The following is a 72089-nucleotide window of genomic DNA, read 5'->3' as shown; positions in this document are numbered from 1 at the left end:
GATGTTGGTCTTTGTAAGAAGTCAAGATAGCTTTTCCATTCAGGTAGCTTCAAGTGCTTCTGTTAAAAGTATACAGCAGGAAGGAGATGGGGAGAGAAGTAAAGCAAAGAAGCAAAAAGTTTGAAGTTAGAAATATAACTTTAAATATTGTTAGTGCTTTTCAAAACAGATACCCCAACCAATAAGCTCCTGTTTGTCAGCAGTGGATATCAGTATCTGGTCTGCAGTTAAAGCACTGTTGAAAAAGCTCAATTAGCTAAATATGAAATTCTGTTTACAATAACAAACTTTCAGATGTTCTTATCAATTCAAAACGTTCAGCTCGAAGGAGATACTCAATCTAGGTATATGAGATTGCTTTATTGCCCTTCAGAAGACTAGGAATTTCCATTTCAGCTTTAAAATATATGTTGGCAAATATTTAGCCACAAACAATGCGAATTAACAAAAGAGAGAAAGAATGGATATTGCTATTGTAAGATAACAGAGATTCAGGAAATTGGTAAAGAATTATCCAGCTTGAAATTTGGCCAGAAAGCAGTGCCTGACCTACACCCACACCCTCCTTTGGCAATATGTTCTCTGCTATTTTAAATGGCCACGAACAGCTGTAACATTGGTTTTCTAGCTAAGTGATGAGAAAAGGATTGTTAAACCAGTGCCCTGAATTCTAATCCCAAGCTCCCTATTTTTTTTTTTATGAGGATATATCATTTCTTGACATTGGCCTATTTTGTGGAAGTCTGAGGGGCTTACCTGGTGCAGTATAATTAGTGTATTTTCTGCCAAGTCCCGGTACATTAGAATGACTAACCCATATGTAGTAATGGTCATGTCTGATAAGAATAATATGCATGATCAGGATTAGATGGATACAAAAGTGAAAGGAAATTCAATCTTTTACCTACAATCAGAATAGAGCTTAAAGGCAAACCACCACAGTCTCTGGAACCATCACAAAAAGCTACACTATCCCCCATAAAAATTCTATTTTCAGTTGCTACAATTCATCTCAGTATGTTCTCTTGCCTAAATCATCTCCCCTCCTGGGCACAGTAATTCTTCAAATTTTCACGTTAAATCCCCACTGAACTTTTGACCATAAGCAGCACGCTAGACAGCAAAGAAGCATGATGGCCACTCAATCACCCACCTGATGGACAGCATGATTTTCTTTGCAAGAGTAAGTGTGCTTCATTTTTGCAAACTGAGAAAATCACATTTAAAATGCCTTGTCTATAGGCTATTTTTAGCTAATTTGAGAATCAGCTCATTTCTCTAAGGCTGAAGACTTAAATAAATGTTAAGAGTATCCAGCTAACAGTACACTGATAGATTCTACCTTGTGCAAGCCAGTAGTCCACACCTTTGATCATATATTTTTATTCATCCTACCTCTACCTCACCTCTCTTAACAAATATACAAAATTTATGGAGGAAAAAAAGAGGGAGAGACAGTGAGGGAGTAGAGGAATAATGAAGTTATTCCAACAGCTTATCCAAAAGATTACCTGTTATATCTAGGTTGATATTTTTAATGGATATTTTTAAGTCTTCCTCTTATTTGAACTCATAGTACCATTACTTAGTATTAATCATTCTCTCTCTCGCTCTCTCTCAAAAGTCCCTTTTCCCTTGGCTTTCATGAGTAATATACTCGTCTGATCTACCACATCTCCCACCTTTCTGACCTTTCCATCTTAATCTGCAGTACATTTGTCTCTCTCTTTTTTTTCTAGATTTTACATATTACATTTTTTCAGAATTACAGCTTTTAGTCCTAGACACCTACAAGTAGCCCCATTATCACTTCTTCTTTATCACAATTATTGCAACTTATAAATATACATGCATCTCAAATTAGATACTGAGTTCCATAAGGTAACATTCCTGTCTGCTTGTAGTCACCTGAATGATAATGCAGTGCCTGAAATATACATTGTAGACACTCAAGAATTTTTTGTAAATGTCTAAAGGAAAGACCTGCTTTATTCTGTATATCATCAAGGTGAATTGCATCACTTTATCTGCTGTATTCTCTCATTTTCCCACATCATAACTTTATTTTAATAGCATCTTTCTTCCAGTGTGGCCTCAGTGTCTTCAGTGATATATAAGGGAGCAGAACACAAAGTTAAGAATATGTTTTCTGAAGAAAGCTGTATGGTTCCAAAGACTTGTCTCCTTTCCTAGCTTTGAGATACTTGGTAAGCTACTTAATTGCTGTGTTTTAGTTTCCTCATCTGTAGAAATACGGATTAACATTGATTTATAAGGTTATATGAAGGCTAAGTAAAACTATTGATTTAAAGCCCTTGGAATAGCACATAATACATGCTCACTAAATATTAGCAAATATTCTTAGTCATATTTTTCATGAATTGGAAAATTTGAAGGGATATACAAGGCAATATTGGGTGCAGGTGCTCTGTTTTTGAGGAATTGGTTAGTACATAGAGTTTTGAAGTAGAAATTTGGAATCTATCCAAGAAACAAACTTACAAAACTGCTTTTTTTCCCTCAATAAAGGTAATATAGGAAAGAGACAATATCCCAGATCATTAAGCCCTAATAAGGAGTAAAATGACAAAATACTGGTCAGCAATTCTTTCATATAAATACTAAAAAGGTTATGCAGATGTTTTAAGTTACAGCTTTGCCTTGGGTATCAAACTTACAATAAAAATTACTTAATTGCTTTCTATACAGAACATGCTTATTCTAGACTTGATTTTTAAACCCATATTCATTTTGAGGAGGATTATTACAGTTGCAGAATTTCCTAGCTTACATCAATATGCTTCTCAAAAAAAGCTATTACAAAGTCTACAGATAACCATAACAAGAAGCAATTTATATACCAGTTGAACTGTAATAAAATATGGTATGTATTTTGCATATTTTTATCTGATAGTTCTGAAAGTTGCTCTTAACAATTATCTTATATTCTTTCTTTTTTGATATATCTTGAAATGGTTTTTAGATATAGTTTGTTCTTGCAAAGAATTAGCACTGCAAACCAAAAATAGAGATATATAGGAAAATACTTAATAATTTCTCTGTTCTAAATTTAAATAGTACATAAATACACTACACCCATCACTTGGTTGTACAATTTTCTTTTACCTTCTATATCAGGATTATAGCTGGAAGGCAGCTTCAAGTGTCTTTCCCAGAAGCAGAGACAATATGAAAAATAAGAGTAGAGGAACACTCACTGACTCTACTGAGGAGATTTCTGTCTCATCTCAAATATACTGCTAGGTACCAAAAAAGTTAACAGTTTTAAACAAAAATATAGACAAGAACGAAAACAATGTCAACAGTGGAAATATTTTCAATGTTATAATATTTCTGTTAATTCACATACATACATATACATACATAATAATTACAAGTAAATGCATATGAATGGCCAATTAACCTATAAAATGATAGTTAACCTCATTACTAAAAACATGTTTACAAATTTAAAAGGAATATAATTTTAATCTAACATCTGAAAACATTTAATAGTAGTATAATATTCTGTGTGGAGATAAAATACGTACTTGCAAACTTAGTTCATGTACATAGTACAATGTACTAAAGGATAATTTGAAAATATATATTCAAAGTTTCAAAATGTGAATATTCTGACCCCAAGCTTTTTTATTCTTGGCAATTCATATTGAGTATTTCTGAGAATAGGAAATATTTGTATAAGAAGGTGGGTTTTTTTCTTTTGAAAAGTTACCAGGGTAGAGTTCTCATACATCCCCCAAACATTTCCCCCTATTATTATCATCTTCCTTGGTGTGGTGCTTTTGTTACAATTAATGTTGTATTGTAATTAATATCAGTGCATTGTAGTTAACTAAAGTATATTTTATTCAGATGTCCTTGGGTTTTATCTAATGTCTCTTTTCTTCTCCAAAATCCCTTCCTGGTTACCACGTTACATTTGGTCATCATGTCTCCTAAGGCTATGTCTCTTGGCTGTGAGTTGATTTTATAGAATAATATGTAGCATATTATATGTCCATATCATGATATATAGTGACAAGGAAAAAAAATATATATCCAAAAAGATAAGATACTTATTACAGTCATATTTTTAAAAAATGAAATAAACTGTGTGAATGATTATGTGTATATGTGAATGTAATTTTAAAAGTCTGAGCTGGAAGAAAAATGTTGAAAGTAATTATATCTAGATGTTGGGATTATGAAAGTGATTTTTAATTTTTTATATAATTTTAAATATGTTTTAAGATATTTTTCACTGAATGTACATTAGTTTCATTTTTTTAGTCCTTAGAATTTTTCCATGTTGAATTCTGTTGTTAAATGCACATTATTATTCACCCTTGACTGCAGTTTTCCTTTGTTATTGTGTAATACATAGTGACAAACTATCAGCTCAGTCCCATTCTCTTTATTTATTTATTTATTTATCTTTGAGAGACAGAGAGAGACAGCACGAGCAGGGGAGGGTCGGAGAGAGGGAGACACAGAATCCGAAGCAGGCTCCAGGCTCTGAGCTAGCTATCAGCACAGAGCCTGACGCAGGGCTCGAATGCATGAACCATGAGATCATGACCAGAGCCGAAGCTGGACGCTCTACCAACTGAGCCACCCAGGTGCCCTTAGTCCCATTCTCTTTAAATAAATCTTTCTTCCCATGGAATACAAAGACCTGCTCTTTGTTACATGTAATGAGTGCTATGTCCTCTGTGTGCATCCTCGGATTTCATGATGAAAATATCTATGTGTCATCATCATCATCATCATCATCATCTTTATCACCACCATCATCATCATCTCTATTACAGAGACGAAATTTCTGAGACACTTGGTAAAGGGAAGGGCTGATTTTAAACAAAGACATGTTTGTTTTTAATTTTCTTGTCTTTTTTTTTTAAACGTTCATTTAATTTTGAAAGAAAGACACAGAGCATGAGTAGAGGAGAAGCGGAGAGAGAGAGAGAGGAAGACACAGAATCCAAAGCAGGTTCCAGGCTCTGAGCATACAGCCCAACACAAGGCTTGAACCTACAAACCCTAAGATTATGACCTGAGCTGAAGCTGGATACTTAACCGAGTCACCCAGGTGCCCCAAACCAAGACATGTTTAAATCCAAAGTTCAGGGGTGCCTGGGTGGCTCAGTCGGTTAAGTATCTGACTTTGACTCAGGTCATGATCTCACAGTTTGTGGGTTCGAGGCCTGCGTCGGACTCTGTGCTGACAGCTAGCTCAGAGCCTGGATCCTGCTTCAGATTCTGTATCTCCCTCTTTCTCTCTCTTACCCTCCCCTCCTTGCCCTGTCTCTCTCTGTCTCTCAACAACAAACCCCCCCCCACCACACACACACACAATTTTTAAAAAACCCAAAGTTCACGTTCTTAGTCATTATGCTACATATAGGAACTCTTGCTTCTGTGTTGTACAGGACTGCCTCCACTCACCTTTTAAATACTGTTTTCTCTTTTACTCTTACATCCTCCCTGGCTCTATTCAATACCTTATCTTTGCACCTTAAGTCAAAAGATTCTTCTTGAGTCCTCCCTTATTAAATAACTCATCCAAATGAGTCATCATTGTTTTTTCTCTTAAATTTCAAATGTATTCCTGTGATGATGCACTGCCCTCTGATTCCACATGCCAGTACTTATGATTTGGATAATATCTCTTACAAACCTGGGCAATATCAGGCCCACATTATTATAAGTTATATTCATAAAACCAGGGTCTGTTGCATTGGTATGCTATATTTGTAATGCACATAGATTTTTTTATTAGCTTTTAATATTAATTCCATAGAAAGAGAAAATATAACCCTTACCCCTTTGAGAAGGACAAACATAATTTTAAAAAATGAGATCCCCTTCATGAAAGAATTCTGTTTTAATTAAAGGCTAAGTAAGAAGTAATTACTCATTCTTTTTGTTTGATCAGGTTTAATAAATTGTCTGTGCACCTGAATATTTTAAATACATTATGATCACAGACCTTGACATCTGGTGCAGTTGTGCCAAGATCAAAAGTCTTAAATGAGGTTGCATTCTATAATACTTTGCTATATTTCAGTGAGTTTTTGCATGTATTTTTTTCTGACACCTGAGGCCCTAGGAGGCATGTTCTCATTAATATTTAAGGATACTGTATTCATCTTATTCCTTTGTAAATATAACTTTTAAATTTAAGTTTCAATGTTCTTCAGTTGTTGTAACATGTTTTAGGTTAATTGCATGACGTCATAAAACATGGCTACCGTAGGAGATCGTTAAACTTCAAAAAATAAAAACTGCTGTTAGTTATTTAAGACGTGAAGGGAAATAGGGAAATAGCTAGCTTCTTCTTTTAAGCTTTCTGCTCTTTTGGCTCTCCCCCCACCCCATCACAATAACTTGATGTTACATAATTCACAAATTACATAACATAAAACTCAATATTATATCTAATTTTGAGACATTTACTCATTTTTCCTAGCTGTAGAGGTTATCGGTATCTTGTATTATTACAAATGCTACCCACTATGATGGATTTGCTATCATTTTATAGGAGACTGGAGGTACTATTAGTTAACCTTTTGTACTATTGATTTACTGTTCATAATAAATATGGTTGTTCCTCTCCACCAGTCACCAATCCTAGATTACGTTTTTGGTGTAGACATATGACCAAAACCATCTTCTTTGTGGAGATTGTCGGGGGCTGCCAAGTTTTCTGTCTGCCTCAGGCAAGGATTATCACTCTCTGGAGAGTGAACCAGTAAACAAGATTTGCATCTAGAGGCTGGAGACTGCCATTTCCTGGTCAAAATGACTTTGGCGTCTGTCATGCTGGGCCAGACTGGAGTGGCCAAGGTGCACAAAAGATCAAAACCGTATTTTGGATTATTCAGTGCTAACTCCCCCCTTCCCAGCATTGCTGAGGCAAATCTGGGCGTTTCTTTTGATATTCATTTGACTCTGTTTACCTGGTAACTGACCTAGGTCAGTTACTTTGTTTTCTCTCCTTGAAACCTTTATAAGAGACAGTTTTCTGAATAAAGCTCTTTCTTGCCTGATCGGAAACCGTGAGTTTTGTCTTTACTCTGCGTCTCCCTCTCCTGCCCCCTTTTTCTCTCCCTCCCTCAGGAGAAGGACCCGCGATGGAGGCGCGCTCAAAGCTGGGGACAAGCACGCCTAGACCTGGCGAGCTAGCGCGCACCGTGGCACCCGCAAGTGCCATCCAACCCGGGGTGGAAGCAGACAGACTGGCTGATGAGTGGCCCTAGCCCCCTGGTTAAGACAATTGGTGCCTCAACGCGGGGCTCAGTGAAGGAACGCGACCCTGAGCCCGGGTGGGTTAAGACAGAGATGGTCTTTGAAAAGTGCTTAATTGCTGTGAACAATAAAAGTAACAAGCAGGGTTTGAATTGATCCCACTTAAAGTTTCTGTCAGTTAAGGAAACCTACATGTGTATTAAATTTGGTAATGGAATATTTATGAATGATGCTCAGTTTAGTAAAGTTTAACAAAAGAAATACAAAACAACCCCCCCCCCAACACAAGCTATGAAGTCCTTTAGGACAAATGCATAATATTACTGAAATTATAACAATTATCCCTTCAAATTGTGCCCACAAAATGACAGAATCCAACCTTGTGGAGGCAAGAAGCAGCGTAGTTGCATATTTAATATTATACAGAAAGCATGTCAATAAGAAAGTTGCAAACTGGTAAGAGTAGCAGATGGGAAGGGATTTAGCCAACCAGTGTCAAACAATACACTACTGTTGTTCAGAGCTAAGAATTTTGACATTCATCTCATTTAATAGTCATGACAATTAAGAGAGGTAACTGCTGTTTTCTTCATTTTACAAATGAGAAAACTGATGCTAAAGGTCATTCTGTGTAAACAAATAGGTCAAGTATTAAGGAAACAGATCTAGGCAAATGAAATTGAGAACAAAGAAAAAGGACCTCCTAGACAAAGATGTCTAAACTTTGGGGGGGAAATAATATATTTTGTTTCATTTTTTTTATTTTTACGTATTGGCAAATGTAAGAGATTTTATCATCGGAAACTTACATAGATAGAAATCAGCAAGTACTAGTGAAAAACAGTTCTTCCAAGGGAGAAAAATCACAAACTTCTATAAAATCTCATATGATTCTGCCTCCAGTCTCAAGACCATATCTGGCCACAGGATGTTTAAAAACGAATGAATCACATCATTGACTAAGAAGTCTCATTGATTACAATATTTTTAATGCTTCAACCCATGTCACTTTGGGCCCCTTCCTCTGTACCCACTGTCACATAATTATTCTAGTGAAGTTGTTCTATTTGTGCTGTGCCTTCAGAGAATGAAAATAAATGAAGTGGAAAGGCACTGATGACTCTCCATAGTGAAGAGGTCAGATGAAGTCCTGGCTCTGCACTTTGTAGCTACAGAAGGCAGTGGTTTCCAGGATAAAAAGAGCTGCACTGCAGGAAGTGAGAAAGTTGGTTTTTTGGAGGCTACAGGGCCAGAAAGAAATATCATTGTTTTCATCATGTATGTACAAATGATCTTATTGTTAATAATTAATCAGGAGAGCTAAGGAGGGAATGATAGGTCTGGCTAAGGCAAACATTTCCTTTAAAAGTATATGTAGTTTTAAAAGATTTACTGTGTTTAGGGATTGCCAGATTTCGCAAATAAAACTGCAAGCTGCCCAGCTAAATTAGAATTTCAGACAAACAGCGAATGGTTTTTTAAGTATGCCACACATATTTCTTGGTACATACTTATAGTTTAAAAAATTATTTGTTGTTTCTCTGAAATTCAAATAATCTAGGGATTCTATATTTTATTTGTCAACCCTACTAGAAAATGTATCGACTAGAAGACGTTTGGGGAATATGGAAAATAAGATGATGGTTCAATAACATTTCAGGAAGAAGAATGGAGGCATCAAAATAAAAGTCAAATATATTAGCCCATGAGTTAACATTTTTCTAGGCCAAAGCACATAAGGCATGGAAAAAAATGACAGTTCCCTGAAATAAGGGCGAGGTGGTGACTCCCTTTCCAGTTCCATGGAGGTAAATGCAGTTCTTTCCATAAATGATGCTGCTTTACTTTCTGAAGATACAAGAGCTCACATATCACATTCATTGCATCTCCTGGGTTTTCTAATCTTTATTACTAAGACGCATTGGCTGATATTTATTTAGTTTTGACTGCAGATTTAATTTTGATCAGTGTTTTTATGTATGCATAAGCTTTGTTTAGAAGGACTTCTAGGACTTAGAAACAGGTTTCCTGATTTTCTGTGTATGACTGTGCCATTCACATTTTGTAATGTTGACAGATGAGAAAATGAAAAAAAAGGGGGCAAGATTTTGAAAAACTCCATAAACCTAGTAGCTTTAGACATTTACGTTTATAAGAATGAGGTCTAAAATATCACCCCAGCTAAATAAAGATGAAATGATAAAGGCTATCCAACCTTATCGTTATGAACATACACTTATTTGCTAAATTTAAGACCAACACACTGCCCTCATCTCCATTTTCTCTTTGGGAAACTGGTATGCAGGATAGACATGTCAAAGCTCAGTACAGTCCATGACATTCATAGAATTCTCTGAAACATTTGCTAGTACATGTGTGAGAGAGGCAGGACACAAAGGTGGCTTGTTACAACAATCTATATAGAAAACTGGGACTTCATGCTTCAGGGATTGACTAAGTATCCCACAGCTGGTCTCAAGAAGGAGGTGCTAAACTGGAACTAAGTCTCCCTGAATCTGTAGCCACGTGCATTAATTGTGTGCCCTCTAGCAAGAGTCTCAGAAGATTTCTATCTTTCAGTTTGAGATTTTCACGGTTCAATCATCTTCTGCCCATTTTTAGGGCACACTTTTATTTATAAATAGTATTAATACTTGGGTACTGTGTTAAAAGACATACAAAAACAATGCCAATTTTCTTGCATTAATCATAAGCAGAGGTTGAAAACGTTTCACCTTGTAAATATTTTTTCTCTATGTGGACTTCATATTTATATATAGATAAGGATAAATGGATATACATATATATTAAACTCTGAACTTTATGTATATTTAACATAATTACATATATAAATAATTATTTTCAAATGATTTTGTTAGATTTCTAAGATGATGCAAGCCATAATTTCATCTTGGAAATATGCTCCCGTTTGGAAGATCCAGAATGCACATTTGTAAATGTGTCACATTTTTGTCACATTTTTGTTTGCCTCATTTGGTTGGTGTTTGCCTCAGAAGGTGCAAGTCGCTAGCAAGAGCATGAGGCTTTCCCTGGGCACTGTAGGTGCTCAATGAATAATTAATCATCAAATGAAGCTGCAGCAGTTACCAGGAGGTTAGCCACCAGGCATCACCTGCTATTGTGTGCTGACTTGAGAGAAAAATAACTGACTGACATGAAATCAGGTAATTCCTAATGAAATTAGGACCTTCTTTGAAAGAAAAAAGATCTGTTGCTGGAATCCTTCAATAATAATAATAATGATAAAGAGAATGAGAAAAAAAAGGAATCTCAGCATTTTTTTCAACTTTCCTACAAGTGAGTTGATAAAAAGCCATCTACTGTGATTCATGAACGCATTTCCAGACTTCATCATTTCTTCAACTTCCCTGATGCTCTTTTGGCAGTTTTATTCTTTTTTCCCCCAATTGTAGCACCTTACTGCGCTGTAGCAGTTTTCAGTTACTCTGTCTTCCTGAGACATTGATAATTTCCACCTTATGCACTGTAGTGCTTGCAACTAGGAAAATTGTGATGTGTCATCATCTTGTCTTTAATAGATTTCATTTGCAAAATTCTCTTAGTGCATACCTTACTCTAATATCAAGTTAGACTGTAAGGCTGAACCAAACCGACTCCATGACAGGCTTTGTTTCCCCTCTAAACTAGAAGGCCTAAGGTCAGTCACTCCGGAACCATTTGGCCATTTGGCAGAACCATTTGGCCATTTGTCGGTCATACATTACCGCAGGCAAAAGCAGACCACTTTGCGGTATCCAATCAGGAAAGCCCAGCTACCTCTCCCCACATTCCTAAGGGTGAGACCTGCAGATGGGAACTTTAGATAGGACCCTGTTACCTAGTGTTAAAGTTAACCCCATAGTCACCAAACAAGACCCTGAATTCGCTCTGTAACTGGTTAATTTCAAAGATACCCTAAATGTTGTAATTGGGTCCCGCCAAAAGTAACGAACGTTCTGAACAGTGTGTATGGTTAGAGCTGCTGCCAATACTGTTGTGCCATTATGATTGGGTCACTGTACCTATGTCACAATTTCCTGTAACTCCCCCTTCCCAAACCCCATAAAAACCCTACTCAGCTCTTGCTCGGGGCTCTCAGCACGGATCCACTGCACTGGTGAAGGCTGTGAGACCGAACTTAGGCCCGGCGAGCCTAAGCCGTAATAAAACTGCCCTTTGCTTGCCTCGGTCTCCCTGGCAGTTTCTGGTCTTGGGGTGATATTAAAATCTTGGGCATTACAAGACAACTTGAATACCACATTACAACCTGGCAAATCCTAACATATTCTAAGTTACTAGCAAGGAGATCAAATAAAGGATACATAGTTTGCAAGTCTGTGGTTACATTGAGGAGAAGAGAGAAGGCAGAAAACATAGAGAACTAATACAGCTTAAAAATTGTGTTCCTTGAATAAAATTGGCACAGCTCTGTTGAAACATTAAAACGCACCGGAGATACAAAAAGTCCAGACAAAGGAAGACTGAAATGAGATAAACTCTTTATCCCATAACCAGAAAGAGATGAGGCTGAGATACTGTTAAAAGTATATTGAAGAGCTGTCTGAAACTTTTTATCACCCCAAAACCTATGATTCCTTTGAGTCTCTGGTCATCAATTGGTCGGTTGTAGGAGTCACATTATGTCACCTGATTTTCTGTCTTCCGATCAAGTAGATCTTCATTTCCAATCAGGATAATCAAAACAAAATCTATATGAATAGTTCAAAATTGTCTTCTTTAATACTTTTTCTTGCTAAACCCCCTTCCAATATACTCATCCTGGACATTTTATTTTTATGTTTACTGGTTTGAGGTGTCTTTTCTATGGGAAGCCCAAAGGCAAGACCCTGGCTTCAGGATCTTTGACCCTCTGAGTGGGCTGGCTGCTCCATTCTCCATAAACTCTGGATCTCAATCAAAAATTTTTCATCTGTTATTCTCTTTGTTCACAGTCTAGGCTAAAATACATAGAAATGCTTGACTATGAGATTTCACATTCAGTTTTTTAGTTAAACTCAAAACACTTTGTCAGTCATTTGCAAACTGGTTCTTCATTATCCTCTATTACCCAAAGCATTAACCGGATGAGAGAGGCAGCTGAGGAAATTATGAGGCATGCAAGGATTTTTCCAAAGTAATTTGTAAGAGCATCGGTCTCTCCCTCTCTCTCTTAACAAATATGTGTCTTTAGAGAAACTTAAAAGTCACACATTGTTTTCCTTGAGTAAATTCTAGGAAACACCATTATACAATTTAGTGAATATTCGTATCTTTAAGTATAAATTAAACACCTTACTGAAACAAGGGTTTAGAAGACATGGCTCCAGCTTCTCTTTTTTAAGGGCTTTGTTGAAGTACAATTTACCATAAAAGTCACATAGTTAAAGTGTATGTATAACCCAAGGATTTTTAATATATCCACAGAGTTGTACAACCACCACCACAATCAATCTAGAATATTTTAATCAACTCAGAAAGAAACCCAATACTTGTTAGTTATTATGTTTCAACTCTGCCCATCTCCACCCCTACACCTAGGCAACCACTAATCTACTTTCTAACTATGTTGGCCTATTCTCAACATTTCAAACCTTTGTGATTATCCAAGCCATCTTTTTTCTTACTGGCTCCAAGTATTGAGGGTGGACTAATACCTATTACTGTTCAAGAGTGGAGGATCACAGTCAGTACCTGGAGGCAAGCTGAAGTTTTGTGTTTGTTTGTTTGTTTGTTTGTTTTTGGGTTTTTTGGGGTTTTTTTGTTTGTTTGTTTTTTGTCTCCTAACCTCTGTGCTGGGTCTGGGTGCATCTTTGGGGCGGGGGGTTGCTCTTGTGCCCATGAATAGTCTCTTTTGTTTGCCCTTGTCCTGCAAGACTTGTGAAAGCAAGCTCTATTGACTGTTAGAGCCAGATGACTTAGAAGCCTGCCCCTTGGGTGGCAGCCACAAAAACTTAGGGGCCGGCTGTGTATACACATCCCTTCTAATGAGATATTAGCTGTTTGGGGTGGGCTTAAATGAGAAGGCAAAAATGGTGTCTGCTGGCTTCCCTGGTCTCCAGGGAGGATCACAGTTAGCTCCTAGATGTGTGCTCAATTAGAAGCCTGACCCTCAGGCAGCAGCTTTTAAAATATGTCAATAGTACTTTTTCAGGGACTAGGAAATGGGATTTAGCTTGCTTTCTCTGTGCTGAACCCTTGAGGATAGCCACAGTGTCTTTGTGAGCCCATTAAGAACTGTTTCTTTTGTTTTCCATAGTCTGTGGGTATCTGGATGCAAGTTCTGTTGGCTTTAAGAGCTAGATGTTTGGGGGAGGGGAGACATTTTTTAAGTCTTAAGTTGAAATTTTAGATGTGGGCTGCAAAACCTTCACTCCTCAGAGTGAAGGTGGAAGTTATGAGTTCCCTCCTGATTAAGAAATGAAGAGATATTGTCTCTAACTGTAACGCCTAATTATGAAGTACCATGATCATATACACTCCAGTTATGAACATCTCATCTTTGTTGTTTTGTGGAATTCAAAAGAAAAGCTTTATTTTTTTTATTTAAAAAAAATTTTTTTTATGTTTTATTTATTTTTGATAGAGACAGAGCATGAGAGGGGGAGGGGCAGAGAGAGAAGGTGACAAAGAACTGGAAGCAGGCTCCAGGCTCTGAGCTGTCAGCACAGAGCCTGACGGGGGGCTCAAACCCATGAACATGAGATCTGACCTGAGCCAAAGTCGGAGGCTTAGCTGAATGAGCCACCCAGGCACCCCAAGAAAAGCTTTATTGAGGGGCACCTGGCTGGCTCAATCAGTGGAACATGAAACTCTTGATCGCAGGGTTGTGAGTTTGAGCCCTACATAATGTGTAGAGATTACTTTAAAAACTAAAATCTTAAAAAAAAAAAAATTTATTTGAACTTCTTATAGCAAAACATGACTGAAAACATAAATTAAAACCACAGAGTGAAAAACTGAAGTGTGTGTTTAAAAACAATACCAAAAAAAAAAAAAAACCCAAAAAACAATTAAAAGAGTTTAGTGAAGTATTAAATTGGTAGAAATTAAAATGATGAATAAATGGCCAAAGTTATCACTCTTCCAATTAGAATGAGAGCATTGACATTGACTTTTGAGGAGTGGATAAAGATTAATTTACACTAGTGTCAGATGCAGCTATAGTAGTCTGAGAGAACAAAATTAGTGTTTTTGTAATATCAGAAAATTTAAGGGCATGTGTTCTCTTATGCAAAAGAGTTAGAACTAAGGAAAAGCTTACCTACTGGACATTTGTTTCCCCCAGAACCTTATTGTACATGTTTCCAGGTTACTTAAAAAGCATTGCTGCATAGCAGGGACCTGATCCTGGTGCCAAATCCATCCTAATGCCTGTTTTTGTAAATAAAGTTTTATTGGAACACAACCACACCCATTTTGGCAATTGTCTGTGATTCTTTTACTCTATGTGGCAGGGTTGAGTAGTTGAGACAGAGACCATATAGCCCAGAAAGCCTATTTATTCTCTGGCTTTTTTTTTTTAAGTTTATTTTTGAGAGAGAGAGAGAGAGAGCAAGAGTAGGGGAGGGGCAGAGAGAGAGGGAGACAGAGAATCCAAGTAGACTAGGTGCTGTCAGTGCAAAGCCCAGTGTAAGGCTTGAACTCACGAACCCTGAGCTAATGACCTGAACTGAAATCAAGAGTCCACTGCTCAACTGACTGAGCCACCCAGGTGCCCCTCTTCTCTGGCCTTATACAGAAAATTTGTCAATGTCTGTTGTACGGTAAACTTTTTAAAGTTAGTTCATGTCACTGTTTTTAAAATTGGAGAATTAGATTTCATCATCTCAATAAATTTAATTGTATGCATGTTAGCATAGAAATGATGAAGGTAAGGAAGGAAAAGAAATAAAACCTTTATTGCTTTGGGACGCTGCTGCTAATGACTAATTTCATGTTTACAATTACAAATCTCTGCAACACTCCACCAGACATGGTCTGCATTGAAATAAGGATACTGCAGTTAGATCAATTTGGAATTATTTTCCCTGAAAGTTTAGGATTTGGCCCCAGATGTGAATTTGATGAGACCAAGGGCTATGCCTAGATAAATTGTTTCTGTTTAATGCCATGTCGGACACTCACACTGAGTTTTGGCCATTCTCTCTCTCTCTCTCTCTCTCTCTCTCTCTCTCTCTCTCTGTGTGTGTGTGTGTGTGTGTGTGTCTGTTTTGCTCTCACTCTTTCTCTTCCTTTCAGTCTCTACTTCAGTCTCTCTTGGTTTTTGTGTGTGTGTGTGTGTGTTTGTTGAAAGATCTGCATCTTGTTCTCGCAATCTCTTTGTTCCTTCCCTCTTCCTCTCCATTCCTCTGTTTCTTGCTGTCCTCTTCTTGATTCCCTAATTCACAAAAGCCACACAAATTCAATAGCTGTGGCTTTGTTTCTACATTGTAACTTTCAATATTTTATTAGAAAACCAAATTGAAAGCTGCCTAATGATCCCAGGAGAAGACTCTCCCAATTTAACATAACCTCTAAACAACATTTGAGAGGTAATTTCAGAGGGCCACAGTGGAGCCAGTATTGCACAGCCACTGGCGCGGGGGCAGTTTAAAGTAACATGCATTTTGGTTCCTCCTCTTTGCTTTTAGCACAGCCATGGGGACCTGCAGACATTTGCTCCCGGTACTGCTGGCTTCTCACTTTCATTTTTATTAAAAAACTAACAAGGAGCATTAAGCAGCTCCCTGTTTAATTTCCCATAGAAAAGCAATAGTTTCGAGCAGCCCACTGGTGGAGGGATATTTAAATGCAAAATGCACAGCTGTGCCAAATGTATGCGCTCGAGCAAAAAGGGTTTTTTAATATGACAGGTTAATACCATGGATTTTTATTTCATTTGCCACTGAAACAGCTAATCAGAGAGAATTGGACCAGTGGAAGTAGAGGTGAAATTGGGTAGTTGTTAAGAGACGAAAGACAATGCTTGTCAACCTTGTATGGTTTTAATATTATGCTACTAGAGTGCTGCAGAATTGACCAAAAGTTACCCCACTGAGGAGATTTGCCCTGACCTACCCTCACTTATCAGAGCCCCTAGAAGCTTCTTACACAGAGACGCTAAGTGAACCTTGTTTTCATCCAGCCACATACTCAGTCCCTGCCTCTGTCCTACCCACTGGAAAAATAAATTATATTAAAGCAAAGGCTAGAAAAGATCACACAGAGGACATCTTTAAGGCTTCATATCAGTCTGAACACTTGGCTTCCCTTTGGCTCTGGGTAAATAGACACATAGTAATGTGAATGATTGTAGAAAACAGAATGCCCTAGGCACAGATTTCATGAAATCTCTGTATAAGCCAGGCAGCCATGTCAGATGACCTGCTTAGCCCACCCCAGCTTTATAGGAGAACAATCCTTTAATTACATTTTTAACAGATGTCACTTTTAAGCCGATCCTGCTTCCTTAGGCCAGGTTTCCATAATGACCCTTCCTTTTCTTTAGTTCATAACATACACATGCTAGTGAAAAGCCATGTAATGAATAATAATGTTCTCTGATAGAAAATTTGGCCAAACTTCTCAATGGCATTTAAGAATTAGGTCTGTTTTGGGGCACCTGGGTGGGTCAGTCACCACTAAAGTCACCAGTTACAGCTCAGGTCATGATCTCCCAGTTCATGGGTTCAAGCCCTGCATCAGGCCCTGTGCTGACAGCTGACAGCCTGGCGCCTGGTTTGGACACTGTGTCTCCCTCTCTGTCTGCCCCTCCCCTGCTCACACTGTCTCTCTCTCAAAAATAAATAAACAACAACAACAACAAGTTGGATCTGTTTTTCCTCTTAAAGAACAAGGTTTTGTCAAATGATAGGTCAAAAAACAAGTTTCAATGTCAAAATGAATATTGACATATATGCTCTGAATTTTCTCTTTTTAGAATTTTTCCTTTTGAAATGAATTTTTGCTTGGCCCTAGGACACTTACTTTAACATCACTATTCAAGTTCTAGCATTCAGTTTTTAAAGTCCAGACCCACTGGCCACCTAGATGCCATTAGACTGCATCTATAAAGTTTTGACAAATACCTTCTGGTTTTCGAATAGTAGAAAGGTCAAGTGATTAAGGTGTGAAAGAGGCCACATTCCACATATCTGAAGGGAACAAGGTGTTAGAAGGTCCTAAACAGTAGAAAGATTGCCACTGAGTAAAGGAAGGAAATGTTTTCATTAATTTGTTTACTGATAGCTCAGGGAACAGTTCCTTTGCTTTCAAATTAAATCATTTCTGCTCCGCTACCCAAGACAAGCATCACGCAGTAACCATCTGAGGATCTGAGTGATGTTTTCAACAATAAATTGAAAATGTCCATTTACAAATGACTGGTTTCATACAGGTCCTTCTTCTGTTAGCTAAGGTGAAACAGAGAGAGAGAGAGAGAGAAAGAGAGAAGGGAAAAAAAGAAAGGGAGAAGGGAAATGTATATTTAGAAATTCACTATTAAAGAGTCAATCTAAGGGGAAAGACTTGTATTTCCAGAGGAGGATAGATCACCTATAGTTTTATTAAGTAGGTGCCTGATGTATGGATGACTCTGAAATGATGTTTCCATTTATTCTGGTTAAATGGTGCTATGCATATATAATGTAGCATCTGAACACTGAGGCCAGAATACACATGGATAACATTATTTGCTGCCATTTATTAAGTGTCTGTTGCATGTCAGGTGTCACATTAAGTGTTTTGTAAAAAATGAGGGGTGTCGGGGTGGCTCAGTCGGTTGGGCGTCCAACATCGGCTCAGATCATGATCTCACAGTCCATGGTTTCAAGCCCCACATCAGGCTCTGTGCTGACAGCCTGGAGCCTGGAGGCTGCTTCAGATTCTGTGTCTCCCTCTCTGTCTGCCCCTCCCTAGCTCTCTCTCTCTCTCTCTCTCTCTCTCTCTCTCTCTCAAAGTAAAAAAAAAAAAAAAAAAAAGACATAAAACATTTTTAAAAAGTCCTTGGTAAAAAATGAAATTTAAAACCTTGTTTAGTGTTTGAGATGACTTAGAGCAAAAATGAGAATAGCTGGAGAATGATATTTGGGTATTAGGCCTTATAGCAAAAATATGATTACTATATAGTTCTTCCTACTTCCACTCTCTTCTCTCTTAGTCCTTGCTATTGTCCCTTTGGTACCAACTCTTCTCCTGTCCCCTCATTCCTAACAGCACACAATCTGCAAACTGATGCAATAACCCTTGGTCTAATTCCAAGTCAGCACAATTGGGTTTTACTCCCAGCTTTGAGGTATAATTGACAAATAAAATTGAAAATGTATTTTCAGTTCTGAGTATAAAAAGAAAAGCTTACAAATAAACATATTCTTGTGTTTCCTTTCATCTTCTGCTTTCTACTTCTTCCTTTTTGTTAATAAATATAAACAGGCCAATGGTGCCAATTCATATGCCTAAAGTATTCGTGTGTTTTCCTTCTGGTGTGCTGTTTCAGTGAACACTTCAAAAGCTAACCTTGTGCCTTTAATTTATATAATAATGCTGGGAAATAAGTTCAGTTTGATCCACCAGAGTTAAAAATGTCTCCAGCAGCACAGAGGTCTGCCTGGCCATTCTCAAAGTCCCTCTCTATGTCTGAAATATACTTAGATTGTGAGAATAGCTTTAGCCCCTTGAGCACAGTAAAAGCATGTTCACAATTAAGCCCTACAATTTATTTACTTATAATTATGCTTGTCTCTGCAGATTGCTTTTTCCTTAGCTTTTCAGTGACTGACTCTAAAAGCATCATGTGCTTTTTATAGGCCAAAGTATCTTTTAAAACTTTTTAAAAGTGGGCTTAGTTATTCTACTAACAAGAAGTTATTCACCCAGAGAAAGTCAATAAGACAGAAGTAACTGAAATAGTAGAGTTCTAGGTGATAATATTAATGAAGTTCTAATTGGCAAAGTCAAATTGAGGAGTTTCTGTCACTTTAGTGTCTGTATTTTTGGTATTTTATTTCTTCAGGTTTACACCTTTATATAGAATGCCTATAAGGAGAAGGTAGTGTAAGGCTAAACCAAACAGACGCCATGACAGGCTTTAAGTTTCCCCTCTGATCTAGAAGGTCTAGGTGAAACTAACACGCAGTTACACATTGCCTAGAGCAAGAGAGACCGCCTTCGCAACACCCAATCAGGGAAGGCCAGCTACCACTCTCCACGTTCCTAAGGGTGAGGCCTGCAGATGGGAACTTTAGATAGGACCCTGTTACCTAATGTTAAAGTTAACCGGATAGTCACCGAACAAGACCCTAGGCTCGCCCTGTAATTGGTTGATTTTAAAGGTACTCTAAATGTTGTAATTGGGTCCCGCCAAAAGTAACGAACACCCTGGACAATGTGAATGGTTAAATCTGCTGTCAATAATATTGTATAATAATGATTGGATCACTGTACCTATGTCACAATTTCCTGTAACTCCCCCTCCCTTAACTCCATAAAAACCCTGCTCAGCCCTTGTTCGGGGCTCTCAGCATAGATCCACTGTGCTGGTGAAGTCTGTGAGCCCAAGTTTAGGCTCTGGTGAGTCTAAGCCATAATAATAAAGCCCTTTGACTTTTCATGCGTGCCTTGGTCTCCCTGGTGGCCTCTGGCCGTTGAGGATACTGTGTTTTGGGCATTACGTCAGCACCTAAGAAGTAAGAGCTGGCATTTATAAAAATCAAAAATGATTCACTTATTCTTCAGAGAAAAAAAATCATTATAATCTGAAATTGGTTGATGTTAGGCCCTTTTTCCCCAATGTGAGTCACCGAGAGTAGAGTCAAGGAACACAAATGGAGTTGGTTAATGAATGGGTTTATTTTAGTTCTGCCAAAAGGCCCCTCCTGGGTAGCTGGAAGTCCTCAGAAGAGAGCCCCACTGAGCAGGAGCTCGGGGTTTTTAAGGGTTTTGGCAAGACAAAAATCGGTCATCATGTAGTTAACCAATTACAACTCACAGCATTTCATTATAACCAATCACATTGTAATACACAGACATTAGTTTTGGTGGGAACCTATCAATTTAAAGTTCTTAGTCTTTTAAAATGACCAATCATAGTTAGACACCTAAGTCTAGGTGTCTGGGGGCCAGGTGACTTTAACCTCACCTTGGACTTTGCCTTTCCAGGTCTTATTAAAAGGGTGGGCTTAACTTAACAGAATCTTGAAAAACAAGTTAAACTTTAGGTCACAATGTTTGTTATCGAGTTACATTCTTAGGGTCTTTCCAAGCCCAGTTGCTCAACCTTTAATTATTTGCCAGAATGGGAGTGGGAGAGTGAAAAATGGTTGGTATTTTAGGGTCCTATTTGACCCGAGGGGGTAGGGTCTTACATGGAAAAAACATCAGTAATGACAAAGGGAGCATATTGTATATATTTTATCTTAATAGAGGAGACTAAAATGAAATTTTGAAAGCTAAACAGAGGCAAAAGCTTTATTACCTTTTTGTTCCTAATATAGTATATATTGATGATGGAGCATAAGGCAGGCTAAGGTCAAAGTACTAGCTACCACACCCCACCCCATCCCCCAGGTGGGATGAGTGTGATATTCCCCAGGCACTGCTGGCTGCCTAAGAATAAAGGAAAGGAGAGAAAACAAATGGTTAACTGAAAAAGATCACAGTCATGCAGAACATAAGTCTCCATCAGTTTACAGATGTCTCAGTAAATTGCAAGAAAAAAGTAATTCTTTTCAATAGCCTAATCTCTAGAAACCTGTAGACTCAGTTTCCTGAAGCCCCAACATCACCCCACCATAGTGATATGGGGAACAAAGGCAAGAAGGGAATGCAGATAAAATTAAATTTCCTTGTACTGCAGCCCATTGACAAATATTTGAGGCTGACAGAGTAGAACATTTTTCCAGAACTCCCAACTTCTTAACGTTAATGCTATGCTAGAGGGAAAAACAACCTCAGCATGACAATAACTAGGGCCTTGAGCATCTTGTGAATCTTCTTTAGCATATGAAAATCTTTTTGGCAACTTCTTATTTACCTTTACCTCTCTACTACATGGTATATAACCAGTCACACTTCATAATGCCAGTGCAACTCTTTATGCCCATGGGTCCTGAACGTGTGCTTTAATAAAATCACCTTCTTTGCACCAAACATATCTTCAAGAATTCTTTCTTGGTTGTCAGCTCCAAATCCTATGATCCATCACCCCAAAACTTCATTACTATCCTTTTTGATAAATTCACAAAATCATAACCTAAATTCTACTTCAAAGGGGCAGTGTGATGTTAGGTTTGGCCATGTTTCATTTTGTCCATCTGACACTTTTCTTCTACTACTAGTCCTCATTTTCTCCTTCCCCCTCTTCCTGTTGCCCTTCTTTTTATTTCCTTCCAAGGTTAACAGTTTGTCTGTAAACCTGCACATCTGTATGTTTATATATAAGTTAAACAATGCTTCTTCAGACATTGGCCTTGGAAATTTCAGGATTCAGGAGGAAGTCAGAAGCTGGAATTAGTTGAAAAAGACAAAAGAGACTTTTTGGCCAGTAAACAACACTTAACCACCCTGGAATGTACAATTCTGTCAAGCATCGAAGTGTGATATAGGCCCTCCCTAAGGAAGGTGGTGGAGGCCTTCTCAGAGCAAAGGAAGGCAAAGTACAATGTAGCCCAATCAAGTCTTATACACGTATGCATAGCGCTGACACAGCTTTGTCCGTGAGAATCCTGCTACAAGGAACCTATGCTAAACTTGAGGGACAGCTGTTGCAAAAGAATTGCTGTGCAAAAGAAACAAAGTGTGTAGATTCACTGATAAAGCTTATGAAAGGTCAAGTTTCTCAACCACGAGCTGCTGAGAGAAAACAGAGCAAACAACAAGAAAACAGCAAGATCTGAGTAATATTGTGGATTCATTCCCTTTACATCAAAAACTGTTCACCTCGAGGACCTAGAAAAGCAGCAAAGCCATCTGAAATAGAGATTGTGGATAACCACCTACATCAGCTCCTTGGTGTTTGCTTTATTTATGTTTTTATCTTGTTGCTCTTGCCTTCTCTCTTTTAGCAATGTAAGAATTCTTCCATGGATAACTTCTTCATGTCTAATTTTAACATTTTCTCTTTTTTTCAATAATGAAAGTGCTGTGTGTTTCTCGTAAAAAGATAAAGAACACCTATAAAAACAATAAAAAAAAACAGATTCAAGGTGGGAAATAAAGGCAGAAGGGAATATCAGATAACACATTGACAAATAACTTGAGTAAAACATTTCTCCTGGAACTCCCTACTGTCTTAATGTTAATGCTTTGCCAGAGGGTAAAACAAACTTAGCTTGACAATAGCTAGACCAATAGTATCCTGTGAATCTTTTTTAGCATTTGAAAACCCCTATCGAGACTTGCCCTTGACTTTACCTTCCCCAAATTCCAAGTAAATAACTAACTAGTCTCTTCTCGTGGTCCCCGAACCCCTCCGCTGCTCTTTCTAACACAAGTCCTGTCCTTGGTGCTTTAATAAAATTACCTTTTTGAACCAAAGATACCTCAAGAATTCTTTCTTGGCCATTGGCTCCAGACACCCACCACTCCAAAACCTCATCACAACCACATGAAGACAGCCACTTTTAAAAAATATTGATGTTTTGACTTGCTCCTTGGTATGTCCTAGATATTTCTTCCTTAAAACCTTGAGTTCCTTAAGTATTAGTCAACTTCATCTCAGGTAGAGACTTTATCTTAACTACATTTCAAAAAAAGGAGGGAGATGCACAGGTCAGGAATTTCTATAACTTACCTATAAACTTTACCAACACCACATAATATGTGAAGAACTAAAGAGAAGCTACAGTTGGAAGCAATGAAGGTTTTCAGGCTTATTTAGCAGTGAAGAGTAAGAGAACTAAAAGCAGAGAAGACATATTGGTTCAAAAGGAATGTGGTTAGCCATCCTACTCATTTATACTTAGTGCATTCTGTCTTAAAGATGTCTAGCTCATTTTCCACATTCATAACATCTCTGCTTAAATATTATCTCCTTAGAGAATTATTTCCTGAATTTTATATATTCAGTAGGCCACTACCACATACTTGTTTACTGTCATGTTTCTTGTTCTTAATTTCTTCATAGCATTTATCATCTGAAATTATCTTATTTGGTAAATTGTTTATTGATCGTTTTATTACTAACTACAGAATTGAAAATACTACCTAAAACACAACAGTTATTTGATAAATGCTTATAGTGGAAACTTAAATAAAACAAAAATAAAACAATTGAATGCATGTAAGATCCATAGCTTCACTGTTTATTTTGTCCTCTTTTCTCTTTTTCATTGTTCTGAATGCCATGTGTCAAAATTCCCCATTGTTACTGTGGATTTTTCTTTTAGTTCTACACATTAGAACTAAAATCTATACTTTTAGTTCTGATGAAAAATTAAAGACATTTTATTATATGCATACAAATTAAGAATTGGGGAGTGGAGAAGAGTGTCAGAGACTAAACAGGCAACAAGTACTCACAAAACATTTGACCTTAAACCAGTTTACCATTTCCAAGTTCTCTTTCATGTTTCTGTCACCTTTCCTACACTATGTGTCTTCCTTCTTACACTAGATGCAGAGAGTCAGGGCTAAAAATTACTCAAAGAGTACTTGTGAAGGATTTTCATAACACTCATATATATAGCTGGGAGATCAAAACAAAGACACCATATACTTTTCAGCATGAAAAAAAAGCATGAAAAAGTGGGTTTTTATTTTGTTTCATTCTTTTTTTCACACACAAAAATAATAATATAGCTAGGACGCCATTGTTGACACTTGCATCTTGCATCTTTTAAGTGAGCATTGTACTCTGAGGAGGAAAGCAATGCATTTTATTTTAACTAACACATGACATAAAATTTCCAGTTGAGTCATGGAAAGAGTGGAAAAAAGGAGAAAAATGAGCCAGACAGTGAGACAGTGCTGAATGCACAGATAATAAGGAAATGGTTTCCTTGGCAACAGCAGCACTTTGGAAGGTTTCAGACAAGAGTACAACTGGGTACAAAGTATCTGATTAAAATTTATTGCAGGAGAAGAAAATTATACAAATTTAACAGTATCAGAATATGCACTGTAAATCTGAATGTGATTGTTGAAAATTTGTATATATAAATATATCTATATAATATATATATATTTCTAATTGATTTTATTTTCTCTCTCTTGGTATAAAGTAATATTTGGGATGAAGTAGCATTTGGGAGGCCCCATTAATCTACCAAAGAAAATGTCAAAGTAATCAAAGGATATTTATACTTGGAAGAATCAAAATTTATTGACAAAAACATCAAAGTATATCTCTAAAAAAGAAAAAAAAATCAGACACTTGTTGTGGGATTCCTAATATCTTCTTTAAACTCCATTTCTTCACAGAAGGATAATAGTCTTTTTAATTTTCAAGCCATAAAGAATAAGAATTATTTTGGGTCATTTTCCAATTGTGTACATTTAAAAATAATCAATGCTTAGCATTTAGTTTTCAAAGCTAAATTGGGACTATAGATCATCATGATAAAAATCTATTGTATCAATTTTGGATAAACAGAGTCAACTGGTCATTGTGATGGGCATATGCTATTACGTATAATGATGACAACTTAGTATTTCATCTTCTTAGGCACTGTCCTGCATCTTGGATCCTACAGGGCTATAAAGAATAAAGAATTATCAGATCTGTAAAATATTGGCAATTTTCAGTGTTGCCTGGGTGGTTCAGTTGGTTAAGCACCTGACTTTGGCTCAGGCACATGATCTCACAGTTCATGAGTTCAAGCCCTGCATCAGGCTCGTGCTGACAGCTCAGAGCCTGGAGTCTGCTTCCGTTTCTGTGTCATTCTCTCTCTCTCTACCCCTCCCCTGCTAATATTCTGTCTGTCTCTCATTCAGAAGTAAAATTAAACATAGAAACAATAATAAACAAACAAATAAATAAATAAATTGCCAATTCTGGGAAAACATTTCAAATGTCTTAAGCTAAACTGAATCATCATAATATTGTATACCTCCTATTTTATATGCCTACTTGAGCAAAAAATAATGTTTATTATTATTATTTTATAAAGATAATTCTGTATTCTAAGACATATTTAATTGTCAGCAATATGTAAGGAAACTGCACCATTCAGTTCTCACTGATTTTAACATACATACTGGAGATAATCAAAGAAAGTGGTGAATGAGCTTTAGTGCATTTTTGTCTGTGATTACCACTTAAATTTTCAGAGAACTCAGCATGCCTAAGTTATTAACTCTAAGGTAGTAAGAGACGTGATACTTCTATAAGGAAATTGAAAATAAAACTATTTTAGCTTTTTAATGTACCAGGTACACTTGGAGACTTGCTGAAAATAATGTAGAAAAGCAGAAAGCAATTCTATTTATTAATTTTGTTCTTAATTACAGCTAATATTAAGAAATTTGAACAAAGGAAATATATGCCTATGCTTAATTTTAATTTTAGTTCTCTAGGAAAAATATATCTGGTCAAAATTTTAGCAAAGTGTATGGTTTTGACTAATGTAAATGATTCATTCATCTCTAACAATGATGGGCAATTTCTAATGAGTAGAAAGCAGGAAATAAAATTGAAATGTTCTATAGAACAGTATATGGATACCCACATTTTCTTTCGTTTACTTCTATTTCTGGTAAATTGTATTTATAATATCATTGTTAAAAGGAATTTCTAATTCCACCTCTTTTGTAATATATATTGGCAGAGAAAATGTCCTTGCCTTTAGTTCTGAACTTGTATCTATTATTTTGAGACTGAAAAGTCCTGTGCTTGGGTAAAACACAAACTGTTTTTTTCCCCATTTTATGAAATTGATACAGTGCACAAATTATTATTATCCATGTTAATTGACTTACCACTGACAATCTGATGATTTGTATAGAGATAATTTATAATGTGCACATTTCTAGTCATTTTCAGCATGATATCAAATTCTTTTTATTGGAGCTTTATTTAAAAAAAAACTTTATTATAGAGAGCCTACTATAGCCTTGATATTTGAATGGATACTTAGAATCTTAAAAAGAAGGCTAGAGCAAGGACTTTGCTCTAAAAGAAATTACATACTCCCTACGAGGAAAAGATATGACTCTCAAATTACTTTCAAATACTCTTTTTGGCCACCTCTCTGGGCCTACATACAAGTTAATAGTGCACTTGGTCATCAAGTTCCATCTGAAACACCACTGAGTCTATACCTATACTGACTTACCCTGCTAGAGATAGACTCTTGCACTGCAGTTTCTTCCCCATAGGATTATTCTTGAATTGAATACCATAAGCTCTAAAACGTATATTGTTTTCACAGTTACCATGTAAGATCAGGAAAAGATTCCCATCATGGAGATACACTAAGGATATATAGGCAGGAGTGAAGCCAGAAGGGTCACCAAAAGGCAGTTAAGGAATGAAGACTCTGGCAAAGCAGCTGGGAGAGACCTCTACGAAGTGGGGATTATAGGATGATTAACATTAGCCATGATTTGAAGGATGGGTAAGGGAGACAGAGAAGTAAATTCATATAAGTGGTAAACTGATGAAACCTGTGTGGAGATGTCACGAGATGTGACAGATTTAAAAAATAAATAAAAACTTAGAAGGCTGAATGGCCTTCATGAAAGAGTAGATGTAAAGGGAGAAAGACAACTCTAGAGCCAGGATAGATAAGAAAATAAGAATGCAATAATAAACAATGAGAGATGCTCTGGTTTCAAGTTTTAATCATTCTACTAACTGGTGGATTTCTAATTTTATTAACATTTCTTAGCCTAGTGCTTTAATTCCAGTAGGTAAAAAATAATACTTACTTCATCTGTTAATTATCAAGCGTAAGCAACGTGATGCAATATAAATTTCTTAATCTGGTATCCGGCAGGTAGGGAGAATTGAACAGCTGTTTATATATACCTTAATATTAATATGTTATTACCTTAATAATAATAACATGTTACCTGTAATTTAATAAAGTTACTAAAATTTTATTCTGATTTGAACCTAGGTGACCCCCAGCCAAATTTGACAAGTGACATCTAAATGAAAACTGGTTGCAGGAAATAAAATATTCTAAATATTTTTATTTAAATAATTACTGAGGATCTTGGAAACTAAGCCAAGGGGTTAAGAACAAGGAATGAGAAGAGACCTTTCTGTAAATCTTTTTGAGTTGAGCTGAAATTGGTAGCTGATCTATTACTATGATATCTTGGGAAGCACAGAGTAAAACTAAAAATGTTGTAAGCCAAACTGGCCTCTGCATTTAGTTTGCTACTGCAAATCCAGGTGGTTTTTGCTGAGGCTACTAACTGGCAATGTTACATAATTTGGAAATAGGGTGAATGATCCTAAAAACCAAGGGAATTTCAGAATTCAATGAAACATGAGATAAATACAATAACATCCACTAGATTGAAAACCCCATGAGGGCAGAGATTATATCTTGTTCTATTTACAGCTGCATACTCAGTGAGTCTGGTTCTCAACAAGGATATTGAGTGAATGAAATATTGAGTTAATACAAAATTTTAAAAATATTTATTTATTTATTTATTTATTTATTTATTTATTTATTTATTTATTCATTTAAAGCAAGCAGGGGAAGGGCAGAGAGTGAGAGAGAAAGCAAGAGAAAATCCCAAGCAGGCCCCACACTGTCAGTGCAGAGCCTTACTCAGGGCTCAGTCTCAGAAACTGAATCATGACATCATGACCTGAGCTGAAATCAAGAGGCCGAAGCTTAACTGACTGAGCCACCCAGGCGCCCCGAGTTAATACAAATTTGACTACCATTTATTATGAACTTTCTCATGACTGTCCATTTTGGAAGAGTTGGCACCAAGATGTGACTCTACATCTGTTTGATTCCAATATGTATTTTGTCTTTCCACACAAGTGTCAGTAACAGACCAATGTTTGGTGAGATTCTAGTGCTTCTAATGATGCACACCAGATAGAATGTGACTGATTAATAAGACTGATTTTCAGATTTAGTCACTAACTAGAGCATGATTTTTGGTTTTGAGAAGTAACATTAAAATTTTTAAATAAAAATTTAAAATTTCTACAGACCTTATATAGATGTTCTAATATTATGGGTATCAGGATATATTTTGAAATCTGAACCCTCTACCTAAAGGAATTTTACCTGGATTTAACTATACTTTTTCCTAAGCTCATATTTTTATGTAATTAATTTAAAATATCTTGAGAATATAGAGGGTATTTTTGGCCTACATTAAATTCAGAGGTACTTTCTATTAGTTTTCCAGATAAATAAAAACTGTCTGTCTGAAATTCAGTTTTAATGAAATGCTCTACTCAAGGGCTTTGTGAAAGTAACTCCATTTATAACATATTCTTCTGGAAATTGAAAGCAACCTCTGAATGGCACAAAGCTTCAAAAATATTGTTAAGTGCTTCTTTGTCATTGTTAAATAAGCATTGGTAGGCCTCAGAATTTTCCAAGGAACATTCAGAATTAGTATATATAAATATCAGGAATTCAATCCTAAATACACATTGGATTTAAGGATGTCTCAAAGCTAATTTAGGTAAAACAAGTTATTTTACTTTTTTATCTTAATTTCCTGAAACCAGCGTATAAATATGGATTGGTGTTAATTTTTGGAAGCAACAGAAATGTATGTTTTGGCTTCTCATTAGGTTCCACAATTTCTTATGTGTCTTAAGTTGGTACTGAAAATAGGCCACATATTTTAGATCTATCAATATACAAATCTCACTTTTCTTTCCTTTTTTTTTTTTAAATTTTTTTAATGTTTTATTTATTTTTGATACAGAGAGAGACAGAGCATGAGAGGGGGAGGAGCAGAGAGAAGGAGACACGGAACCGGAAGCAGGCTCCAGGCTCTGAGCTAGCTGTCAGCACAGAGCCTGACGCGGGGCTCGAACCCACAAACGTGAGATCTGACCTGAGCCGAAGCCGGAGGCTTAACTGACTGAGCCACCCAGGCGCCCCTAAATCTCACTTTTCTAAAGCAATAATAGATCTTTTTATTTAGAGTCCTTAATATTAGCTTATTTTCCATAAGTTCACTTCCAGTATCATTCTATACAGTAAAAGCCAAAATAGACATGATATTTTGTGAAACCACATTTTATGCTTTGGAAATTCCCCAACTGTTAGGTTTTTTGTTTGTTTTCTTTTGCTTGTTTTTTTTTTTTTTTTAATTTTCCTCAGTAACTCTATTCTTTAAATTATAGGAACACACAAGGACAACTGAAATTGGATAGAACAATTCTTAAGTGTTTTAGTATTCTTACTCATTGTTTTGTTTTACATTATTTTATTGATAAGTATACTAAGCTTAAGAAATAACTTATCTTTGCAGTCTCATCAATTTAAAAGCTACATTTGATTTAATTAATAGGAGGAGTTTATGGGAAAAGCTTTTATCGATGGGCATTGGTCTAAGATATCTTGGCCTTTTGAGAACAATCACTATAATAATTGGTCTAAGATCATGTTAGGGAGGGCAGGTCGCTTTATATTCTCTCCCAACTAATTGAGGAGTCAGGTGAGGTTGCTTCCTGACACAGCTCCTATTTCATTATTTTGGCCAATATTACCGACCTGAAGAAGCTATTTCCAGTATTACTTGGACCCAGCAGATAATAGTCATTGACAATCGCAGCGTAAATACAGAAAACAAGCCAGTTTCTTTGCCTCTGGACCTCAATTTACAATTAATTTTCCATTCTTGATTACATGATGTGGACCTCAAATTACAATTAATTTTCCATTCTTGATCACATGATATGATTCTTGATTACCTAATATGTCCATTGTATTGTGATCTAAAAGGAAAAAAATAGGTAATTATGGTAGAAAAATCAGAATAATTTATGTTCTGGGTGTAGGGAAGCTATAGTCTACCTCAGGTTTTCACGCAGTAAGACTTTGGCCAAATCATTTTATTCAGTAACTCTCAACTTTTATTGCCTACTATAGTCATGGGAACATCTTAAAACAACTCAGAGTGCTAACAACTGATTCCTGCTGCTAGAGTTTGATACCTCCATGATTTATTTTTAGAAAATTAAATATCCAGTTATAATGTTGATAATGTTTGTTTTTGGGGTTTTTTTGTTTTGTCTTGATTTTTTGTTTGTTTTTTGCAAATAGGCAATAGCACATTTAATCTAAAATTGAAAAGCCAAGAATAAATATTTAACTTAATCCATATAATTTTTAATAATGAAAGACACTTCCAATTTTAAGTGTTTTTGAAGCTGTAGATAGACACTTTCCTTAAAGGCGTTTTGTGTCCTCATTTTCTTCTTTAATGAAGTCTGTATAATTTAATCTAAAAAATGAATGGAATCAAATCTAACACTAAGTGTGATTCTTCTAGAGGATATAGAGTCCTAATTCCTTTTCCTTTTCAGTTAAAAATATACTTGGAAGTGAAGATATAAATGCATTTTTCAAATCATTACCTAAAGGAAAAAGAAAAGAAAAAAGTTTATTAGTTGATTACATTATATATACCTTATTACTATTATTCCATTGAATTTCTGAGTCTTTTAATGTAACAAATCATGGTCAGGAGGAAGTATAAGTCCACAACCCCTTCTATTTGCAATATGGTAGAGAAAATATATACTAATAATCTTACATATGGACTCTACACATCTTAAGACATAGCCGTTGTCACTCCAGAAAATGAAACAAAATCTTTGATTAACTGGGTAATTATTTTAAATTACATGAATAAGGGGCCAAATCTAGAGGATATATTAGACTCAGAAAATGGAAAAGAAAAGAGGGAAAGTGGCATATAAATTTCACATATCTAATTTAATTTTTCATGCCTTTAAATCTCTGGCATGTGAAGCCATATATGTCATTCTGACCTAGTTTTTCTAGCAATCCCATTTTTCCTCCCTGTATCTAGCTATGAGAATTTGCACAAGGCATGCATCTCAATCTACCTTTTGGGGGATCTCAAATTCTCTTTAATTCCTACTGAATTCGCAAAAAAATATTAAGACTAATCAAAAAGGCTGTTTCCTACTTTCTCCTCGGGGGTTTTGATGGTTTCCTGTATCACATTCAAGTTCTTCAGCCATTTTGAGTTTAGTTTTGTGAATGGTGTAAGAAAGTGGTCTAGTTTCATTCTTCTGCATGTTCCTGTCCAGTTCTCCCAGCACCACCTGCTGAAGAGACTGTCTTTTTTTCCATTGGATACTCTTTCCTGCTTTGCCAAAAATTAATTGGTCCTACACTGTTAGTGGGGATGTAAATTGGTGCAGCTGCTCTGGAAAACAGTATGGAGGTTCCTCAAAAAACTATTAGTAGAACTCCCTTATGACCCAGCAATAGCACTGCTAGGGATTTAACCAAGGGATACAGAAGTGCTGACACATAGAAGCACATGTACCCCAATGTTTATAGCGGCACTTTCTACAATAGCCAAATCATGGAAAGAGCCTAAATGTCCATCACCTGATGAATGAATCAGGAAGATGGGGTATATATATACAATGGAGTATTACATGGCAATGAGAAAGAATGAAATATGCCCATTTGTAGCAAGGTGGATGGACCTCAAGGGTGTCATGCTAAGCAAAATAAGTCAGGCAGAGAAGGACAGATACCATATGTTTGCACTCATAGGTCTAACAGGAGAAACCTAATGGAGGACCATGGGGAGGGAAAGGGGGAAAGAGAGTTGGGGAGAGAGAGGGACACAAAACGTGAGAGACTATTGAATATTGAAAACGAACCCAGGGCTGAAGGGGGAGTGGGAGGGGGAAGGGGATGATGGTCATGGAGGGGGGGCACTTGTGGGGAAGAACACTGGGTGATATATGGAAACCAATTTGACTATTTGTTTGACTATTGGGTGTTATATGAAAACCAATAAACTACTAAAAAACTGACCAAAAAAGTTAGGTCAAGAATCATATTTTCAGTTTATACCAAGGATATTAATTTAAAGTTGAAGATAAAACATATAGGATTGAATTAGCATCAGATGCTATTGAAATCTCATCTCCAGTGTAGAAAGAGCTGAACATAGACACATTCCATCTTCATCTGATAGAAAAATTTAAGACTCTCTGGAGATGAAAATGTCTTTGCCTCTTTGCTGTTTGTCTATATATTATTCTTTTATGCTTGTCCAGCAGTTTCATTGTATCAATTACTATCAAGCTATTTCTTAAACCTCTATTTACATAATCATAAATTTTTGAGACTAAGAAAGACCTCCAGAGTTTCAATCCTATTTCTCATCTCTCCCCAAAAGGATTCTCTCTTCACAATCAGAGACCACAAAAAATGTTCAAAGTATTTCAGTGAAGTTTCCCACATAATATCAGTGCCAGATACTATGTCACTGCTTATTTCTATAGTCTTTAACAGAAAAATGTCATACTCTTATCCTCTTGAGAAGCTACCTATTTCTGATAGTTTTATTTCATGCAACATGAACTCAAAGATTTTTCCTTGACTTCACATTGAATCCATTATTTTATTAGTTTTTATTTCATCTTGTTGTATATATATTTACTTTCTATTTCATTTTAATCAGTTTGCCTTTAGATTTCCCCTCCTTATGTTGCCCACTAACAAGAATATAGAAAACTCTTTGTCTATTGCTATTTGAGAAGCTGGAGACTACATATGGTCACAGAATATAAAAGTATTTAAGCTTAAATTATCTATATCTACATTATCTATTTTAAAATTCTATCTTTTATACTTTGATTCTAATATCCTCACTTTTTTTAACTGTTCAATTCAATTAGCACTTATTAATTCCTTGCTAATTGATGACATTGCACTATGGGTTGAAAGCAAAGAACAATTAACCCTCAGGAACTTTACAATCATGGCCCCAAATGTCAATATGCCACAAGCATCCATCAATTTAATTTTATTTAAAATTGGCTTTTGCTAGTTACTTGCATATACCAACAGTTAATGGTTCCCTTCAGTGAACTAAATGTGAATAGTTATTATCCTGTATTACTCCTGAGGTGAAAGAAAATGTGAGCTCTTATCATAGATACCCTCACCACCCTTGCCCACAACCTTCTGAAGACCTGACCCTTCACATATTTGAAAGATATTTTACCATCCTTTCTAGTAGATAAGAACTTAAATTTAATTACAGTAAGTCCAAAATTATAGCTTTTGGGAAAGAGTCACATACTAAATCCAGGTTTATAGATATCCATAAAATTGAAAAAGTTGGTACTTAGACCAAAGTTAGAACTGACTTTTAATACCAAGTTGAGCAGCCCATTTAGATTAAGGAGAAAAGCAAAACATTTCACTCATGGATTGCTATCTCCTTTTGAAGTTTGGAGGCCTTTTTTTTTTTTTTTTTGGTCTGTTTCTTTGAAAGCTGTTATAAAATATCTTCATTATAAAATGTGTTACATGTGTAGCTGGCCAAGATAATAAAAATACTCAAATGCAATTCAGAGTCATTTTTCAAATGCACCATCCTAATCTAATATTCCACAGATTATAAATAAGTAAAATGTGGTTAGCCAAAATTTCTATTGTTTTCCATCATGTGAAATGTGCACATCACATTGGCCTATTTTCTTCTTACTTATTACAATTTTGTTTGAATATGCTTTATTTCTGAGGTGTGAATTCTTTCACTTTCCCATGGATATTAATATTCTGGGAAATAAACAAGTAGGCAAATCTTAAAACACACTTAATAGTGAATTAAAATTTTGTAGGATAAATCATTTTTCAGAAGAGAACATAAGGGGGAATGGTGATTTTCCATCAAATAACTCATTTAAAAATGTTCTATCTGCTGGACCTCGCCTCTTTGAAAACTACATCTTCTTTTCTTTGTTCTTCTACTTTTCTTTCTATTTTGCTTCTTTCACTTTCATCTGAATCATCTTCATAGCTTACAGGAATTGTGCTGCTTATCATGTGCTGGACATTGTTCTCAATGCTTTCATGTATTATCTGATTTGCTATTCATATCTCCACAAGGTGGATACTATTATAACTTTTCTTTGCACAGGTTAGAAAAGTGAAGTATGTAGAGATTTAGCATTTTTATTCCCATATCTCTATTTTCCAAAAACCTTTGTCATCTTAGAATTGTCGAATTTTGCTCAAACTTTCCTTGAGCACAACAATTAACTTAGAATTTGAAATGCAAAGTTGTTAATAGGATATGAATGAAACTTATTCAACCTTCCCTCCTTACTATTCAAGTATGAGTCTGGTCCTCATCTGAGTACGTTTAAGAACTCAGTGTTCCATGAGGCACCTGAGTTGCTCAGTTGGTTAAGTGTCTGGGTTTGGCTCAGATCATGATCTCATGGTTCATGGGTTTGAGCCCTGCGTCGGGCTCTGTGCTGACAGCTAGCTCAGAGCCTGGAGCCTGCTTCAGATTCTGTATCTCCCTCTCTCTCTGACCCTTCCCTACACGCTGTCTCTCTTTGTCTCTCAAAAATAAATAAAAATCATTAAAAATAACTTTTAAAAAAAGAACTTAGTGTTTCAGTTCACTCAGAAAATGATCAGATCAGATCCTCTGGCATAAAAATTCATTCATGCTAATCAAATATATAAAAAATATCTCTGATACATCAAAGTGCCAATGTATTAATTTTCAATAAGAATTTTAATATCCTGAGATACAGTGATATTGCAGACTAAAGATGAGGACAAGGCTAGTCTCATCCTTGTAAAGCAAGGAAAGAGGGGTGTATAAGTTATTTTCATATCTTATTAACAGCAACACCCATGTTCAGTCTCCCCCTGCAACTCATGCTAGGCACCTAGCTGCCCTTTTATTAAAGAATTTACTATTTATAATCTCCTCTGGCCCAACCTAATTTCCATGTCTATTCACATATTACTTAAAATATCTCTAGGCCATCATCCCAGTTAACTAACATCCTCAAAGTTGTATCTCTTTTTCCTTTGTTTTCTTTCTTCTTTGCATCTCTTTTTCCTTCAAGATAAGACTTTCTATTTTTCTGTAACTGCTGTAACATCCTTTGATTTCCACTCCTAATGTTATCACTCTGGTAAGAAATGTCACTATATCCTCCCAAGAAAGCTGTTATAGTCCTTGAATTGGAGTATCCAATAAATTGTCCCCATTACCAGAAGATTCATTTTCTTAAAGTATAGCTAAAAGAATATTATTTATTTTCACAGGTTCACCCCTTGTCTTATGGGTGAATTAATGAATACATTGATGAATAAGATTTTTTTAAAAACCATAGTTGAACATTTAAGAACATTCAATACTTCACTAATCTCCTTAATATATCACTCATTACTCTCTTCATTAACTCTACACTTTTTTGATTTACTCATTCCTATCTTTTTTCCCAAAATAATTTCTTTTCTAAGCTCATGCTACTAAAAATGTAACCATTCTACAAGACCATTTATTTTTCCTTATTTATTTTTATTTTATTTTGGAGAGATAGAGTGTGTGCAAGCAGGGAAAAGGGGCACAGGGAGAGAGAGAATCTTAAGCAGGCTCCATGGTCACCAAGGAGCCTGGTGTGGGGTTCGATCCCACAACTCTGGAATCATAACCTAAGCCAAAATCAAGAGTCAGATGCTCAACTGACTGAGCCACCCAGGCACCCTTACAAGGCCATTTAAACATCTCCTCTTCCTTCAATGCAATCTTCCAGAGCTTCAGTAGATAGATATCATTTATCCTTCCTTTAACTTCTCAGACGACAACATTTTTACTTTCCTCATAACACAATTATTCTCTCTTATGTTAGAAATACTTTGTAGATCAAGGACTATGTCTTGTTCACTTTTGTTTACCTATAGTATCAGCTTGTCCTGTTTTAAATTAAATAGATCAAAATGAAGCCTTTGGATCCCTTGCTTTTAGTTTTATTTCATTTTGAAACTACTTCTCTGACACTTCCTCCAAAAAGGTTTCTGTTTCAGCCTAATTTCCCATTAAGTGAACAGTTTCAACTTATATATGAAAAGTTGTAGGCAGCAATTTGTGTCCAGACAGTATTTAGTTGTCCTCAGTAATATTTGAGTCTGAGTCTAATAGGGTCATCTTTATTAGATGGTTGCTATAAGAAATGCAGTTTAAATAGGAAATTTGTGATTTATTTAATTTTACACAGTTGAAGAGTATTATCACTAGTGGTTCTTCTCAATTTTTCCTTAAAACATCCAGTGTATTTCAGTGTTCAAATAATTTAAATTTAGTTACCCTTTCATTCAGACACCATGGAGTCTTTGGAGTAGTTTTTGTTTATTGATTGGTTTGTTGTTGTTGTTGTTGTTGCTTAATATGTTTGGTGTAATGGATATCCTTTGTAATTCTCCAAGTCAATATTTGGTAAGAGAATAATGCTGAGCAGACAGCATATGTGAGAAATCAAGATGTGCAAGGTATGGCATTGGGCATCTGAATGCTTATGGTTTATGCTCAGATTGAGGGCAGTTTTGTCAATGAACTCAGAAAAGCAGAGTGGATATTTGGCATATTCCTTTCCAATCTGTTTCAGAATATTTTATTCATAATATGGACAATCTGAATTTTTTTTGGTGAAAGAGATGAAATCTCACTGTACACAAACAGAGGGAATGTCAGCTAATTTAAAAAGATGTCAAACTAATAAGTGCACCCTTTATTACAAGCACATATGGAAAATCTCTTCTTGAAAATGTAATGTCTTTCCATTCTCTTAAACCAATGAGACATTTCCCTCCTAAAAGAATCTTGATTATATGTGTTGAAAGCCCTTTGGACTGCTCCTATATGATATAGTTTTTTAGGATAAGTGTGTTTTCTTTATATATCTACTAAAATAAAATTGGGGGCTTATGTTATACTTTGTTTTCTCCACTTTTTGAAAAGGGAGTTTAAGCAATAAAGCCATGTCCAGTTTTGTTGATTTTTTTTTCCAGCTTTCTTTTAACTTAATCAGACATAGAACTCACAGGTTTCTCTCTCTCTCTCTCTCTCTCTCTCTCTCTCTCTCTCTCTCTCTCGTTTAGGACCTCAAACTAAATTTGTAAAGTACTGCTGAAGTTAAGATAAGTTAGAAAATAACAGTAAGTCTCATAGTAACTGGCCCTGTAGAAATTAAACTTGAATATATATATGTGTGTGTGTGTATGTATATGTATGTGTGTATATATAAAACATAACTATAAATATATGTTGTTATTATATACATAATATTATATATTATATATATCACAATTATAAATATATGTTGTTATTATATACATGGTACAGTGAAAAGGCATGGACCAGAAATCAAGAAGCTGTCTCCACTTTCATCTCTGGCATAACTAGCTGTATGAACTAACACACATAATTTTTTCCATGGTCAAATATGTGGCAAAATTTACTTCCTTTAAGTTTTTATGAGTTTCAACTAAGATATTGGACCCAAAAATATTTTTTAATAAGCCTGTGTACTATGTAAATTCAGGTGGAAGCAAGTTGTATTATAAAATAAAAGAGACAAAAAAGTAAATTAGTTGAGAAGGAATAGATAGAACATTCAAGGACATCTCCAATAAATAATTATCTTCCCACTTAATTAAATTTGAAATATGATATTTCTAAGTAAACCTTTCCTATACTTAGCCTCTTAGAGGTCAGTCAGTGAAGACTGATTACAGCCTGTACTTACTGATGACACTGATGATGAATGGAGCATATAGTTGATTCTCAAGTAAAGACTGGAATATCTAGTAGAATGATGGAGGGAGAGTAAATATTGTGAATATTCAGGAGGCCCTTTTAGAAAATACTCCCTAAAATTTTTGAAGTTTATTTTTTTTAAACACAGTATCTTTTTTTTAAACTCAGTATCTTATAGAGCCTAGAAAAATATTACTAAAAATGTAAAGTCATAATAGCAAATAAAGAGACTATAAAAATTATGTTTAATGGCAAATTCCAAACAATATATAGTTATATTATGCTGTGGATCTCAAGCTAATTCCCCCTAATCTTTAAAAAATATTTCTAAAACAAAGAGTGACTTCTTCTTTTCCTTCTTCTCTCTTCCCCCAAGTATGTATCCATTACTTATGATAATTGTCTGCCATCAATATTCACACCAATATCTTTAGTTTCCATCTGCAATTAATCAAAAGTCAATATTTCAAGTACAAGTCGTTCTGTATCAACTCAGCATAGATTTAAACACATCTCTACTACTGCTCAGTAGCTTGTTTTGTTGTTGTCATTAAATCATTTCCCTGACCCTCCCCCCAAAAAAAGATTTCATAAGATGAAAGCAACTGATGCTTTCAGATATGAGGATAATGGGCAAACTTCTTTGCTTGTGAGTTGTACGAAGGGGAAGCCTGTTACAAGACTCCCAGGCTTAGGTTGGTAGACAAATTTCTTTTGGGATGAATGCTGTGTTCAACATTGTCTCCATTACTGTTCTCCCATCATTTCCCATGGTTATTCTCCACCAACAACTACTGTAAACTGCAGCACCCAGGACTCAAACTAAACAATCTGTAAGATTACATTGTTTTCCCATGGCCTTATTGTTTCATCCATACTAGTTAATAGTGGTAAATAGAGTGGCAATGTGGAGCCTTAATTGGTGTATTTTAAGGATTTTAGGGATCTATAAAATTGCTGGGCACTGACAGGAATAAAACAAAAGAATTTGTGAAATCACTTGCATATTTTGAAATGGGCATACATGTAAAAGCAAAAGGAAATAGAGAATAAAAAGAACACAACCCACAGAATATCATGGAGAAAGTCAATGGAGTACAAATTCCAGACATTTTTCTATAGAAATATGTTGGAGTGGTTTTTATAAGGTGATACACCTTAGTTGTAATTTTGTTACCAGTGCAGAAAACAATTTCAAGAATGTTCTTTAAACATTTTTCTTAAGTAAAACAAACTGAGTCTTGCTTTCCTTTAAGAGGCTTTTTTGAATTATATGATCAAATACCATATTCAAGTATTTTTAAATTGAATTTATTTTTTTTAATTTGTAATTTTTTTTTTTAATTTAGTTTTGAGAGACAGAGATAGATAGCGTGAGCAGGGGAGGGTCAGAGAGAGAGGGAGACACAGAATCCGAGGGAGGCTCCAGGCTCTGAGCTGTCAGCACAGAGCCTACCGCGGGGCTCGAACCCATGAACTGTGAGATCATGACCTGAACTGAAGTTGGACACTTAACCGACTGAGCCACCCAGGGACCCCTTAAATTGAATTTAAATATTACCATGTGGTTGATGGAGCTGAGATGAAACCATCAAAAGCAGGATATTTCTATTGAGTTCCACCTGCACTGCGGTGGCGTGTGGAATTACATTGAAGAGAACAGTTGTGGTATTATAAAATATGAAAAATCATATGTACTTTATATGCAATCCAAAAATCATCTTTAAAAAATGAATTGCTGGGGCGCCTGGGTGGCTCAATCGGTTAAGCGTCCAGCTTCGGCTCAGGTCATAATCTCATGGTTGGTGGGTTCAAGACCCACATCAGGCTCTGTGCTGACAGCTCAGAGTCTGGAGCCTGCTTCAGGTTCTGTGTCTCCCTCTCTCTCTGACCCTCCCCTGTTCCCGCTGTCTCTCTCTGTCTCTCAAAAATAAATAAAAAACATAAAAAAATTTTTTAATGAATTGCTGAGTTGTATTTGTTTTGTGGTATTTTACATTTAATCCTTTTGAAGCTAATGCTTCAAAGAGACCCCCCAATCTTTTTTTATATCCACACATTGCTAAAGATGGTTCTTTGGTGCTTTTCCAGATATTGTGCTTACCTTTCAGCTTTGAATTTTATTTTGAAAATGTGTTTGCTAAATTATAGAATGTCTAAGGAGGCATTTAAATTCAAACTACTGTATTGGGGTATTTGGAGCAAAATTATAATTGTATTTTTAAGCTGTCTTTTCCTTTGGCCTCTCAGGAAAATCCATGTCTCTGCAGCAGTCTACATATTGCAAGAAAGAATAGTATGTCTTCTCAGTAATTTATCACTTTCTGTATGATGGAAAGCCTCATTTTCTAAAAGAAATATCAGAAAACTGAATGAAAGCATTTTGTACATTATTTTATCATTGCATCTAGAACAAAAAGAATGGTTTAATACTTCCTGTAATTCCACTTTTTCCTTCTGCATACAAAGTAAGTTACACAAGTTCAAGATTAACAGATCCTAATTGAAATGCTAAAAGACAAATATACAGTGTAATTATCCAGTTTGAAGTTTAACATTTTTGAAGATATTTCAATGTGAAAAAATCTGTTCAGAGACTTCTTAACACATGTCATATTATAGAAAGAAATGAGCACTGATTTTTCTAGATATTTTCAGTGCCTAACAAAATATGGTATTTTATCTTGACATTGTAACCAAGCACCATATTTTTTAACAGATGCCATTTCTCTTCTGATCACTATATCCCATTATGAATTACCTCAGTTGGAAAGAGGAGGGGGAAAGCTTTTCATCGAAAAATAAATTTATGCACCTGAAATATACTATGTTCTGAAGATAATTTAAAAAAATGTACACATACAATAATCTATCTTTGCTAATTTGAAAAATAATCAAACCTTTAGAGCAGAAATACTGAGATCTTGGGAGACACTATAAAACCATTAGAGTGGTATATTTGCACTTGTAAAGGTGGTATTCTTCTACCCCAGTAAAACCTTTTCATATCTCCAAACAATAATGGCAGCAATGTAAATTGAATTATCTATAAAATAGTATGTTTTAATTATAGCATTGCTAAAACGATGTCCTGGGCTACAATGTTGTTAGAAAGTGCTATCCTGTTGTACATACCAAGGCTTCTAATTAGACTTGTCAATCACAGATTTATTATACCATAAGATGGAAGAGTAATTGCATCCCAACAATTATATTATCTTAAGGGTACAAAATGCAATGTTCTGGTTTTGGCTGTCAGCAAGATTTCACTGAATGAAGGGCTATCCTATCACCACGGGCTGTTCAAAGGCCTTTCTGAGAATCTAAATGGCACATTAAGCTCTAGAAATATTGCTACTCAAAAGAATATACATAGTAGAGTGAAATTGACTAAATTTTAATTGATGAATAAGAAATCACATGACATTAGAGCTTCACATTCTGTAATTTTAGGAAAATATAGTCTATAGAAAGATGCAAAATTTTCCTAAGTGTTTCCATACTTCATATGGTTCCCTTCTCATCCCTCCCCACTTCTCTCTCCCTGTTGACTCTGTTTTTCCACTTGCAAATACTTCCACTTCTGTGAGAAGATACATGTGCTTCATATATGGAACTTTGCTTTTAGCTTTTAAGAATTCAGAATTTTAGAATTTAGCTATTTAGAATTTCTAAAAATATTCTAACACATAAGTATTTCTTTTTATCCTTTTCCTAAGGACAAAATATTATCAAGTCAATAGTTATTTAATAGTGACTCAAGATTAATTATTAAATATTGTTTTCATCCCAAAAAAATACTCTTTGAGGATTATAAACTTTCTAATAACATTGTTGTAGGTGTATCTTTCCAAATCCAAAATCAAGAATATGGTTTAGGAGAAGTATGTGATTTAGAAACCCTACAACCATGATAGATGCTGTAGTTTCAAATATTTGGGGGAAAAAACAAATAACTGATTTGGAATGTAGAAAGAGGCTTTAAGTTAGAGATTTATTTTGAATTTAACTTTTTTAGTGTATTATATTATTATTATTATTATCTTTATTTTAGAGAGAGAGCGGGAGAGAGGGGCAGAGAGCGCGGGAGAATGAGAATCCCAAGCAGGCTCCATGCCCAGCTTGAAGCTTGATGTGGGACTCCATTCCACAACTCTGAGATCATGATCTGAGCTGAAATCAAGAGTCAGACACTCAATTGACTGAGCCACCTCAGCACCCCTCACATTTTTGTTTTCAGCTTTTTCAGTAAGGAATATTGGATAAGATCCTAGTTACTATTGCTGTGAAACAAACCACTCAAAGCTGGGAGTAGAAAATAACACAATTTTATTACACTCCAGGACTCTGTAGGTTAAAAAATAAGAAAGAACACTGCTTCACAGTGTCTGGGTTTACCCGGGAATATCTGAACAGCAGGGGACTGGAATCATCCAGAGCTTTCCTCTCAGGCCATTCTTATACCAGGGATGGGGTGACTCAGAAGATAGGCATGGCTGGCTCTGTCAACTGGAACACCTACGAGGGGCTTTCTTTGTGGCTTGATATTCTCACAATGCAATGGCGGGGTTCCAAGGAAGAACATGACATGAGTGGGCATGAGAATGTGGAAGAAACCACATGAGTTTCCATAACGTAACCCTAGTCAGATAGGACCGCTTATGCTGGGCTCTATTAGTTGAAGCAAATGTACACCTCGCGCACACTCATGGCAAGGCAACATAAAGCGACCTCTCATGGGAGGAGGCTCTAGTAATTTGCCACGATTTTAAAAAGCCAACAAAATTTCATCTGGCCACAAAGTATTTATATTTATCACATCTAAAAAATAGAATCGAACTCTCTTAAGACTCTTAAAATACCTAAACTCTTTATGGGACTAGGTTCAAAATTGAGCCAAGATTCTGTCATCTAAATATGGTCCAGGTATGGATGATGCTCTTCATTGTGATCCCTCTAATATAGTCCTTGAGTTTTGTTTCTCTTTGTCTTAAAGCTGGTGAACTAAAGAAATGTGTTATCTTGCTTCACACACCCAAGTACATAGGGAGGTAGGCGTAGGGTAACTGCAAAAGGCACTTCTGCTGGGAGATGGATGTGAGAAGGACAGAACTACACAGCAGTCACTGTCCCATTGCAGTTCTAAGATCCAGCCAGTAGGAGCTACCAGTTTCCCCAGGCTCATGGTCATGAAACTTGCCATGTCTGTGAGCTCCACCCTCCGGGCCCTTGTTCTGTCCTCTGTCCTGTGAAAGGCAGCCCATACTTGCAGCCGTGTAACTGTTTCAACCTAAATCCTGCCTCAAACAATAGGGGGTTCAGAGCCTTTTTTTTTTTAAATTTTGTTCTGTCTTCATCTCTTTCTAAGCTGCTCTAATTTGTTTTTTTTTTAAATTGTATATGTTTCTTGTGTTCCGATTTATCATTTACTTCACTAGACAAAAGCCACACCTAAAATTTTTTCTTTCTTGTGCTCCCTGTAAAGGTGCTATGACAAAAATCCCTATGAGTCCTAGAACCCTTGGTGTTCAACAAAACAACCCTAAGAGAGACTTTTTATACACTGAAAGCATTTATGCTGCACACTTTAAACTTTTCAGAAGTATTACAAACTATGTTCTAGTCATCCATTGCTTAATTTTTAGCCTGAAACCATATTTTGCTGACAGTACCCTGGATTTGTCTTGATGCCTTTCACTATTTAGAAATATTCTAATGTTGGTAGTCGGTGTGGTAGCCATAAAAACATGCCACTCAGATGTCTTGCTAGGTGGAGCTCATTGACAGAAATCCCAGCTGTGGCACCCAGAATCCACTATGTAAGTAATAAGCCCGTGTTTCCCATGGGCTGTTCTCAGTGGCTGAGTATGGCAAGGGTACTAAATTAAGCACATTCCTACAAGAAGAAAGACTCCACTGATGGGGGACTTTGGCTTGAGGACTCCTTATCTGCCTAGCAGAAATTTCTCAGAACTGCACTATAGTTGGGTAATCTTCCTCTCCAACAATTTTTTCTTTCTCCTTCACAGTGGACCTGCATCACAATCAGATGTTTGTTCCCACCTCCTCTGGCCTCCCGCCTCTTTCCCTCACAGTATTTACTTGAGTAAATCTCTTGCATATTTAATCCCTTTTTTCTGTCTGTTTCTTAAAATTACTGATTAACACATAAAATACTGAGAGTAAGAATTTAGTGGATGCCAGATAGAAAACTCTGAAACTCCCCACCCTACCAACCTTTTATGAGAGTAAATCAAAAAAAGTATCATATCCTAGAGTGAATAGAGTTTAAAACTAATGACCAAAAGAATACAATATTGATGTCTTATTATATAACCTCCATTTAATTCACCAATATGACCCCTCCCAAAACTTGATGGTTTCTGAATAATGACTATAGATTATTAAAGGCTTAATCAAGGACAGCTGCTGTGCCAGATGTGATATCATTGCAAGAAAAATTAATAAGACTTCAGATACTTTGCATGTGATCACTAATTTGACAATTGTATTAGTTTCAGATTAGAAAGGGCTAACAGTTTGAATTCATGATAGTTAGACAACATTCATTTACAGTTTTCCTCAGGACTAAGTTAATATTCTTACCTCCTGCCATAATATAGTCTGAAGATATTAGTTATGCTTGGACATCCCAAAGAACATTACACAGATCATTGCATTGATTATGTCATATTGGCAGACAAAATGAGTAAGAGGTAGCAGGCAGCCTACAGGCCAGGTAAAGACACATGAGCCTCAGAAGCTGAGACATAATAACTACAGAATTCAGATACATACCTCTTCAGTGAAATTTTGTCTTCAGAGACAAGCCAGGGTATTTCCTTCAAAATAAAAGATGCATTGTTGCATCTTGTGTGCTCTACCACACAGCCTATGGCAATAAGCCCCTTAGAGTTCTGGAGACAACGTGCATTAGGCTTAAGAATACTGCTTCACCCCATCTATAGATTATCATGGAAGACTTTAGCTTCTCATGGGACCTGCAGGCAAGCTGTGTGTGACTTACTTGTAGTGTGATCAACTATCTCAGTGTTCTGGCCTGGGACATGAGACTTTCGATGCTAAAATCAAGAAAGCCTTAGACAAACCAGTGTAGTTGGTCACCATAGTTGGGGTATAGAATCTGGCAGAAACTGTAGTGTTGGAGTCATCAGCAGTGGGAAAAATGTGGGATAAAGCTCCTGGTAAGCCCGAGTGAAAGTATAAATTTGCAGACCCCTAGAATTATGGGAAAAGGTGATGTCATTTCTGGCAGAGAATTATACCCCATCTGAGAAGCAGTTCTTATATTGTGTGTTAGTTATTGTGACAGAGATAAAATGCTTGACCTTGGAGCATGAATTGACTGTGTATTTGGACCTTCCTATTATGAGTTGGATTCTGTCAGATTCACCAAGTCAGAGGTGGACAGATTCAGAAGCAGTAGATAGTACCAAAGATAAAAACTATATATGGGATCAAAAGCACAGATTCCCACCTACCAAGGTAATGTAATCACTGCTACCTTCAAGTGTCTAACTTATCAGCAATATAAATCAATGTCTAGTTGCCAGTATGGCACTATTCCTCATGGAGACAAACCAAGCACTTGGGAGCGAGTCAGCTGCATTAGGCCGTTTTGGTCCTGAAAAGACCAGTGGCTCATCGTCATAGATATTTAGACCTATTATGAATATGGGTTTGCATTTCCTTCAAGAAAAGTGTGAGCTAACAACATTATTCAAATGCTTATGGAACGCCTGACAGGGCAATGCCTACAGGGCAACGTCTGGCCAGGGGGGATACTTCATAGAAAAAAGAGATGCTAGAGTAGGCTTATGACCACAGGAGCCACTAGCTTTATCACATGTCACACTCTCTAGAAGTAGATGGATTAGTAGAATGCAGAAACAGTCTTCTAAAAAATGAAGTGAAAGAATAATGTTAGAGCAAACACTCTGAAAATATGGGAGTGTACCATGGGGCATTTGAGAACACTTCGGATATTTTCTATCTAGAGACCAGTAAGTGAAAAGAGGAGTCTATATTTCCAAGAATAATCACTTTTTTAAGTTTATTTATTTATTTTGAGAGAGAGAGCATGCATAGCAAGGGAGGGGCAGAGAGAGAGAGGGCTGGAGAGAACTCCAACCAGGATTCTAATTGTCAGCATAGAGCCCAACTTGGTGATACAACCCACAAACCATGAGAACATGACCTTACCCGAAACCAAGTCAGATGTTTAACTAAGCCATCCAGGCACCCCAATAATTATTTTATACTCAATGAGAACATAGATATGTGCAGAATGCAGGTGATGGACTTGGGTATTCCCTGGCCTTCCTTTGTTCACTGCAACTGTGAATGGGCATGTGTAGTAACCTGGATTTGATAAGGATATGACTGCCAAGGGTTCAGCTTCTCAGAAATTAAGCTTTCGTCACTAGTCGGCTACCAAAGCAGCCAAGAAAAAGCTGAGACTGAGAAGCATTTAGGACGGGTGGGACAGGAATACTGCTGATGGCTCCAAGATAAGCTACTGTGGTAGGAGTGATAGTTCATCTCGCCTTCTAAGTTTACTCTCAGGAAAAGAGATCCTAGGGAACCATAGCGAAGTGCTCTTGGAACATGTGTAGAGAAGTAATGCTGTGCATTGTAAGCAGTGAACTGTGGTTGCTAAGAAAGTGCAAAACCCAGATTTCCTACTTGTAGAGTGTCTAATTGATAGATGACCACCATCTGTTACTACCAGCTTTTTTGTACCACAGTCTTAATCGGCAGCAACTTTGGCCAGACTAAAATTTCTTAGAACTGCACTATAGTCTTAAGATTCTGCTTCTGTGTTTGCAGTCTTCTTTCCTTTTCTCTCTCCTTCATAGGTGTCATGCCTGCGTGATGGTCTACCACCTCTCCCTCCCTCATAGGCTCTCTTGTCTTTTTACCTCACAGCTATTTCCATCCTCCACCGTAAATCTATTGCAATCTAATCCTATTAGGCATCTGCTTCTTGTAGGATCTGAACTGAGCCTGAACTGCACCATGGGCAACGTCTTGTATATGAGAATTCTGATTCTCATATTTTCTCTACGTTCTACCTGAAAAATAGGTAAGTTCTCTTTAGCTCATCACTCTCTATTCTCATCTTATCATGCACACTTTCAGAATATAATTGACTTTGAACATGTTGCCTAAAAATCTCCTTAGCTGGATCTATCATGTCATTAGACACTTTGTCTCTTTTCCATGTTACTGCAAGTGCCAGTTTTGCTTAATTCCTCATCACTATGTAACAAGAAGTCTATTTTCCTCCAGGTTCTAATAAGAGCTTCCTTGCTTATTTTTAAGCCTTCCCAACAGCCTCCTCAAGGTCTATTCAAGTATCTTCCATGACCCAGTTCCAAGGGTAACAACATACGTTTTTCAATGTTTGCTTTATATATTATTTTATTTTATTTATTTTCTGAGAGAGAGAGTGCACAAGTGAGTGACAAAGAGGGAAAAAGAGAGAATCCCACAAGGGGCACAGAAAGTGGACACAGAGAGAATCCCAAAGCTGAGCTGAAGCTCACCCAATGTGATGAGGGGCTCAAGCTCACCTGGGGTGAGGCTGGAGCTCACCCAATATGGGGCTGAAACTCATGGGCCTGTGAGACCATGACCTGAGCTGAAGTCTAATGCTTAACTGACTGAGCCATCCAGGTGCCCCTCACTTTATATTTTAGATTTTTGTGTTTTGTTTTGTATTTTATTTTTGTTTTATGACTTTACCCCCACCTCAAGGTATCACACTCCATTTAAATTAGTATTTCTGCATAAGAACCCATTTCAAGCTAAGGACATACAGCAAGTATTGTACTATGCTCATGCATTCACTTTTGCTTTTCCCTCATGTTCACAGTAAATCCAAACCCATTCAATATCAAAAGGGAGAGAGTGCATAGACCCTACTGTTCAATAGGAAAAGTGTCAACAAATTTGGAGCCCCATTTATTAAAATGTCCATAGATGATATTTATCAGCTGATTACCATTTTGAAAATGTGTAACATTAATGAAAGAAAATGCATGATGCTAACAACCTAGGAAAATTTTTCAGACCTATAAAAATATTCACTAACCCTTCTTACACTTAAGACTCTTTATTCTATCAGTTGCTACTACTCCCCTTTCAGTACAGAAAAGCAAATGTCTTTAAAATTGGTTCTCTACTATCCAGGGACATGTTTTTTCTCTACTAATGAGCCTACAGTATTTTCCCTTATGTTAACTCAAATCCAAATTTTTCAAACTTCCCTTGTGTCCACCTTGAAATTTGATTCTTATCTTCTTCTTAACACCATTCCTCTGTTCTAGAAAGTCCAGGCTTCCCTATATGCCTTCATATGCCTAAGTGAAATGGATATTTTCTTTCTTCTCCGTAACTCTAAATCTCATGTTAATTAGGACAAACAGTTAAAAACCTAACTTTTCCCAAAAGAATATCCTAATTCACCTTCTCACAGATCCTACTCTTTGAATTTCTGTCTCCATGATACACATCAAGAAGTATGTTTTCTAGTCATATATCTTGTTAGCTAAATGAGAAAAGACACACATTCCTATTAATTTTACTTTATTTAAAATCTATTTCTGGATTAATAAATTAATTCTGTTTTCTTGGGCATTTTTGTACATTTGATTTTTTCCCCCTAATTCATGGTGTTGATCTTCCTCAGAAGCTTGCTGGTCATTAGTTGTGTGCTTTAATCTAGGGACAGAATTCTCCCATTTTCATTCTGGTATGTCTGATCTCCCTTGTGGGCTATGTCATCCTATTTGGGTCCTTAGCTTATTTGTTGTGGTAAATTTTAGTTGGATGCCTTTAAGAATGTTACATAAATTCAGTGCCTCTGAGAAATCCACTTTATTTTGGTCAAGGCTATATGCTCATTGACCTGTTTTTATGTTTCTTTTCTTTTAATTTTTTTTAGATTGGAGATGTTAAACAGTGATTTACAATGTTTGAACCATCGGCCATTTTGATAGAGAAATCGTCCACTGTGTACTTTATATTACCTTCCACGTCACTGACAGGGATCATATTTGCATCCACTTGGCTTACACAGTAGCCAAAAGAGAATCTTAAATGTGGCAAATGCTCAATGAATTTTTTCAAATGATTTAACTAAACATCTTTGTTCTAATTCATGGTTTAATTCTGACACTACCTTGGGAATATAGTTTTAAACTAAAATGAAAACACAATATTCCTTTGGATGTAAAATATAAGAAATATTCATAACCAGAGACAAATTTGAGAATTAGGGTTCACTTCAGAGAAAATTATAGTTTTAGATTCAATCTAAATTTCTATAGCATTTCAGCTCATACTAGTTTTATTACTTTATTCATACACACACACACTAAAAGATATATAAAGTAACTAATGTTTTTTAAGTGTTTTTCTGGGTACTGAGTTTATAGAAATAAACAAAATGATAACAATATCCCATCATCAAGGAGAACATATGTATTAGAGCACAGAGGTGTTTTCAAGGAGGCAAGTATGGCTGGAACAGCAGTGCCAACACAATACCAGATGGTGAGGACAGAGAGATGGTGAAGGAAACATTGCATAGAAACTTTTAGGCCATTGTGAAGATTTTAGGTTTTAATCTGAGCTATTTGGGGGGACCACAGGAAGGTTTGGATGGGAGAATTGCATAATTTTATTCATATTTTAGCAGAATGACCCTGGCTGCTAGGTAGATGTCAGCCTGCTAAGTAGATATTATCCTGAGAGAAGTAAGAGTGGAAGCCTGAAATCCAGTTAGGGTGCCATTGTTGTTAAACAGGTAAGAAATGATGGGGGCTTTGGTTAGGAATAATAGTAATAAAAGAAGGAAGGAGTGAACAGGTACTAGGCTATTAACGGAAATATGAAGGGCCAAAAGAGAAATGAGTTTTGTGAAAAGATAAGTATGTACTTTTTGAAATGTCCCATAAATAATATGTTTTATTAATTGAAACCATAGGATAAAATATCCTTACAACATAAGAAGGTATCTCTTTTCCATTTCAGGAGATATTTTAATTTCTGAGGCTTTACTAGAAGGGAATGATTGCTACAGGGACCAATGCTGTGAATAATATTGTTCCCTTGTCGTTCTATGCAGTATTCATTACCTTCAGTTACTTGTGCATTGTTCTATAGAAGTCATTCTCAAACATTTAATTTCAGGACACTTTTCTCATCTCAGAAATTATTAAGGACTCTGGGCCCAGCAAGGAGTCAGAAACCCCATATAGTAATTTAAATAGTGAAAGTTCAATGTAAATAATTATTATCCAGCTATTATAGTAGATTAAATATAAAAAATAGAAAGGTAACTTTAGTTTTATATTTACTATATAAAGTCTAAGTGTAGCTTGGGACTGATAGAGAGTTCCCTCAAAAGGACAAACTTGAAAAGGGTATCCTATCTATAAGGTTGGGACTCAGAGCTTGTTGAAGAAGGTCTAAAAAACCAACTAGATGGTAGAATTTTGCTCAGTTGCTTGGAAGAGCTGGTCCAGAGTCACTGGACAAAGTGAAAGATCTCTCTGGGGAGCAGATGAACTGAAGCTAGTACCCAGGCTCGTAGCAGGAGTCAGAGCATCACTGTAAGAACTTTTGAAACCAGGGGCTAGACAGACCTCCTTCTTTACAAACCTACTACACTCTGCATGCCTAGGCTGTGGGATAAAGGTAGGGTGGTCTGCTCACTAAACAGCAGACTGGTGGGACCTCTGGAAGGTGTATGTGCAGAGCTGAAGAGAGGATGCAAGGAATCGTGATCTGGGCTAGGCCTGCAGATGTTGAGTGTCTGGGGGTCCTGGCTGTACCACTACTGCCTAACACTGAAAGCTACACAAGCATGTTCTCTAGAAATCTGGCAATGAACTTCCTCCACCTCTAGTGTCACTCCAGTGTCCTTATAGGCCAAGCTTAAATTCCCATTGACTGGCAAAGGAGAAATATTTATAGGGGACAACTCCATTATCACAGAGCAGAGTGAATTCAGAGCTGAGAGGCCATAAAGTGATAACTGGCACAAGGTCCCAAAGGAATTTTTGTTTATGTGAGTTAAAGCTAGTATAAATTAAAAGTATAAAATGTTAAAAATATTTTAATAATTTATTAAACTGGTAATGATAAATCCACTTCATGTCTACATGTAAACGTAATTTTATGAAAAATATTATAAAAGTACTGACAGAAGAGTGACAGCAATTTACATTTTTCAACTTTTTTGATGTCTGCTTGAAAAGAAGACAATTGGATTCTTATATCTGTTTCATTCAATTTATTGCAATATATTGTTTTAGTAGCAGTATTTTGAAAAAATTAAATTCACTCATAAAAATATATAGTTAGAAAATGGAAGGGTATTTTTTTGTTTTGTATTCTTGAGAGAGAGAGAGAGAGAGAGCATGAGCAGTAGAGAGGAGCAGAGTGAGAGAGAGAGCCAGAGAGAGAGAGCCAGAGAGAGAACAAGAGAGAGAGAGAGAGAGAGAGAGAGAGAGAGAGAGAGAGAGAGAGAGAGAGAGATTGAGAGAGAGAATCCCACACAGGCTCTACACTCAATGCAGACCCCAATGGAGGGCTTAATTCTACAACCCTGGGATCATGACCTGAACTGAAATCAAGTGTCAGATGCTCAACCAACTGAGCCACCCAGGTGTCCCCAAAAATGGAAGAATATTTTAATAGTATTTTCATCTGATTGTGGATAGTCTTCCTTGATATAACACCAAAAATTGATGAGAGAGTTTCTTAAATATTGATTACAATGCAAAATCTGAAACCATATCAATGAAACTTTTACAATTTATTGCACTAAGAGTCATTGCTCAATCTTGAAGTCTGAATGAATGTTACCAATGCATGATTTTATAACAATGTATTGGCCATTTGGAGTCTGGCGCCTTAGCCCGCTAGGCCATCCTGACACCGCAAGGCCATTTGGAAAACACAGGTTCATTGATTTATGCAAATCCATTAAATACTGACACATTTAATTACATAATATAAAAATCATACTCATTAATAGCAATTTGATCTCATCAACACATCTTTAAATATTTGGAAGCTGACATGCTCATAGTGGCAGATAAAAGTTTTCCAAAATTTTAATATTCTTTTGAAAACTCAACTTTGTCTTCCTCGTCAGCATATACTATCAGTTACTTTAGTCACTTGTTTATTTTTGAGAAAATCTGACAAATATCCAAGTCAAAATATCCAGAGTTTATCAGTTTGTCATTCTTTTAAGGAAAAATGATTTTTCATGAAGTTTTTGGTTCAGCTCACAACTGATCTTAAAGTTCACACAAGTGCCTTCCTTCAGGGGGCCATCATATTCAGTATGCTGCAGAAGTACTTTATGCACACTTTCCACTTTGTCCCACAGTATATTAGAAATATGTACTCAAAAACTGAGATTTGGGGCGCCTGGGTGGCTCAGTCAATTAAGCGTCTGGCTTCAGCTCAGATCATGATCTCACGGTTTGTGGGTTTGAGCCCAGCGTCGGGCTCTGTGCTGACAGCTAGCTCAGAGCCTGGAGCCTGCTTCAGATTCTGTGTCTCCCTCTCTCTCTGATCCTCCCTTGCTTGCACTGTCTCTCTCTGTAGCTCAAAAATAAATAAAAAAAACATTAAAAATTTTTTTAGAAATGAGATTTAATAAAATCTGCACTTTTTACAACTTCACTGGGGACGTTTATAACTGAAATTGTCATTTAATACCTGCCAAACTGTAGCAGTTACCACTATAGTGCTACTTGACTGCTAGTATACACCTTGATTTCTGCTAAGGTACCAGCAATTTTGTCCACTTTTCTTCATCATTTCTTTTCTGTGCCTCTGTAGATCTTTAAATGCACTTTTAGTTCATGTACCTTACTTGTCCTTGAGTTATGACCAGTTATGTTTCTATCTCTGCCGTATTCCCAAGCTCCATGAAGTAAGAATTTACATTTTATTTTACTCCATAGTTAACCCCAACCACCCCAGTGATTTCTATTTAACAGTATTGTAGTAAGTATTGGTTGAATGGGTAAATTAACATATTTTTTTGTCCTACACTAGAAACAGTATATTTTATAATCTTGTTGATGGTCATTCCCACCAAGTCCGTCTGTACTTAAGCTATCTGCAATGCCATGTTGTAATATATGTGTGCATTATAATCTGTATTTACCAATACATAAGAGTAATCATGTGCCTTACAGGAATATATACACATTTGTGATTTTATTTTAATTAATTTATTCCTCTGTATCTTTTATGAGAGTGGAGTTTCTTATGGACAAAGAATATGTCTTATTTTTTTATTTTGAAATTTTATTGTATAGTATAATATTTCATATATGTGAGTGATTCAAAAATCGATTGCTGACGAATAAATAGACACTTTTTGGATAAAAATCTTATTCACACATAAAAAAGAAAGGCAATAAATGATTCTGGAACAGAATATCACATGAAAAAAATTAATCTAGACACAAACCTTACACACTTCACTAAAAATTAACTACAAGTGGTCACAAGCCTATAAGCAAAATGCACAACTATAAAACTCCTAGAAGATCACATAGTAGAAAATCTAGATGACTTTGTATTTGGTGATACTTTTGACATATAACATCAAACGCAAGATCCATGAAAGAAATAAATGATAAGCTGGGCTCCATTAAAATTAAAAACTTCTCTGTAAAAGACATTGACATTGTCAAAAGAATGAAAAGACAAAAAACAAAGAATGAATAGACAAGCCACAGATTAGGAGAAAATATTTATAAGATGTGTTTGCTATATTGTTATTCAGAACACACAAAGAACTCTTAAAACTCAACAGTAAGAAAACAAACAACCTTAAAAACATGAGCCAAAGGCTTTAACAAACACCTCACCAAAGAAAATGTACAATTGGCAGGTAACCACATGAAAAGATCATATGTCATTGGAAAATGCAAATTAAAACAACAGCGAAATACCACTATACACTTATTAAAATGTTCAAACTCTAGAACACTGACGACACCAAATTCTAATGAGGATGTGGAGCAACAGGAACTCATTCATTGTTGATTACAATGCAAAATGGTACCATCACTTTGGAAAACAGTTTCGCAGTTTCTTGTAAAACTAAACATACTCTTACCATACAATCCACAATTACGTGTGCCTTGGTATTTGCCCAAAAGTGTTAAAAATTTGTGTTCACACTGAAGCCTGTTCATAAATGTTTATTTTAGCCTTATTCATAACTGCCCAAATTTGGATGCAACCAAGGTGTACTTCAGTAGGTGAATGGAGAAATAAATTGTGGTACATCCAGACAATGGGCTATTATTCAGCAAACACACACACAAAGGCTATCAAACCATGAAAATACGTGGAAGATATGTAAGTGCACATTACTAAGTGAGAGAAGCCAATCTGAAAAGGCTGTATACCAAATAACTTCAACTATATTATATTTATATATGACATTCTTAAAAAAAAAAAGCTATGGAGATAGTAAAAAGATCAGTGGCTGCCAGAGGGTAAAGAGAAAGAAGGATAAATAGACAGAGCAGAGAGAAATTTAGGACAGTAAATTACTCTTTATGAAACTATAATGGCAGATACGTGTCATTATAAATTTGTCCAATTCCACAGAATGTACAACAGCAAGAGTGAATCTAACGTGGTAACAGTGTATCGATGTCAATGTAAGTTTATCAGTTGGCTAGATTGTACCATTCTGGGCAGAATGTTGATAATCAAGGAAGCTATCATTGCGTTGAGGCAGATAGAATATGGGAAATCTCAATACTTTCTGCACAATTTTACTTTGAACCTAAAACTACTCTAAAAAATAAACTATATTAAAAGAAAAAGAAGAAAGGAACTTTCCTTCTATGTTGGTGTCCACTGAATATAATCCATACTATATAGATTATAAAATATATTCACACAGAAAATTTTATTTTTCCTTATGATAAACCAATTTAGTATGAAATACAGACATTATTCACCATTTCCTTGACTTGTCATAGCTACACATTTACGCTGTGGCTAACCAGTCCTCCCGTACTGTCAAATGTTAACTTTTGGTAAAGCTTTGGCTCTGTAATATATGCAGACAAATGGATGGATTGATAATTAGTTGAACACTTAGATAGCTTAATCACACTGTTAAAATTATTATAGGAACAATAGTCAACAGGTATTGACTATGTATAAAAATTGTGCCAAATGCTCAATATTATCTTCTTTATTTCTCTTAACAACCATGTAAAAAAATTTATTTTCACATAAGGAAACTGAAGCATAGAAACATCAAGTAAATTTATAGAAAGCTACATACTTAGAACCAGGTTTTGAGCTCATGTACTCATTCTATTATGCTTTTAAATACTCTAATATAATGCCACCCTTTTAGCAAAAATAATCATTAAACATTATTTTGAAACACGTTATTTTGCTAAGCATTCTAAATCAGACACTAACCTTTCAATGGCTTATAGCACAAGATGCCCATTGTGCAAATGAAAAACTTGTAAGTGGGGTTTGCATTGGCCCTAATAGTTTGCTTTACATGATGGTATGAAATTACATAATTGTAATGATTTGAATTCCACTGACTTATATATCCCCTGCTATTGTAATACAATAACAACCTACAGGGTTCTCTTTTTTACTCACCAGTAGTTTCAGGAGTCCCCAAGGGATGCTCATTTAAACCTATCCTTTCCCATAAGGTTTTGGCAGTTCTGATGGTTAACTTTATGTGTCAACTTCTAGAGTGTTTTTGGACGAAATTAACAGTTACGTTGGTGAACTTTGGGTAAAGCAGAATGCCCTCCATAGTGTAGGTAGGCCTTTTCAGTTGAAGAGCTGAATAGAACAAAAAGACTCATTTGTCCAAGCAAGAGAAAATTCTCCAATAGGCTATTTTTAGATTTCATCTGTGCCATCAACTCTCTCCTCAGTCTCCAGCCTGCTTTCCCACCCTGAAGATTTTGGACTTCAGTCTCCATAATCATGTGGGCCATTTTTTACAATAAATCTTTTCTTTCCTTTCTTTTGCTTTGCTTTTTTAAAATGTTTTTCATTTTTTACTTCTTAAGAGAACCCGGACTAATATACCAGGCCCCACAATCAATGACCTACCCTGTCATGGTGCCCTACTTACCTGGCAATTTGTGACAAACAGGGAAAAAAGGCTACTCGCTCACATGCAGTATGCTGCTGGAGAGTTTCCAAATCAGACTTGTTTATAACCCAGTGTTTTACACAGGTTTTCTGTACAATTTTTCTCTTATAGTCTTTTTTCTCCTTGGGATCTCTGAGATTGGGCTGAAAGTACTCATCCTGTTGTAATCAGAATCATAATTCCCCTTCTACAATGATTCTGGTCTAAACAGTGAACTCTCATGCACAGCTATTCCTGCCCTTGGGATGAATTATCTCCCCCTGTTACTGTCAGTTTGGTCTGTTACACTACTTTTCTATGACATGCTTCAGACATTTCTGTTCCCCAGTAGAGTTCTTTCCTAAGGATCACGTCAGATGTCATGCAAGAAATTTTCTTATGGAATTCTTCACCAGGACTCTAAGAATGCCCAAATATGTCTGAATCTCAACAAAAATAATACTACCCAACAAAGTTAACATTTCTGCAGTATGCTATAATATGCTGCTAAAACATTCCTCACCTTTGTTCTAATTCCAAAGAATTCACATTCTTTGGGAAAATTAACTCTCATGCATCCTATTCATGTTTCCACTTGACCAGATGTTCAATAAGCACCAGCCACTAGAACTTCCACTAAGTTCACATATGGACATGGAGAGCTCTAATTTTACCCAAATTATATTTGTATAATAAGAGTTTTATGAATGAAGGATAAGGAGAAATTCTGTTCTTCTATAAGAGAATGGTTTGATATACATGTACAATGTGTCATCTGACCAGTAAGCACATATTTATTGGTCACAGTGAGGTAGAATGTGATATCTGAACTGTCCCCAAAAAATATGTCATATACACTAATATTAATCATCACTGCATAAAAAGATAAGATTAGGAAGAAAACACTAGAATAATATACAATCTAAAAAAGAAGTTTTATTTAATTTTTAAGACAGTGAACAATGACAGCTAATTAAGGTTTAATGTTTAACTAGGTAAGGTCACAACTGAATTTTTGGTTTTTATCCTATTATTAAGCCTTCTATAAAGAGGTGAAATTTTAGAACCTATTTGAAGAACAGAGAAGAAAATGCACTTAGCACTCCAGGGGATAAAAAGAAGATTCACCAGACATTAAGATAACTTCACCACTACCTACTCATTATCTATCTTATAACAATAGCCACCTAGTTGATGACTCATCCAAACCAAATGTGCAAAGTGTGCAACAAACTCTGAATAGGTCAAAAGACTTACACTCCATTTGCTGGTATTAAGATACAAGTGTTAAAGTTGAGGAAATAGAAAATAAAAGTTGATGGAGAATTCACTGTGGTTGTTAGCTCTAAGGGGTTTCCAAGTAAGCCAAACCCCAGTCATCTGTGGTTCAAACAAATTGTACCTCTATTATGCCCCCAGAACTATATCTCCTGGCCAGAAGGGTACCCTGCAGGTGATATCAGGAGGTAATAATGAGCTAAGAAAATAGTGAGCTACAAAAAATTTCTAGCACATTAATATTGGATGTGACAATATTTAACTGATACTAAAAAGGGTGCATTTTTCTGTAACTGAATTCTCTACTTATTTTGAAATCTCAAAGTATTGTTGTTATAATTATAAGCAAAAATTGTTAGCTAGAGAATCCTTTCTTTAAAAAAAAAAGCCTGTAATGATTCTGTGTGCTAAAACTTTCATACCTAAAAGTTACCCTAATGACATTAAGTTTTCTTAATAACAACTTAGGGATATTCTACATTTGAATATCTTAGTGTTAGAGTTAATTTTGAACCAGGATATTTAATGCACGTTGATAGATTTTTAAGAATAGTATTTGAGTGTAAGGTAACAACTAACTTTCTTTTATATTGTAACAAAAACTATTTATTGTCCCAATCTGTTAAAACTTTCTTATTCTCTTTACCTGCATCAAAGGTACTCAGGTATGTCCTCTGCCAATACTAGAAAGCATGATTTTTCTTCTCCATATATATTTTCTTTATGTTTATTTGTTTTTGAAAGAGAGTGTTAGAGAGAGAGGCAGGGGCAGAGAAAGGGAGACAGAGGGTCTGAAACAGGCTCTGCGCTGCACTGGAGGCAGCACTCAAACCCTTGAACTGAGGTCATGACCCAAGCTGAAGTTGGACGCTTAACCAACTGAGCCACCCAGGTGCCCCATATATTTGCTAGTCTTTCATGATTATAATGATGTTTTGATTCAAATGCCCAGTCTTAAATATGTATTAATCATACGACAGTACTAACCATTGGAAGGAATAGCAAGTTTGAAAATAATGATATTTCTGCAAATGGTAAATAGTACCAAACATCTCATTTTGCTGCACATCACATTCTTAGTATTTATTTTTAGCTCTTTTGAAATAATGCTTTCATGCTCTAGAGTAAGCACTATTGGTGACCTAATAGCCATTCTTCCTGACATTTTCTTTGTTAATCTAACTACAGATTTACTTAGACACCAGATGGCTACCTGCTTCAGAAAAGGGGCTCCTCCTTACACCTACCTAGAGGGTGAATCTTGAGAATATCACGGCAATTCACTCCTCTCAAGCCTGATTTAAGAAGAATTTGAAAAGGATTTTGTTACATAATTTCAGACAAAGACAGTGTTGAGAAAAGTCTAGGGTCCTCTGGAAAAAATTCCATCCCTCTTAGAGAGGTTCACATCCTCTTTGCCTCTTGTGGCATTTAGATGGTTGTGTGAGAGTGGGATGCTGAATGGTCATCAGTAACACCAAAAGCGGTCAAGTCTAAGAACATCAGCTGACAGGAAGAGGATACGTGCTCAGAAAGATTAGAGGAATTGGGTGTTTGATGATTTCATTTAGCCAATGATTTAATGAATTCTGGAACTTCCTTCTTTGGGACTCTTGTTACATGAGGTCACGTGTCCTTGTTGTCTAAGCAGTTTTGAGCTGGGAGTAGTACTGCTGGCAGCTGAAAACTATTCTAATTGATACATCTTAACCTTTAGGACCCATACAGATTTATTATCTGCTTTCACTTTGCTCTAGGATCTTGAATTTTTGAAAGGAAGGATTAAACCCCTGCTCTCAGAAAGGCCAAACATTTTCCCAGATAACCATTGGTAAGGTGCTACAGGACACATTCTGAAAGAATATGTACTGTGTTTAGGTTTTAATCTGAAATCAGGAATTCCCATGCAATTTTGATAATTATACAGTTAAGCACTATATTTTAAAATATAGAAGAGTGAATAACGTTGAAATAATTAGATTTTACATTTGGATATCATTTTAGAAGAACTAAAATTATCTTTACATATACATATTATTATACATCCTCTATCTTATAAACACTTCAAACTAATCTTTAATCTGTGTCAATATTATGCAAATGCTGAGATTTGTAACCTAGATGTCTCACTAAATTTTCAGAGAACAACTAAGAAACTGCAAAATTTCTTGTTAGAACAGATGGTCTTTTGATTAATGCTCTAGTGCATAATTCTACCTCTGTTGAGTCATTTTAACAAGAAAGTGTTTTAAGTGTTCTGCCAGTTGGCTGGTCAAATTACCAACAGGCACCAGTTAAGGTGTAAACCAGAAGCATAAATCCACCTAGTGATCCATGAGCAAGTGAAACTATATCTGCAAGAGTCTTTCTAATAGAGAAGATAACGAATTAAGATTTCAGAAAGCAGCATGGAAAAAGCTTCTCATCAATCTAAGTTTCTAGCCAGTGGCAATTATTACATGATACATGTCCATGTTAATAGTCATTTAAATACTTCAGACAAATCAGAAATAACCAAAGTAATCAAAGTCCTTTGGATTTAGTCTTTAAAAAGTTCGGAGGGAAGAAATGAAATGCATCAATACCAGATTTAAATCAACTCAAATAACTGGAGAAATGATATTTTCAATTCACATACTGATAGTACATTAGACTTAATAATGTACATTGGCATTATCTACACATACTCTTCCGTAATAGCCTAAAAACTTTTATATTTAAATAATTCTGGTAAAAAAAAACCTTTAAATTTCAAATGCCGTTATGAATCTACTTATTTTTCTTAGAAAATTTAAAAGCTCCAGGAATTTATCATTCAATTCCAATATAGTTCATTTCAAAGGTCTTTTTGTTAAAATAAAACCTTTTAGATTAAGCTTCAAAATGCTTCCAGTTTTAGCATAATTTTGCTTCAAAAAAAAGGCTTTTGAACTTTTAACCTTGTACTATGGGCTAAGTCTTAAGTTATCTGTTACTAATACTTTTTTATATAAATTGGAAAGAAATAAAGTCAGTGGATAGGTTTAGACTTCTCTGAGCATGTTGCTCGCTCCTCAGTCTGCTGGTGGATCTGCTGGATTCAAAGTAAGAAGGTTTATGCTCTGTATCACTTCCCAGCTTTTCTGTTCATATCCTATTTAGTTTCCTCCAGCATAGTTACTTTATGATAATATAATTAATGAGGATTAGTATTGGTTTTCCATTATTGTGGTCTTCCAAAAGACCTAGTCCCTTTAAGGAACTTATTCAAAGACACATATACTTTCCTAACTTTTAACTTATTTTAAGTTGTACTTTAATGTATTTACTGGATGTCTGCATGACCAAAGTAAGTGTTAAGTGATACAGAATGGAGGCCATAGGCTTATATCTCACATAAGAATGAGTCAATACAGAGCAGGTTATACTGTGATAACAACCACAAGGGTTCTATGGTTTAACAACACAAACATTTCTTTCTCTCTTGTATGTAACCTATGAGGGATTACAGCAACTGTTTAGGACAAGTAGGGTCCCAGCAACTGAGACTGAACTGATCTATGACTTTATCATATCAGCATGAGGCCTTATCTGCTATTGCTTTAGGAGAAGAGAGAGCTTGAGAATTGTTTACCGGTTTTGTCAAGTTTTGTCTTGAAGTAACACACATCCCTGCTGCCCAAAGTCCACGGCCCAAGATGCATTATGTTTTCAAGGGGAACAAGAATATGGTGGTGCAGATGGAATGTTTGGCAAATGCTCCTTTTGCTGCCATAGTGGAAATTTGAAAATATTCATCCTATTGATAACAACAACAACAAAATTCTGCTGACATTTCAGCACTGGAGGCGAATGAACAATAGTAGATTAAATTCCACACGTGAGTGAAATCATGGTACTTGTCTTTCCCTGATTGACTTATTTCACTAAGTCTTATACCTTCTAACTCCATCCAATTTGTTGCACATGGCAAGATTTCATTCTTTTTTATGGGTGAGTAACATTCCATTCTTTATCCATTTATCCATTGATGGGCACTCAAGTTACTTCCATATCTTGGCTATTGTAAATAATACTGCAATAAACATAAGGGTGCATATATCTTTTTGAATTAGTATTTCCATTTTCTTTGGATAAATACCCAGTAGTGGAATTGCTAGATCACATGGTAATTCTATTTTTCATTTTCTGAGAACCTTCATACTCTTCTAGTGGCTGCACCAGTTTGCTTTCCCACTAACAATGCATGAAGTTTCCTTTTTCTCCACATCCTTGCCAACACTTGTTTCTTGTATTTTTTATTTTAGCTATTCTGACAGATGTAGGCTGATACCTCTTTATGGTTTTGATTTTTATTTCCCTGATGATTAGTGGTGTTGAGCATCTCTTCATGTGTCTTTTGGCCATCTGTATATCTTCTCAGATTCAACAGCTTTTTTTTTAATGTTTTATTTTTATTTATTTTTGATACAGAGAGAGACAGAACATGAGAGGGGGAGGGACAGAGAGAGCAGGAAACACAGAACTGGAAGCAGCTCTAGGCTCTGAGCTAGCTGTCAGCACAGAGCCTGCCACAGGGCTCGAACCCACAAATGTGAGATCTGACCTGAGCCGAGCCGGACGCTTAACCGACTGAGCCACTCAGGTACCCCGATTCTACAGCTTTTGACAGATATCTGGCATTCATTAATGATGCCACAATTATAAATCCCTAGATATGGTAATTGTCCAGGATAAACTACTGATGACAAAAAGAGAAACAGAATGAGAGAGACCCTGTTTTAGGCATGATGCTTACATTATATGATGCAATATTCACAACTGTACAGACAAACTAGTTAATGGGCTTAGAGAAGTTCAGTTATTTTCCAAACTCAGTGTTAAAGCAGAGATTTGATCACATATCTAACTGAGTCTAAATGTTGTATATTACCTCAATCCCATAGTGATTTTCCTATAAGAATATTTAGTACTCCAGCAAAGAAAAATGTCATAAGTAACTGCATGCCCTACATCTCTTCCTTTCCTCTTTCCTTGACATACTATTTACTTTCATATATGGTAGGGATTTCATTCACCCTTTCCAGCAGGAAGCCCACCAGTTGACATGCTCCATTAAATATGGCTGCAATGCATAAGGATTACTGTTTAAGTATTTCCCCTAGACTTGGTTTCTGAATTTTTCTTCTTTAGTTGGGAAAAGTCAAATGGCATAGCTGTCATTAGGCTAGGTAGACATGTTTTGGGGAAATAGTAGGATTTGTGAGAATGGATATCTCTCTTACATATATATCAAAATATTTTAAAACAGTATCTGTTCTGGGACTAAAAAAGGAAGGGTCATCCTGCTAAATCTAGTTCAGTCATAGTCCCCTTTCAATTCCAGAAAAGACTATCTGTGGAAATTTCTTTCTTTGTTTCTAAACTGGAGGTCAATGACATTCTTGACAAAAAAAGAGTTTTAAAATTTTTACTGATATTTTTCAGTGAATATATATTTATTGAATAAATGTTTATTGAATTTTTAAATACTAGGTACCATACTCATTGTGTACAATTAAATCATATTTACTGCTTCCTTTCAATTTTCAATCAAAAAAGAAGGGGCACATGGAGATTGCATGAGGGCAGAGAAAAGAGTAGCCATCCCCTCTCCAGCACCTCAAACATAACAAGATGAACAGATTCCAATGTTGTAATAGAATTTTCAATTTGAGGACATAGGGACAGAAAGCACACTTGAAATTTTTAATGTAACAAAGTCTTGGCTTTCATTCAGCTCCCCAAGTCTTGGATCATCCTCTAGGCCAGAGCAATAAGCCAAGTACTTTTCTATTTATTACCCACATTGTTGGTGACAAGTTTGTATGTCAGTCTTTTACATTTGTTTCATTTAAGCCGTATGCTATTCCAGACAGTAAAATTTGTTACCTATTTTGGAATTTAGAGGTGAAGCAGAGACAAGAAATGGATCTTTGTGCTAAAATGGGAAGTAGTTTTTTGGCAAATGTCTGACCTACATTGTAGAGATTACTTAAAATTTGATGCAGGTGATCTGATCAGGAATTCACAGTCTTAAATAATGTAAAGTTCTAACACCGAGAAGTGTTTACACTTACATGTCCACTGATGTCATCAGGTACAGATTCAATATTTTGAGCCCAGAGTAGAGAAGCAGGCAGAAGGTTTAAATTAAGGAAGAAGGGGTAACATAATCAAGATGGTGACATAGGTTGTTCCTTACTTCTAAGATCTCCCAACACAGAGAAGCTCAGGACCTAATGGCTTCACTGATGAATTTTACCAAACTCTAAAGAATTAACACCAGTGTTTCTCAAATTCTTCCAAAGATGAGGGAGCACTTCCAGACTTATTTTTCAAGGTTGGTATTATCTTGAAACCAAAATTTAAAAAGGACACAAGTAGAACAGAAAACTACAGGCCAATATCACTGATGAATGTAGATGCAAAAATTCTGAAGAAATACTAGGAAACGGAATTTAATAATACTTCAAAAGGATCATATAGAATTATCAAGTGAGATTTATCTTTAGGATGCAAAGATGGTTCAACATACACAAATATACCAGTATGATACATGATGATGAAAGAAAAGAATCATATGAATATTTCAATAGATGCAGAATAAGCATTTCACAACATTCCACATCCATATATGATAAAGAATTAACAAAGAAGGCAGAGAAGAAGCATATCTTAGCATAATAAAGGAAACATATGATAAGCCTATAGCTAACATCATTCTCAAAGAAAGATTAAAAGGTTTTTCTTTAAGATCAGGAACAGAACCAGAGTGCCCATTCTTACCTCTCTTACTCAGCATAGTAGTAGAAGTCCTAGGTAGAGCAATCAAGCAAGAAAACAAAACATATCAAAATTGGAAAGGAAAAAATAAAATTATCTCTATTTGCAGAGGACATGATATTTTTATATATAGAAAATCCTAAAGACTCAGACAAAAAACTCTTGGATCTAATTAATGAATTTACAGTAAAGTTGAAGGATACAAAACTAACATACAAAAATCAGTTAGGTTTCAATACACTAACAATGCATTTTCTGAAAAGGAAATAAAGAAATCAATCACATTTCCAATAGCACCAAAACCAATAAAATACTTGGGAATAAATTGAACTAAGGCGGTAAAAATCTCTACTCTGAAAACTAAAATACATCGGTGAATAAAATCAAAGAAGATGCAAATAAATGTAAAGATATCCAATGTGAATGGAATGGAAGGGCTAATTTATTAGAATGTCAGTAGTATAAAAAGATTCAAGCAGTCTCCGTCAAGAGATTCTATTTTTTACAGAAATAAAAAATTAATAATAAACCTTATATGGAACCACAAAAGTCCCCAAGAAGCAAAGAAAATCCTGAGAAAAAAAGAACAAAGCAGGAGGCAACATGCTTCCTGGTTTCAAATTATACTATAAAACTATAATCATCAAAACAGTAGATTACTAACATAAAAATAGACAAATAGAGCAATGGAACAGAATCACAAGCCCAGAAATAAATCCATGCGTATATAGTTAAGTAATATTGACAAGGGAGCCAAGAATATTCGATAAGGAAAAGATAGTCTTTTCAATAAATGGTACTGGGACAACGGGATATTCAAATGTAAAAGAATGAAATTGGACCTTATATTTTACACCACTAAAATAAATAACTTAAAATAGATTAAAGACTTAAATGTAAGACCTGAAACCATGAAACTCCTAGAAGTAAACATAGAAATAAAGCTCCTTGACATTGGCATTGGTAATGCTTTTTTGGATATGACACCTGCAGCACAAGCAACAAAACCAGAAAAGTGGGACCATATCTAACTTAAAGTTTCTGCACAGCAAAATAAATTGTCAACAATGTGAAAAAAATCCCTACAGAATGGAAAAAACATTTTCATGCCATATATTTAATAAGGGATTAATATCCAAAATGCTTCATGACTTCCAAGGGTAGTTTAGAAGATGCCATGCTGTTTCTCTTGGGACACTGGTCTGGAAGCATTAAGCCGTCATGCACTAAGTTCCAGCTACCCTGAGCTGCCATATGGAGACAGATGCCATATAGTGGGAGGGAGGGAGTCCAGCACCAGGTGCTTGAGTAAAACATTCTTCTCTATGCCCCAGCCACAACCAGTATCTGACTGCTACCCCATGAAATGAGAAAGAACCGGCCTAGCTGAGACCCATTCCCAAATTTGTAAACAAATGCGTGCTATTGCCTTAAGCCCCTGTGCAGTGGTTCATTACACAAAAATAAACAACCAGAACACACAGATATCTCACTTATTCTTCCTTTATATAATGCCTACCCATTGACTTGCAAAGAGGAAAATTCAGTCAACTGATCAGTATTTTTGGTTTTCTTAGCTGTAAATACAATTTTCCATTAAGTTCCTAGAGAGAGTACATTTTTGGTGAATGAATTTAAATAAATAAGCTTTGCCCCCGATGGTTACTTTTTAACCAATGATATATTAATGTATATTAATTAATATGAATATAATATATTAATTCCAACCAATAAAACTCCAACTAAGATATAGATAGATGATAGAGATAGAGATATTTAGAGATAGAAATAAAGATAGGATAGAGATTTCTGTCCAAATATTTCTCGGATTTCTAGATTAAAGACATATTTCATTATGTAGAAGAATAGGGCAAACCAAGATTTGTAGTGCTGACAAACATAAATGCCTTAGCTGTTAAGACCTTGGAGATGAATAATCATCTTAAGAAGGAATGAACATCAAAAGAGGGAATAGGGAGCCAGTGCCCAAAACTGTGGGTGGGGATTTAATCAAGTCAGGTTCCCACTGAAGTTATCCAAATGACACATCCTTTTCAATATGTCACTGGACTAAAAAGAGTTTAAAGATTTAAATTATTAATATTTTTAAACATAACCTGTTCATATCTACGTAAGTTCTGTTAGTGTTTACTCATTTCATGCATAGTCAGATAAACTCTTTTAATCAGTATTATCTACTACCAATTAATTAATGCGTTGACAAAAATAAACATTTCAATTGTGTAGCTTGAATGTTAACAATAACATCACTTATAATAAAAACATTAAAATACCCTATGCAAAAGTAATAGTAAAAATGATTACTTCTAATGCATTATTTTATAGATTCTATTTTTGGATTAAAGTAGAAATGAGGTAGAATTCATATCCTTACTAATGTAACATTCAACATCTTCCAAATATATTTGAAACCAAGAGAAGTATGAACAATCTATATTCTTCATATGTATAGAAGTAATTATTATATAATTTTAAAATAAATTGACTATAAAAATGAATAAAAGTAAGAAAATCTCAAATAACATGAGTCCTTTACTTTAAAAACTTCTTATGAGCTTTAGTTTTTGTAAAAATCAATTTTAATGTGTATTCCTGTACATGCTATTACATTCCATTACCTTTTTTTTAACATAATCCTGTTAATTGTCTATATTTTCCATTCTATTTTTTCAAATGATTAAAGATATTGGTTCTCATCAAGAGTGTCTCTGAATTCTCATTGTTGTTCTACTTTGGATAATAGCAAATTTAAAAAAACATGAATTCAAAAAATAGTAAGAATTTCTAATCTGAAAAATAGACATTAATTTATAAACCAAAATTTATCCTCAAGTTAATTTTTTGGTGTTGTTCTAAAACCTTCCATTCCTTACAGGAATGAATGAAGTCTGTTTTACTAGATAAAGAAGAGATTATTTACAACAGTAAAAATTACAAGGTGATAAATATGAATAATGTGGAAGTTTAAATACCACAACCAGTGTTAATTACCCATCCCCAAGTGATTATTAGAATTAAAAAAGGAAATAAAATCTGAAAGTTTCATTATATGACATCCTGATAGTATAAATTGTACAGTACAACAGTATAAGAGTGCCTCCAAGTGGCATTTGTCAAAACTCCATATAAAAAATTAAATACAACAACTAAAAGTTAAGCTTTAGTAACGGTAGACTCTAAAGGATCCCTTTTTTCTTTCTGCTTACTTAGGATCTACTCTTCATATTTACAATTCAGTTTTTAGGAAATTCCTAAGTATCTTTAAATATCCATACTTAAGTCCCAATGATCTTCCGAATTCTAGATTTTTTCAGGATGTTATTTATACTGTCTTGATACAGTGTTTATTTAGCTGATAAGTAATTATTTCATTTCCATTAAATTAGTACAGTAAAATCTGTTTGGATTAATACTATGCCCCTGCTTTCAGTGCTCTTAAAAATACTGTGTATATTTCCTACATCTGGGAAGATAAAAAGAACAAAGGACTTATTTCCCACCTATAGAGTCCTAGGTTTGTGATTACCTAATTCCACCTCTACAATTTCACAATTAAATATAAGAGTTTAAAGAATTTATCCAAGGTCAACGTGGTTGGTGACTTAACTAATATAATCTGTCTGACCAGAATTGTAATTCAGTAATCTTTCAAATGCATTTTCAATGTCACCAAATATAGAGCTCTTCCAAATGCCCTAAACAATGATCTGTTTATTATTAGTACGCGGTTTTCTTTTCTTTTTTCTTTTTTTTATTTATTTTTGAGAGACAGAGAGAGACAGTGTGAGCAGGGGAGGGTCAGAGAGAGGGAGATACAGAATCAGAAGCAGGCTTCAGGCTCTGAGCTAGCTGTCAGCACAGAGCCGGCGAGATCATGACCTGAGCAGAAGTTGGATGCCTAACCGTCTGAGCCACCCAGGCACCCCTAGTACATATTTTTTTTTAAAACTCAACCAAACTCTAGAACACCAAATTTAGGAGTTGCCTAAGGCAAAAGTGCTTAGGAATTGACAAATATACCACTAGGTTCTAAGTAGGCTTTAAAAAATTTAATAGGTATTGTTTTGGAATTATTCTAGGTTTATGTTACAAAAATATTTAAATTACCAGAGCAGAAAGAAGTCTAGGATAGTAATAAACAGGGAAGTTGAGCTTGTAACATAACTTAGAGACATATCTATTTTCTCTAATAAGATAATCTTTGTAGTGAAAGTTATTTTCAAACTCATTTTATTTGTAAATGTTACTCTTTTCATTATTTTACTACTCTTTTCCTGATATTTCTTTTAAATTTCATGTTTTACTGTTTATTTCCCTTCTTCTGTTTCATATAAATGATTTCAGGAAGGCATTCTTCTCTCCTTTCCCAAAGGTATCTTTCCAGTGCTATTCTTTCCTAATTCTTATTCCTTTTTCCCCTCTTAATTGCTTTTTATGGGTCTTTTTCTTTCTCTCCTGCCACTTCATCTACAACTTTCTTGGAATGAGTTAGCCAACATCGACAACAAGATTTAAAGTTCAGTCTCTGAGGGGCCATAATGTAGATACATCCAGAGTATTAAGTACAGAAAAGTGCTTGTAGATTTTCAAATAGATATGTGGATAGCTGTATATGTAATATAAACTATTAACTTTTTAAACTTTTGAATGCCATGCTATAATATCTGTGGAACTATTTTTTTGTGAAATTAAAATGAAATGTTCTAATTTAATATTTACTGTTATTTAATTACAAAATACCTTTTAAAGATTGAGCTCACGCTGTAGTTTCCATTAATTTCCTCAGCTATCCCATTTAAAAAATTAAATGTGTTTTAACTTTCTTGCCAAGTTTCTACTTGTTTAAGGTTTAAGGTTTTCTCAAATGATGACCATTTTTTTAGTCATGTTTTCACTACCTTCCAATTTGATCTCATCTAGAATTTCATTAGTACACTATTTGCTCCAACTCCCACATAGTTAATGAGGTTTCGAATAAGACCAGGTGGAAATTCATCCCTATGGTACCTAGAAAACATGACACTGTTTACCACCACTCTGATTCAAGCCCATTGTCCAGATTTTAAACATTACAACAATGCTCAATACAAAGCCAGCTTAAATTAGATCTGAATAAAATTTGTGACTAAAATTTAATAAGACACCTCAAAACTTGGCTATAATTAATACAAAAGATCTTGTACATGTCTGTCGTTGTTAATCTTGCTGATTTCTCCCATGATTAACTATTCATTTGTTTATTTTTCCCATAATGACATATTCAGATATTTTCTCTGATAATTTGCATTCATTTTGTTAGTGATGAAAGATACATGTCAACCTTCATAAATATTTCAAAGTCTTAGTTTGGTGAAGATTACTTAACTTTTCATATTGCATGCCAAGTAAACCCAGATGGTATGCATATATCAGAACTAAATACATATAATTATAAAATCCAAGTTAATATTTTACCGCATTTTTGATGACTTACTCCCAGAATTAGAACAAGGAATAAACTGAAAATGAATAAACCACATATTTTCTGGGCTTTATGCTAATTAAATACAGCAATTTAATTCTTCAGGTGTCAAAATTCTAAGGATAGAATCATTTTTAAAAGAAAAAAATCTATAGATTAAATCAAGTTATGAGATATTTAGTTAAGCCTAATAATAATAACTTATTTATATTTATGGACTATTCATTTTTCAACCAGCTGTCAATATTTTATGCCATGTGTAGGTAAAGATGTAAAATATCTTTTTGTATATACCCTAAATAAAAATGGTCAGGAAAAGTAATGTGGAAATTAAAATAATACTCAGCATTGAAAAAGAATGAAATCTTGCCATTTGCAGCAACATGGAGAGAACTGGAGGGTATTATGCTAATGAAATGAGTCAGTCAGAAAAAGACAAATATTTTATGTCTTCACTTATGTGAAATTTGAGAAACTTAACAGAAGACCATTGGGGGAGGGAAGGAAAAATAAGTTACAAACGAAGAGGGAGTCAAACTATAAGAGAATAGAGTCTTAAATATGGAGAACAAACTGACGGTTGATGGGGATGGAGGCGTGGGGAGTTGTAAAAATAGGTGAAGGGCATTGAAGAGGCCACTTGTTGGGATAGGCACTGTTGTATGTGTTGTAAGTAAATAATGAATCATAGGGATCTATTCCTGAAGCCAAAACTACACTGCATGTTAGCTAACTTGAAAATAAATTATTTTTAAAAAAGGTAAGAAAGAATGTATGTTTTGAAAATTACAGTTGTTAAAAACTACTGAACAAATATTATTTGATGATTATTTCACAGATATCTTAAAATCTATATGTAATTTTATCCCCCCTAAATAAATTGAAGAGTACTCACAGGCAGAAATATATGCTATTGAAATGAATACACTGTTTTTCACTAAATAAATATTGTTTGCTAATTGATTGTTATTAATTTGCTGCATTTCCTATAACACAATGGTCCTTGTGTTAATCTGCTTCAGAATGACTAGACTTGTCAATTATTGGATGAGAATCTCTGAGATGGGGCCAGTTATAAACTCCCCAGATGAGTTGTGAGTCAATAATGTTGGAGAATTACTTTCCTACAAGCAAAATAAGCAATGGGGAAAAGAATGAATGAAAAATATTTAAATGCTGTCTAAAAGCATGTAGTGAATAAACAGCGATAGTATTTCTATCGAGCTAAGACAGAATAACCTCATAGAATGTTTCTGAGTTATTATCAGCATTAATAAAATGTGATGACAGAGAATTACTCAATTTATCTGATTACACTGTCTATGTTGACTGAATATGATATATATTGTAGCTGTTTAAAGACGTAATCAAAATGTCAGATTGTAAATGATATGTCTCAAAATAAAATGACAGTGAAAGCTAAACAATGATCTAAAAGGTATTTATGTTCATTTCCAAAGATTTAAAGATGTCTGTATTGGTAAAATTGATGCCAATGGTTGACCTGGAAAACTAACTCAAACATATTCATAAAATATATCTGAATCCTATGACTGTCTCTAGATTACAAAATTAACTCCAAAATAGAAGCTACCTCATTTCTCCAATTGTTACAATATTATAAATGTAAAGAATAAGTATTGTAAGTTAAAAAAAGAAAATGCCATTAGTTCACACTTTATATTTGAGAAGATTTGTAGAGGCAACATGGATTAGTGAAGAATGTGAATTTGAAGAAAGATGAATTTATATTTAGATTCTCATTATAAACTTGCTATTGGGGTGACCTAAGCCAAGTTATTCACATTCATCTTTTCTAAAACAGTAATAAAATGTACCAGTACCAAGGGTGGGATTGGTGGGGGGGAGCGGGGCAGAGAGGTTACTATTCTATAGGATGATTAAATGTGATCTTACAGCAATGTCTGCAACCTATTGGAGGCTTTGTGAATGTCTGTTACTATTTAAAAACTGTGTGACTTAAAGCAATCAAAATGATACAAACCTAAAGATACTACAATGAGAGCCTGGTTTAGAGAACAACTGAGGGTCTTCTCTGTTGTAATTAAGCATACAACTCTCTTCTATGGGTAGATTCAGCTCCTTTATTTGCTTCAGTAGAATATGTACCTCATGATTGTGTTCCAGCAGAAATGTTACCCTGAGGAAACAGTAGATCTTCATACATTCTGTGACTTGTAGCTTCTGAAGTGACTACTTGGACAGACAGAAAGTGGCTTTGGTTAAAGAGATATGGGGCCAAAGGTCCCTTTTGAAATGATGAAGATAGTCTATCTAATATTTTAATTACTAGATAATGGGAAGTTTGTTGTTTGGCCAAGACAGAGCTAA

This window comes from Suricata suricatta, chromosome 3 (genome assembly GCF_006229205.1).
Source record: "Suricata suricatta isolate VVHF042 chromosome 3, meerkat_22Aug2017_6uvM2_HiC, whole genome shotgun sequence".
Taxonomy (NCBI): domain Eukaryota; kingdom Metazoa; phylum Chordata; class Mammalia; order Carnivora; family Herpestidae; genus Suricata; species Suricata suricatta.
Note: the sequence above shows the minus strand (reverse complement) of the source record.